The 72,089-nt window shown below is 26.6% G+C and overlaps 1 long non-coding RNA gene across 1 annotated transcript; it reads right to left on the bottom strand.

Annotated features, from left to right (window-relative positions):
• Positions 1–40,101: 40,101 nt before the first annotated feature.
• Positions 40,102–56,036, bottom strand: LOC126336233 (uncharacterized). The gene is made up of 2 exons (XR_007564931.1): positions 55,711–56,036; positions 40,102–40,701 (listed from the first exon to the last, which is right to left on the bottom strand). It is a non-coding gene; the product is annotated as an uncharacterized LOC126336233 (long non-coding RNA).
• Between the last annotated feature and the right edge of the window lie 16,053 nt (positions 56,037–72,089).

Here is a 72,089-nt window from a genome sequence, read left to right as displayed (position 1 = left end):
GATAAAGTCCCAAAAATCAAGAATCATTCTTCCTATAACAGTAATAATTTCAACAATAGGATTGATTTCAACATCAACCTTAATTTCATTATACTAAGGACTTAAGTTAATCAAACTAATAACCTTCAAAGTTATAATTAAAAGAATAATCTTTTAGGCCTTAGTAAAATTTTACACCTCTAGAATTGCAGTCTAGAATCATAATTGAATATAAGACCTAAATATGATAAGAGAGAAAACATCTCATAAGTAGATTTACAGTCTACCACCTAAAATTCAGCCATCTTACCGCAAAAATGATTATTCTCAACAAACCATAAGGACATTGGTACTTTATACTTCATATTTGGAGCATGAGCAGGAATAGTAGGAACATCAATAAGAATGCTTATTCGTGCTGAACTTGGCCAACCCGGATCTCTAATTGGGGATGACCAGATTTATAATGTTATTATTACAGCTCACGCATTCGTAATAATTTTCTTTATAGTAATACCTATTATAATTGGTGGATTTGGTAATTGACTTGTTCCACTAATAATTGGTGCACCAGATTACGATGAGGAATAATTTTATTTATTGCATCAGAGGTATTATTTTTCGTTTCTTTTTTTTGAGCATTCTTTAGAAGAAGATTAGCACCAACAATTGAACTAGGAATACTATGACCTCCAATAGGAATTCAACACTTTAACCCTATACAAATTCCATTACTTAATACAGCTATTCTTTTAGCATCAGGAGTAACAGTAACATGAGCACATCATAGTTTAATGGAATCTAATCATACTCAAGCACTACACTAGATCGCGTGTTTACAATACTTCAAGCATATGAATATTGAGAAGCACCTTTTACCATTGCAGATGCAGTTTATGGATCAACATTCTTTGTTTGCAACAGGATTCCATGGTTTACACGTAATTATTGGAACAATCTTTTTATCAACATGTCTACTTCGACACTCAATAAATCAATTTTCACCAAGACATCACTTGGATTTGAAGCAGCAGCATGATACTGACACTTCATAGACGTAGTATGATTATTCTTATATATCTCTATTTATTGATGAGGTAGATAATTGTTTTTCTAGTATAAATAGTACATTTGACTTCCAATCAGAAAGCTTGATATAAATCAAGAAAAACAATTCTAATTCTATCAACAAGATGTTTCATTAGATTTTATTATTCCAATAATTGTTATAATCCTGGCAACAACACTATCAAAAAAATTAATTAATGATCGAGAAAAAAGATCACCATTTGAATGTGGGTTTGATCCAAAAAGATCAGCACGAATACCATTCTCAATACGATTCTTCCTAATCGCCAGTAATCTTTTTAATTTTTGATGTAGAAATTGCACTAAATCTACCAATTGTAATTATTGTTAAAAACTTCAGACATTATAATCTGAACAGTATCAACAATATTTTTTATTCTAGTTCTATTAGGAGGACTATACCATGAATGAAACCAAGGAGCATTACAATGAGCAGAATAAAGGGTTGTAGTTAAATATAACATTTGGGTTGCATTCAAAAAGTATTGATATTATCAATCAACCTTTAAAATAGAATAAGAAGCGAAATATTGCAGTCAGTTTCGACCTGGAGAGATTGGTATGAACTACCCTTATTCTTATTAATTGAAGCCAAAAAGAGGCGTATTACTGTTAATAATATAAATTGAACTATAATAGTTCCAATTAAGGAAATGTAAAGCCAATATGAAAGCTGCTAACTTTTTATATTAGCGGTTAAACTCCGTTAACATTTCTAAAATTTATATAGGTTTAAATACAACATTACATTTTCACTGTAAAAATATATATCTATATTTATAAATACTTAAAAGTAAAAAATACTTCCTTAACATCTTCAGTGTCACGCTCTAATTATAAGCTATTTAAGTAAACGAAAAAACAATATTAGCCAAAATAAATATTCAAAAAATAAAAGTTAAAAGATAAATCTTGAAATTAGAATCATATCAACCTTGAATATAACCAATTAAATAAATAAATAATCTATATAAACCTTGACCCACCAGTAATTCACCTCAACCATAATCAAATGACTTAGATGAATAATAACCTATTTTTAAAGGAATATATCTAATAAACTTAGTTGAAAGAAAAGGTATAAATCATATAGAAACCAGCAAATCTTACACAAAAGAAAGTATACTTAAAGAATATAAATTATGAGAAAAATCAAAATTAGAAATAAGATAACCTTAATAAGCACCTAAAATAACAACTGTAATAGTTAAAAACTTTAAATAATAAGGTAAAGCAATCACATGAGGAATAGGAAAAATTAATCAAGATAAAAGACTACCACCAAAAACAGCAACAAACAATAGACCCAATTATTCCAAATGAAATATAATAACCCTTATCATCAGAAAGAAAATCTAGAATAAAAATTATTATCACCAGATATTGAATAATAAAACAAACGAAAAGAATAAGAAGCAGTTAAACCAGTAGAAAAAAAATAAAGAAAAAAAATTAAACAATTAATTCATCTTAAACAAACCATCTCAAGAATTAAATCCTTTGAATAAAATCCCGCTAAAAAAGGTATTCCACACAAAGATAAACTAGAAACATTAAAACAAACTGAAGTTCAAGGTATGAAATTAACAATTGATCCTATAAAAACGAATATCCTGAGAATCCCTTCAAAATTATGAATTATGTGAACCTGCACATATAAATAATAATGCCTTAAATAAAGCATGAGCCAATAAATGAAAAAATGCAAGCTTTGGATAACCTATAGCCAAAATTCTTATTATTAAACCAAGTTGTCTTAAAGTAGAAAGAGCAATAATCTTCTTTAAATCCAAACTCAAAATTAGCGCCCAATCCAGCCATAAATATAGTTATACAACCAATTAAAAAGTAAAAATCAACCACAATTATAAGTATCCAATATTGGGTCTAAAACGAATTAATAAATAAACACCAGCAGGTAACAAGAGTAGAAGAATGAACTAAAGCAGAAACAGGAGTAGGAGCTGCTATAGCAGCAGGAAGTCATGAAGAGAAAGGAATCTGAGCTGTCTTAGTTATAGCTGCTAAAACAATTAATATAGTAATGAGCTTTATTTCAAAAGAATTAGAAATAAAATCATAATAATAAATATAATTTCAACCACCAAAATTTAACATTCATGCAATAGAAATTAAAATAGCAACATCACCAATACGATTAGAAAGTGCAGTTAATATACCAGCACTATAAGATTTTACATTTTGATAATAAATAACTAAACAATAAGAAACTAAACCTAAACCATCTCAACCTAATAAAATTCTAATTAAATTAGGACTAATAATTAAAAAACCTATAGAAAGAATAAATATTAAAACAATAATAATAAAACGATTTATATTCTTTTCACCAGATATATAATCCTCTCTATAATAAATAACCAAAGAAGAAATATATATAACAAAAGATATAAAAATAAGAGATATTCAATCCAAAATTAAAGTTATAACAACTATAGAACCATTTAAATTGAAAAGCTCTCACTCAACAAAAACTCTATAATCAATTATTAAATAATAAATACCTAAAATAAAAATTATAGTTCTCGAAATAAACAAAGAAAAAAAACTCAAAGAACAAATAGAAAATAAATTCATGGCCTAAGATGAAAAACTTCATATCATTGATTCCACAAAACAATATTTTTAATTAAAATACTTAAGCAAACTAAACAAAGAAATATTCACCCTTTAAACAGAGAATATTTAAAGGCAATCAATGTAAAAGTAAAAGATGATATTCACGAAAATAACCAAGAGAACAAGTATAAACACCAGAATAATAATTCCCATGCTGAGAATAAGAATATATATACAAAGTATAATCAGCTCTAAAAAAAGATAAAAAAATCAAAGCAAAGAATTTAAAAGAAGATCAAGATATAATTCTATTTAATAATCTAATTTCACCTACCAAATTTAAATAAGGAGGAGCAGCCATATTTGATGATCTTAAAAGAAATCATCATAAAGCCATTCTTGGCATCAAATTAATTATACCCTTGTTAATTAATAATCTTCGTCTACCTAAACGTTCATAAATAATATTAGATAAACAAAATAAACCAGAAGAACATAAACCATGACCAACCATTAGAGAAAGAGAACCTACACAACCTCATCAATTCATAGTCATCAATCCACCAATAACCATTCTTATATGAGCAACAGAAGAATATGCAATTAAAGACTTTAAATCAACCTGACGAAAACAAATAAATCTTACAATAACACCCCCAGATAAACCTAAAGACAATCAAAAATAATTAAACTTTAAACCCAAATAAGAAATAACCTTTATAACACGAAAAATACCATAACCACCTAACTTTAATAAAACACCAGCAAGAATTATTCTACCTGAAATAGGGGCCTCTACATGAGCCTTAGGAAGTCATAAATGAACCAAAAACATAGGTATCTTAACTAAAAAAGCCAAAATTATAAATACATAAAACATAAAATAATAAGAACCAAAATCAACCAATAAAGGAAAATATAAAGTATTAGAAAAATCATAAACCTTAAATAAAACTAATAATAAAGGTAATCTAGCAACCAAAGTATAAAAAATTAAATAAACACCAGCCTTGCAAACGCTCAGGTTGATAACCCCAACCCAAAATTAAAAGTAAAGTAGGAACTAATCTAGCCTAAAAAAATATAAAAAGAAAGAAGACTTAATCTAGCAAATGAACAATAAAGCATGATTATTAAAATCAAAACCATAAAAACAAAAAAATTAGAGTGATATGAACTTAAATAAACTGAACCTCTAGCAGTGATTATTAAAGAACAAATCCAAAAACTAAGTAAAATTAAACTAAAAGAAAAATAATCAATACCAAAATAATATCTAATTATATTCAAATCAGCATATGAATAAACACAAATTATAAAAACAAAACCCGACAGAAACATTAAAGAATGAACCAACCATCATCAATTATTCAATAAACAAAGAGGGATCAAAAAAATAGTTATAAATAAATACTTTAACATAAAGATAAACCAAAAGAAATAAAAAAACATTACCATGAGAACGAATTATTGAAACTAAAATAGAAAGACCTAAAGCACCCTCACAAACAGAAAAAACTAAAAAAATAACAGGAAAAAAATAATCATAATCAAACTCAATAAGAAAAACAATAACTAACATAAATAAAGAAAGAACAATATATTCTAATCTCAAAAGAACCATTAATAAATGTTTACGTTTAGGAGAAAAAACATAAACACCAGCAAAATAAATCAATAAAGAAGTAAAAATAGAGAATATAAACATTAGTTTTAATAGTTTAAAAAAAACGCCGGTCTTGTAAACCGGAAATAAGTCCAGCCCCCACTTTTAAAACTTCAGAGGTGGAAAAGCTTCCATCATCGGTCCCCAAAACCGGTATTTTAAATAAACTAACCCCTGAAATGATCAAAATAATAATTATATCATTATCAAATGTAATAAATATTAATTTTATTAAATTAAGACACCCAATATCAATAATTCTTTTTATTATCCTTCAAACCTTCCTAGTTGGATTAATAACAGGAACAATAATAGAAAGATATTGATTATCATATATCTTATTTTTTACATTTCTTGGTGGTATACTAGTATTATTTATTTACATTACAAGAATTGCATCAAACGAAATATTTCAGCCTAAATCAATCACTATAATTATTACATTAATAATGTGAGTATTTATCATATTAATATTAATTATTCTAGATATATCTATATTTATAGACATTTTCAAAAACACCGAAACTATAAATATTGATAATTCAATCAATTATCAAGAAATAACAATATCTTTAGAAAAATTATATAATAGACCAACATTCATTATTACAATAATAATAATAATTCATTTATTTTTAGCACTACTAGCAGTTGTTAAAATCACCAATATTAATCAGGGACCTATTCGTAAAATAAGATAATTACTAATGAATAATCCCTTACGATTAAGACATCCTTTAATTAAAATTATTAATAACTCTTTAATTGACTTACCTGCCCCAACAAATATTTCATTTTGATGAAATTTTGGATCCCTATTAGGGTTATGTTTGGTAATTCAAATCGTAACTGGACTATTTTTAGCTATACATTATACATCAAATATTGAAATAGCATTCAGTAGTGTAGTACACATCTGCCGAGACGTAAATAATGGTTGAATTATCCGAACCTTACACGCAAATGGAGCATCTATATTATTTATTTGTATTTACTTACATGTAGGACGGGGAATTTACTATGGATCTTATATATATATATACATACCTGAATAATTGGTACAGTGATTTTATTTTTAGTTATAGCAACTGCATTTATAGGATATGTCTTACCCTGAGGCCAAATATCTTTTTGAGGTGCAACAGTAATTACTAATTTATTATCAGCAATCCCATACTTAGGAACAGATTTAGTCCAATGAGTATGAGGAGGATTCGCTGTTGATAATGCAACATTAAATCGATTCTTCACATTCCATTTTGTATTACCATTTATTATTGCTGCTATAGCTGCAATTCATTTATTTTTTCTTCACCAAACAGGATCTAATAATCCTCTTGGACTAAATGGAGATATTGAAAAAATTCCATTCCATCCATACTTTACCTTTAAGGATTCTATTACATTTGTAATAATAACATCATTATTAATTATACTATGTTTAATTAATCCTTACCTATTAGGAGATCCAGATAACTTTGTACCTGCCAACCCATTAGTAACACCAGTTCACATTCAACCAGAATGATATTTCCTATTTGCATATGCAATTCTACGATCTATCCCTAATAAGTTAGGAGGTGTTATTGCATTATTTTTATCAATTAGAATCTTAATAATTTTACCATTTTATAATAAAACACCATTCCGAGGCATTCAATTTTACCCTATTAATCAAATTTTATTCTGAATTATAGTAGTTGTTGTATGCTTACTAACGTGAATTGGTAAACGACCTGTTGAAGAACCTTATATTATAACAGGTCAAATCTTAACAATTATTTACTTCACATATTTCTTAATTAATGTCCATGTCGCAAACGCATGAGATAAATTAATTAAGGAATAAAGTTAATTAGCTTAGGAAAAGCATATGTTTTGAAAACATAAAATTAGAAGTTTAACTCTTCTATTAACTTTTCTCAAAAAATTTCACTAAACAAATGAGATAAATAAAATCTTTAAACCAACAAAGAAAATAAAAAAATTCAAAGATAAAGGTAAAAAACTTTTTCAAGCTAAGTACATTAATTTATCATAACGGAAACGTGGTAATGTTCCACGAACCCAAATAAAACCAAAAGATATAATAGCAAGCGTAATAAAAAATATAAAAGAATAAAAATCACCGCCCAAAAAAATTAAAGCCAATAACATTCTTATGAAGACAATTCTAGTATATTCAGCTAAAAAAATTAAAGTAAAACCACCCGCACCATACTCAATATTAAATCCTGAAACTAACTCAGATTCCCCTTCAGCAAAATCAAAAGGAGTACGATTAGTTTCAGCTAAGCAAGAAGCAAAACAAGCTAAAGCTAAAGGAAAAGAAATAATAATAAATCAACAATAAAGCTGGTAGTTTATAAAATCAAACATATTAAAACTACCAATTAAAATAATTAAAGACAATAAAATTAAAGCTAAACTAACTTCATAAGAAATTGTTTGAGCAACAGAACGAAGAGAACCTAATAATGAATAATTTGAATTAGAAGATCAACCAGCAATTATAACAGTATAAACACCTAATCTAGTACAACATAAAAAAAAAAAATCCATAAGAAAAAGAACACATATAAGTTAAATAAGGAAAAATTACTCAAACGGCTAAAGAAATCATTAAATTAAAAACAGGGGAAAAATAATAAAGTAGGTAATTAGATATAATAGGAATTGGCTGCTCCTTACAAATTAACTTAATAGCATCTCTAAATGGCTGAGGAATTCCAACAAAACCTATCTTATTAGGACCCTTTCGAATCTGAATATAACCTAAAACCTTACGCTCTAATAAAGTTAAAAAGGCAACACTAATTAAAACACAAATAACCAATAAAAGAAAATTCAAAATAAATATAAATAAATCATAAAGTATCAATACTATTTGTAGAAAAAATCTACATAAATGAATTCTAAATTCAACACATTAATCTGTCAAAATAGTAAATAAATTAATATTAATCAATATAACAAAAAATATTTTAACCATATGGTCCTTTCGTACTAATATGGATTAACAATCTTAGGATAGAAACCGACCTGGCTCACGCCGGTCTGAACTCAGATCATGTAAGAATTTAAAGGTCAAACAGACCTAATCATTGGGCTCCTGCACCCAAAATTTTTCTTAATCCAACATCGAGGTCGCAATCTGCTTTGTCGATATGAGCTCTCAAAAACAATTACGCTGTTATCCCTAAGGTAACTTAATCTTATGATCATAAATTATGGATCAAAATAACAAACATAAATAAATGATATAATAATGAAGAGTTTATCTATTCTTCATGTCACCCCAACAAAACATCATCATTAAATATAGAAAGACAAACAAAAAACTATATAAAAGTAAAATGTCAAGCTCTATACGGTCTTCTCGTCCTAAAGAAGAATTTAAGCCTTTTGACTCAAAAGTTAAATTCAAAAATTTATTAAGAGACAGTTGATTTCTCGTCAAGCCATTCATTCCAGCCACTAATTAAGAGACTAATGATTATGCTACCTTTGCACGGTCAAAATACCGCGGCTCTTTAAAAATACGCTCAGTGAGCAGGCCAGACCTCAAAATATAAACAAGAGGACATGTTTTTGATAAACAGGCGGAAATCAATTTTGCCTAGTTCCTTATAATAAGTTCACAAGGAAAAAATTTCATACAAATAAATATACTAATTCTATCATTATTACAAAAATTTTAAAATTAAATTAATAATCTTAATAAAAAACCTAAAATATTTATAAAATCAAAATAAAAAATTATGAACTAAAACGTAATCTTAAAGATAGCTGGTTTAAAGCTTACTATTATATTTCTATAAAATAAATTATAGGTTATTAACTTCAAAGCTTATCCCTTAAAGAATAAATAAGATAATATTTTTACTTAAAAAATTAAATAAAAACACACTAGATCGCGTGTTTAAATTTTTTCTTAAGATATCTTGGGAAACGATTAACATCTCATTTCTATAAATAATTTAATAATAATTATGATACATTAACTATAAATTATTTATAAATCAACCCAAATCGAGACAAGTAAAATAAATACTAAAATTTTGATAAACCCTGATACAAAAGGTACAATAAATAAAATCTACTTAAAAAAATTTAAAATAATATTTCATAAAACACTTACATTACCAATAAACTATAATTTAAAAAATCAATTCTATAAAATATACTAAGACAAAAATACAATAAAATTATTTATATTAAATAATTAAATAAACAAAAAATAAATATAATAAAATAAATAATCAAGATATCCTGATTTGCACAGAAAAATTTTCAGTGTAAATGAAACACTTTACTAATAAGTTATATCTTGAAACTCTTCCTAGATACACTTTCCAGTACATCTACTATGTTACGACTTATCTCATCTAAATTGAAGCTACTTTAAAATAAAATAGAATAATCAATAATGAGAGCGACGGGCGATGTGTACACATCTCAGAGCCAATATCAGTTAAATTAAATAAATTAAATTACTATCAAATCCACCTTCATTAACAGTATTTCACTATCAAATCCGTTGTAACAAAAATCTATTGTAACCCACCTCCTCTTAACTATAAGCTGCACCTTGACCTGAAATATTTTATAATTATAAATCTTGAGAATTATAACTCTAAAAAGATTCTCTGATAACGGAGATATACAAACAAATAAATTAAGTAGAGTAAATCGTGTATTATCAATCATGGGGTAGGTTCCTCTGAATGGAATGAGATACCGCCAAATTCTTTGGGTTTAAAGACCTTAACTAATAGTACTCTGGTAAATATAATTAACATTTAAAATACTAGGGTATCTAATCCTAGTTTATTATTTAAATTTCACAGATTCATAAAAAGGGCCACAAATAAATTTTAACATTTCACCTTACAAATTTATATTTCAACCCTAATAATATAAACAACTGTTTTAACCAATAATATTCACTTGTATCAATCGTATAACCGCGGCTGCTGGCACGAATTATGCCGATACTAAATCAATTGCTAAATCCAAAATCACTTGATAATTAAATCAAATTACTGCAAAAAGAACATTTAGTCTAACAAAACTTACATATAATACAAAGAAAAAGTGAATAAACAAGCAAGAATAAAACTTTTAAAAATAAAAAATAAGAAAATTTTAAATCTATTAATTCAGGAAAAAATAAAAGATTCAAATATTTAAAGAAAAAAAAAGAAAAAACCACAAACATTAACAAAAAAAAAGAAACGCCCCTATGTATGACCACAACAACTTCTCTATTATATATAATTAAAGATTAATATGGAACATGTATAGCAATAAATGTATTATATTCTTTCTTATTTAATCTTTCTTTTCACTAATAAATAAAGAAAGATTAAATAATATAATAAATATATTTTATACAATTATGTAATTTAATATAATATGTTATTAATATGAATTCTTTTTTTTATATTAAGTTAACTTTCATATATATTAGTTAAATAATCTAATTATAGATAATTTACATAATTATATTATTATAATTAATATAATTATTTATATTAATTATAATATTTTATATTTAAATTAATAATTTTATTTATTATATCCAATTATAATAATATTAAATATTAAATTACATATTATTATATATATTATATTATAATAACCTATTTTAAGCTAAAAACATAAGTAGCTATAATCCTAGGTAAATAATTGCATTAAAATAATCAATTGATAATGGTAAGATGAACTTATAATACTTTAATTTCAATTAAATGTAATATATTAATATAAATTATTTATTATATATATATATAAAAAAAATAAAATGAGCAGGATAAATTAATCCTAATTAAACAAAATAATACATAAAAGAATTTCAAAAAAAAACTTTCGATTTATATATTAAATAAATGAAGTGCCTGATTAAAGGGTTACCTTGATAGGGTAAATTAAGTAAATAAAATTACCTTCATTAAAATTACATAAGATAGAATTAAACTACCTCCTTTAGTATCAAAAACTAACATGCATCATACACCTTAATGTAAAAAGGTAAGCTAAACAAGCTAATGGGTTCATACCCCATTTATAGAGGTATCAATCCTCTCCTTTTTAATGACCAACAACTCTACAAAACTTCTCTTCCTATCAACATTAATGATAGGAACGATCCTGTCCATTTCATCAAATTCCTGATTTGGGGTTTGAATAGGACTTGAGATCAACTTACTTTCATTTATTCCGCTCCTAACAAGAAATAAAAATATAATAATAAATGAATCATCAATTAAATATTTTATTGTCCAAGCAATAGCATCGACAATATTATTATTTTCAATTTTGCTGATTCAAATAAAATATCCCATGGGATGGGAAACAGAATTTATCCCATCAATAATAATTAGATCTAGACTATTATTAAAGATTGGAGCTGCACCTTTCCATTTCTGATTTCCAGAAGTTATAGGAGCATCAAGAAGAAATAATTGTTTAACATTAATAACATGACAAAAAATCGCCCCAATAATGGTCTTATCTTATTGTATTCAATTAAGAACTTTTATTTGAACAATTATTATCTTAAGAATTATTATTGGGGCAATAGGAGGTTTAAATCAAACATCCTTACGACAACTTTTAGCATATTCATCAATCAGACATCTAGGTTGAATAATTAGATCATTAACAGTCAGAGAAATCATCTGAGAACTATACTTCATTATTTACTCACTATTAAGATTAATTATAGTTTTATTATTTAAGCAAATAAATTTATTTTTCATAAATCAAATTTATTCAGCCAGAATTATAAAAACCGAAATTAAATTCATAATATTCTTATCTTTATTATCTTTAGGTGGACTACCACCATTCCTTGGATTCTTACCAAAATGAATTGTAATACAATCATTAATAGAAAACAATATAACAACTATTATAACTATTATAGTTGTATTAACTACAATTACACTCTACTACTATATACGTATTAGATTCTCAGCTCTAATTATATCATACACAGAAAATTCGTGATCTATAAAGATAAAGTCCCAAAAATCAAGAATCATTCTTCCTATAACAGTAATAATTTCAACAATAGGATTGATTTCAACATCAACCTTAATTTCATTATACTAAGGACTTAAGTTAATCAAACTAATAACCTTCAAAGTTATAATTAAAAGAATAATCTTTTAGGCCTTAGTAAAATTTTACACCTCTAGAATTGCAGTCTAGAATCATAATTGAATATAAGACCTAAATATGATAAGAGAGAAAACATCTCATAAGTAGATTTACAGTCTACCACCTAAAATTCATCCATCTTACCGCAAAAATGATTATTCTCAACAAACCATAAGGACATTGGTACTTTATACTTCATATTTGGAGCATGAGCAGGAATAGTAGGAACATCAATAAGAATACTTATTCGTGCTGAACTTGGCCAACCCAGATCTCTAATTGGGGATGACCAGATTTATAATGTTATTATTACAGCTCACACATTCGTAATAATTTTCTTTATAGTAATACCTATTATAATTGGTGGATTTGGTAATTGACTTGTTCCACTAATAATTGGTGCACCAGATTACGATGAGGAATAATTTTATTTATTGCATCAGAGGTATTATTTTTCGTTTCTTTTTTTTGAGCATTCTTTAGAAGAAGATTAGCACCAACAATTGAACTAGGAATACTATGACCTCCAATAGGAATTCAACCCTTTAACCCTATACAAATTCCATTACTTAATACAGCTATTCTTTTAGCATCAGGAGTAACAGTAACATGAGCACATCATAGTTTAATGGAATCTAATCATACTCAAGCACTACAAGGATTTTTCTTCACAGTGTTATTAGGACTATACTTTACAATACTTCAAGCATATGAATATTGAGAAGCACCTTTTACCATTGCAGATGCAGTTTATGGATCAACATTCTTTGTTGCAACAGGATTCCATGGTTTACACGTAATTATTGGAACAATCTTTTTATCAACATGTCTACTTCGACACTCAATAAATCAATTTTCACCAAGACATCACTTTGGATTTGAAGCAGCAGCATGATACTGACACTTCGTAGACGTAGTATGATTATTCTTATATATCTCTATTTATTGATGAGGTAGATAATTGTTTTTCTAGTATAAATAGTACATTTGACTTCCAATCAGAAAGCTTGATATAAATCAAGAAAAACAATTCTAATTCTATCAACAAGAGTTTTCATTAGATTAATTATTCCAATAATTGTTATAATCCTGGCAACAACACTATCAAAAAAATTAATTAATGATCGAGAAAAAAGATCACCATTTGAATGTGGGTTTGATCCAAAAAGATCAGCACGAATACCATTCTCAATACGATTCTTCCTAATCGCAGTAATCTTTTTAATTTTTGATGTAGAAATTGCACTAATTCTACCAATTGTAATTATTGTTAAAACTTCAGACATTATAATCTGAACAGTATCAACAATATTTTTTATTCTAGTTCTATTAGGAGGACTATACCATGAATGAAACCAAGGAGCATTACAATGAGCAGAATAAAGGGTTGTAGTTAAATATAACATTTGGGTTGCATTCAAAAAGTATTGATATTATCAATCAACCTTAAATAGAATAAGAAGCGAAATATTGCAGTCAGTTTCGACCTGGAAGATTGGTATGTACTACCCTTATTCTTATTAATTGAAGCCAAAAAGAGGCGTATTACTGTTAATAATATAATTGAACTATAATAGTTCCAATTAAGGAAATGTAAAGCCAATATGAAAGCTGCTAACTTTTTATATTAGCGGTTAAACTCCGTTAACATTTCTAAAATTTATATAGTTTAAATAAAACATTACATTTTCACTGTAAAAATAATATATCTATATTTATAAATACTTAAAAGTAAAAATACTTCCTTAACATCTTCAGTGTCACGCTCTAATTATAAGCTATTTAAGTAAACGAAAAACAATATTACCAAAATAAATATTCAAAAAATAAAAGTTAAAAGATAAATCTTGAAATTAGAATCATATCATTCTTGAATATAATTAATTAAATAAATAAATAATCTATATAAACCTTGACCACCAAGTAATTCACCTCAACCATAATCAAATGACTTAGATGAATAATAACCTATTTTTAAAGGAATATATCTAATAAACTTAGTTGAAAGAAAAGGTATAAATCATATAGAACCAGCAAATCTAACAAAAGAAAGTATACTTAAAGAAAATAAATTATGAGAAAAATCAAAATTAGAAATAAGATAACCTAAATAAGCACCTAAAATAACAACTGTAATAGTTAAAAACTTTAAATAATAAGGTAAAGCAATCACATGAGGAATAGGAAAAATTAATCAAGATAAAAGACTACCACCAAAAACAGCAACAAACAATAGACCAATTATTCCAAATGAAATATAATAACCCTTATCATCAAAAGAAAATCTAGAATAAAAATTATTATCACCAGATATTGAATAATAAAGCAAACGAAAAGAATAAGAAGCAGTTAAACCAGTAGAAAAAAAATAAAGAAAAAAAATAAACAATTAATTCATCTTAAACAAACCATCTCAAGAATTAAATCCTTTGAGTAAATGCCGCTAAAAAAGGTATTCCACACAAAGATAAACTAGAAACATTAAAACAAACTGAAGTTAAAGGTATGAAATTAACAATTGATCCTATAAAACGAATATCCTGAGAATCCTTCAAATTATGAATTATTGAACCTGCACATATAAATAATAATGCCTTAAATAAAGCATGAGCCAATAAATGAAAAAATGCAAGCTTTGGATAACCTATAGCCAAAATTCTTATTATTAAACCAAGTTGTCTTAAAGTAGAAAGAGCAATAATCTTCTTTAAATCAAACTCAAAATTAGCGCCCAATCCAGCCATAAATATAGTTATACAACCAATTAAAAGTAAAAATCAACCACAATTATAAGTATCCAATATTGGTCTGAAACGAATTAATAATTAAACACCAGCAGTAACAAGAGTAGAAGAATGAACTAAAGCAGAAACAGGAGTAGGAGCTGCTATAGCAGCAGGAAGTCATGAAGAGAAAGGAATCTGAGCTCTCTTAGTTATAGCTGCTAAAACAATTAATATAGTAATCAGCTTTATTTCAAAAGAATTAGAAATAAAATCATAATAATAAATATAATTTCAACCACCAAAATTTAACATTCATGCAATAGAAATTAAAATAGCAACATCACCAATACGATTAGAAAGTGCAGTTAATATACCAGCACTATAAGATTTTACATTTTGATAATAAATAACTAAACAATAAGAAACTAAACCTAAACCATCTCAACCTAATAAAATTCTAATTAAATTAGGACTAATAATTAAAAAACCTATAGAAAGAATAAATATTAAAACAATAATAATAAAACGATTTATATTCTTTTCACCAGATATATAATCCTCTCTATAATAAATAACCAAAGAAGAAATATATATAACAAAAGATATAAAAATAAGAGATATTCAATCCAAAATTAAAGTTATAACAACTATAGAACCATTTAAATTGAAAAGCTCTCACTCAACAAAAACTCTATAATCAATTATTAAATAATAAATACCTAAAATAAAAATTATAGTTCTCGAAATAAACAAAGAAAAAAACTCAAAGAACAAATAGAAAATAAATTCACGGCCTAAGATGAAAAACTTCATATCATTGATTCCACAAAACAATATTTTTAATTAAAATACTTAAGCAAACTAAACAAAGAAATATTCACCCTTTAAACAGAGAATATTTAAAGGCAATCAATGTAAAAGTAAAAGATGATATTCACGAAAATAACCAAGAGAACAAGTATAAACACCAGAATATTAATTCCCATGCTGAGAATAAGAATATATATACAAAGTATAAACAGCTCTAAAAAAAGATAAAAAAATCAAAGCAAAGAATCTAAAAGAAGATCAAGATATAATTCTATTTAATAATCTAATTTCACCTACCAAATTTAAAGAAGGAGGAGCAGCCATATTTGATGATCTTAAAAGAAATCATCATAAAGCCATTCTTGGCATCAAATTAATTATACCCTTGTTAATTAATAATCTTCGTCTACCTAAACGTTCATAAATAATATTAGATAAACAAAATAAACCAGAAGAACATAAACCATGACCAACCATTAGAGAAAGAGAACCTACACAACCTCATCAATTCATAGTCATCAATCCACCAATAACCATTCTTATATGAGCAACAGAAGAATATGGAATTAAAGACTTTAAATCAACCTGACGAAAACAAATAAATCTTACAATAACACCCCCAGATAAACCTAAAGACAATCAAAAATAATTAAACTTTAAACCCAAATAAGAAATAACCTTTATAACACGAAAAATACCATAACCACCTAACTTTAATAAAACACCAGCAAGAATTATTCTACCTGAAATAGGGGCCTCTACATGAGCCTTAGGAAGTCATAAATGAACCAAAAACATAGGTATCTTAACTAAAAAAGCCAAAATTATAAATACATAAAACATAAAATAATAAGAACCAAAATCAACCAATAAAGGAAAATATAAAGTATTAGAAAAATCATAAACCTTAAATAAAACTAATAATAAAGGTAATCTAGCAACCAAAATATAAAAAATTAAATAAACACCAGCCTTGCAAACGCTCAGGTTGATAACCCCAACCCAAAATTAAAAGTAAAGTAGGAACTAATCTAGCCTAAAAAAATATAAAAAGAAAGAAGACTTAATCTAGCAAATGAACAATAAAGCATGATTATTAAAATCAAAACCATAAAAACAAAAAAATTAGAATGATATGAACTTAAATAAACTGAACCTCTAGCAGTGATTATTAAAGAACAAATCCAAAAACTAAGTAAAATTAAACTAAAAGAAAAATAATCAATACCAAAATAATATCTAATTATATTCAAATCAGCATATGAATAAACACAAATTATAAAAACAAAACCCGACAGAAACATTAAAGAATGAACCAACCATCAACAATTATTCAATAAACAAAGAGGGATCAAAAAAATAGTTATAAATAAATACTTTAACATAAAGATAAACCAAAAGAATTAAAAAAATCATTACCATGAGAACGAATTATTGAAACTAAAATAGAAAGACCTAAAGCACCCTCACAAAGAGAAAAAACTAAAAAAATAACAGGAAAAAAATAATCATAATCAAACTCAATAAGAAAAACAATAACTAACATAAATAAAGAAAGAACAATATATTCTAATCTCAAAAGAACCATTAATAAATGTTTACGTTTAGAAGAAAAAACATAAACACCAGCAAAATAAATCAATAAAGAAGTAAAAATAGAGAATATAAACATTAGTTTTAATAGTTTAAAAAAAACGCCGGTCTTGTAAACCGGAAATAAGTCCAGCCCCCACTTTTAAAACTTCAGAGGTGGAAAAGCTTCCATCATCGGTCCCCAAAACCGGTATTTTAAATAAACTAACCCCTGAAATGATCAAAATAATAATTATATCATTATCAAATGTAATAAATATTAATTTTATTAAATTAAGACACCCAATATCAATAATGCTTTTTATTATCCTTCAAACCTTCCTAGTTGGATTAATAACAGGAACAATAATAGAAAGATATTGATTATCATATATTTTATTTTTAACATTTCTTGGTGGTATACTAGTATTATTTATTTACATTACAAGAATTGCATCAAACGAAATATTTCAGCCTAAATCAATCACTATAATTATTACATTAATAATGTGAGTATTTATCATATTAATATTAATTATTCTAGATATATCTATATTTATAGACTTTTTCAAAAACACCGAAACTATAAATATTGATAATTCAATCAATTATCAAGAAATAACAATATCTTTAGAAAAATTATATAATAGACCAACATTCATTATTACAATAATAATAATAATTTATTTATTTTTAGCACTACTAGCAGTTGTTAAAATCACCAATATTAATCAGGGACCTATTCGTAAAATAAGATAATTACTAATGAATAAACCCTTACGATTAAGACATCCTTTAATTAAAATTATTAATAACTCTTTAATTGACTTACCTGCCCCAACAAATATTTCATTTTGATGAAATTTTGTGTCCTATTAGGGTTATGTTTGGTAATTCAAATCGTAACTGGACTATTTTTAGCTATACATTATACGTCAAATATTGAAATAGCATTCAGTAGTGTAGTACACATCTGCCGAGACGTAAATAATGGTTGAATTATCCGAACCTTACACGCAAATAGAGCATCTATATTTTTTATTTGTATTTACTTACATGTAGGACGGGGAATTTACTATGGATCTTATATATATATACATACCTGAATAATTGGTACAGTGATTTTATTTTTAGTTATAGCAACTGCATTTATAGGATATGTCTTACCCTGAGGCCAAATATCTTTTTGAGGTGCAACAGTAATTACTAATTTATTATCAGCAATCCCATACTTAGGAACAGATTTAGTCCAATGAGTATGAGGAGGATTCGCTGTTGATAATGCTACATTAAATCGATTCTTCACATTCCATTTTGTATTACCATTTATTATTGCTGCTATAGCAGCAATTCATTTATTTTTTCTTCACCAAACAGGATCTAATAATCCTCTTGGACTAAATGGAGATATTGAAAAAATTCCATTCCATCCATACTTTACCTTTAAGGATTCTATTACATTTGTAATAATAACATCATTATTAATTATACTATGTTTAATTAATCCTTACCTATTAGGAGATCCAGATAACTTTGTACCTGCCAACCCATTAGTAACACCAGTTCACATTCAACCAGAATGATATTTCCTATTTGCATATGCAATTCTACGATCTATCCCTAATAAGTTAGGAGGTGTTATTGCATTATTTTTATCAATTAGAATCTTAATAATTTTACCATTTTATAATAAAACACCATTCCGAGGCATTCAATTTTACCCTATTAATCAAATTTTATTCTGAATTATAGTAGTTGTTGTATGCTTACTAACGTGAATTGGTAAACGACCTGTTGAAGAACCTTATATTATAACAGGTCAAATCTTAACAATTATTTTCTTCACATATTTCTTAATTAATGTCCATGTCGCAAACGCATGAGATAAATTAATTAAGGAATAAAGTTAATTAGCTTAGGAAAAGCATATGTTTTGAAAACATAAAATTAGAAGTTTAACTCTTCTATTAACTTTTCTCAAAAAATTTCACTAAACAAATGAGATAAATAAAATCTTTAAACCAACAAAGAAAATAAAAAAATTCAAAGATAAAGGTAAAAAACTTTTTCAAGCTAAGTACATTAATTTATCATAACGGAACCGTGGTAATGTTCCACGAACCCAAATAAAACCAAAAGATATAATAGCAAGCTTAATAAAAAATATAAAAGAATAAAAATCACCGCCCAAAAAAATTAAAGCCAATAACATTCTTATGAAGACAATTCTAGTATATTCAGCTAAAAAAATTAAAGTAAAACCACCCGCACCATACTCAATATTAAATCCTGAAACTAACTCAGATTCCCCTTCAGCAAAATCAAAAGGAGTCCGATTAGTTTCAGCTAAGCAAGAAGCAAATCAAGCTAAAGCTAAAGGAAAAGAAATAATAATAAATCAACAATAAAGCTGATAGTTTATAAAATCAAACATATTAAAACTACCAATTAAAATAATTAAATACAATAAAATTAAAGCTAAACTAACTTCATAAGAAATTGTTTGAGCAACAGAACGAAGAGAACCTAATAATGAATAATTTGAATTAGAAGATCAACCAGCAATTATAACAGTATAAACACCTAATCTAGTAGAACATAAAAAAAATAAAAATCCATAAGAAAAAGAACACATATAAGTTAAATAAGGAAAAATTACTCAAACGGCTAAAGAAATCATTAAATTAAAAACAGGGGAAAAATAATAAAGTAGGTAATTAGATATAATAGGAATTGGCTGCTCCTTACAAATTAACTTAATAGCATCTCTAAATGGCTGAGGAATTCCAACAAAACCTACCTTATTTGGACCCTTTCGAATCTGAATATAACCTAAAACCTTACGCTCTAATAAAGTTAAAAAGGCAACACTAATTAAAACACAAATAACCAATAAAAGAAAATTCAAAATAAATATAAATAAATCATAAAGTATCAATACTATTTGTAGAAAAAATCTACATAAATGAATTCTAAATTCAACACATTAATCTGTCAAAATAGTAAATAAATTAATATTAATCAATATAACAAAAAATATTTTAACCATATGGTCCTTTCGTACTAATATGGATTAACAATCTTATGATAGAAACCGTCCTGGCTCACGCCGGTCTGAACTCAGATCATGTAAGAATTTAAAGGTCGAACAGACCTAATCATTGGGCTCCTGCACCCAAAATTTTTCTTAATCCAACATCGAGGTCGCAATCTGCTTTGTCGATATGAGCTCTCAAAAACAATTACGCTGTTATCCCTAAGGTAACTTAATCTTATGATCATAAATTATGGATCAAAATAACAAACATAAATAAATGATATAATAATGAAGAGTTTATCTATTCTTCATGTCACCCCAACAAAACATCATCATTAAATATAGAAAGACAAACAAAAAACTATATAAAAGTAAAATGTCAAGCTCTATAGGGTCTTCTCGTCCTAAAGAAGAATTTAAGCCTTTTGACTCAAAAGTTAAATTCAAAAATTTATTAAGAGACAGTTGATTTCTCGTCAAGCCATTCATTCCAGCCACTAATTAAGAGACTAATGATTATGCTACCTTTGCACGGTCAAAATACCGCGGCTCTTTAAAAATACGCTCAGTGAGCAGGCCAGACCTCAAAATATAAACAAGAGGACATGTTTTTGATAAACAGGCGGAAATCAATTTTGCCTAGTTCCTTATAATAAGTTCACAAGGTAGAAATTTCATACAAATAAATATACTAATTCTATCATTATTACAAAAATTTTAAAATTAAATTAATAAAATTAATAAAAAACCTAAAATATTTATAAAATCAAAATAAAAAATAATGAACTAAAACGTAATCTTAAAGATAGCTGGTTTAAAGCTTACTATTATATTTCTATAAAATAAATTATAGGTTATTAACTTCAAAGCTTATCCCTTAAAGAATAAATAAGTTAATATTTTTACTTAAAAAAGTAAATAAAAACAAATAACTTTAAAAAATTAAATTTTTTCTTAAGAAACTAGATATCTTTGGAAACGATTAACATCTCATTTCTATAAATAATTTAATAATAATTCTGATGCATTAACTATAAATTATTTATAAATCAACCCAAATCGAGAGAAGTAAAATAAATACTAAAATTTTGATAAACCCTGATACAAAAGGTACAATAAATAAAATCTACTTAAAAAAATTTAAAATAATATTTCATAAAACACTTACATTACCAATAAACTATAATTTAAAAAATCAATTCTATAAAATATACTAAGACTAAAATACAATAAAATTATTTATATTAAATAATTAAATAAATAAAAAATAAATATAATAAAATAAATAATCAAGATATCCTGATTTGCACAGAAAAATTTTCAGTGTAAATGAAACACTTTACTAATAAGTTATATCTTGAAACTCTTCCTAGATACACTTTCCAGTACATCTACTATGTTACGACTTATCTCATCTAAATTGAAGCTACTTTAAAATAAAATAGAATAATCAATAATGAGAGTGACGGGTGATGTGTACACATCTCAGAGCCAATATCAGTTAAATTAAATAAATTAAATTACTATCAAATCCACCTTCATTAACAGTATTTCACTATCAAATCCGTTATAAATAAAAATCTATTGTAACCCACCTCCTCTTAACTATAAGCTGCACCTTGACCTGAAATATTTTATAATTATAAATCTTGAGAATTATAACTCTAAAAAGATTCTCTGATAACGGAGATATACAAACAAATAAATTAAGTAGAGTAAATCGTGTATTATCAATCATGGGGTAGGTTCCTCTGAATGGAATGAGATACCGCCAAATTCTTTGGGTTTAAAGACCTTAACTAATAGTACCCTGGTAAATATAATTAACATTTAAAATAATAGGGTATCTAATAAATTTTAACATTTCACCTTACAAATTTATATTTCAACCCTAATAATATAAACAACTGTTTTAACCAATAATATTCACTTGTATCAATCGTATAAACGCGGCTGCTGGCACGAATTATGCCGATACTAAATCAATTGCTAAATCCAAAATCTCTTGATAATTAAATCAAATTACTGCAAAAAGAACATTTAGTCTAACAAAACTTACATATAATACTAAGAAAAAGTGAATAAACAAGCAAGAATAAAACTTTTAAAAATAAAAAATAAGAAAATTTTAAATCTATTAATTCAGGAAAAACTAAAAGATTCAAATATTTAAAGAAAAAAAAAGAAAAAAACCACAAACATTAACAAAAAAAAAGAAACGCCCCTATGTATGACCACAACAACTTCTCTATTATATATAATTAAAGATTAATATGGAACATGTATAGCAATAAATGTATTATATTCTTTCTTATTTAATCTTTCTTTTCACTAATAAATAAAGAAAGATTAAATAATATAATAAATAAATTTTATACAATTATGTAATTTAATATAATATGTTATTAATATGAATTCTTTTTTTTATATTAAGTTAACTTTCATATATATTAGTTAAATAATCTAATTATAGATAATTTACATAATTACATTATTATAATTAATATAATTATTTATATTAATTATAATATTTTATATTTAAATTAATAATTTTATTTATTATATCCAATTATAATAATATTAAATATTAAATTACATATTATTATATATATTATATTATAATAACCTATTTTAAGCTAAAAACATAAGTAGCTATAATCCTAGGTAAATAATTGCATTAAAATAATCAATTGATAATGGTAAGATGAACTTATAATACTTTAATTTCAATTAAATGTAATATATTAATATAAATTATTTATTATATATATATATAAAAAAAATAAAATGAGCAGGATAAATTAATCCTAATTAAACAAAATAATACATAAAAGAATTTCAAAAAAAAAACTTTCGATTTATATATTAAATAAATGAAGTGCCTGATTAAAGGGTTACCTTGATAGGGTAAATAAAGTAAATAAAATTACCTTCATTAAAATTACATAAGATAGAATTAAACTACCTCCTTTAGTATCAAAAACTAACGTGCATCATACACCTTAATGTAAAAAGGTAAGCTAAACAAGCTAATGGGTTCATACCCCATTTATAGAGGTATCAATCCTCTCCTTTTTAATGACCAACAACTCTACAAAACTTCTCTTCCTATCAACATTAATGATAGGAACGATCCTGTCCATTTCATCAAATTCCTGATTTGGGGTTTGAATAGGACTTGAGATCAACTTACTTTCATTTATTCCGCTCCTAACAAGAAATAAAAATATAATAATAAATGAATCATCAATTAAATATTTTATTGTCCAAGCAATAGCATCGACAATATTATTATTTTCAATTTTGCTGATTCAAATAAAATATCCCATGGGATGGAAAACAGAATTTATCCCATCAATAATAATTAGATCTAGACTATTATTAAAGATTGGAGCTGCACCTTTCCATTTCTGATTTCCAGAAGTTATAGGAGCATCAAGATGAAATAATTGTTTAACATTAATAACATGACAAAAAATCGCCCCAATAATGGTCTTATCTTATTGTATTCAATTAAGAACTTTTATTTGAACAATTATTATCTTAAGAATTATTATTGGGGCAATAGGAGGTTTAAATCAAACATCCTTACGACAACTTTTAGCATATTCATCAATCAGACATCTAGGTTGAATAATTAGATCATTAACAGTCAGAGAAAACATCTGAGAACTATACTTCATTATTTACTCACTATTAAGATTAATTATAGTTTTATTATTTAAGCAAATAAATTTATTTTCCATAAATCAAATTTATTCAGCCAGAAATATAAAAACCGAAATTAAATTCATAATATTCTTATCTTTATTATCTTTAGGTGGACTACCACCATTCCTTGGATTCTTACCAAAATGAATTGTAATACAATCATTAATAGAAAACAATATAACAACTATTATAACTATTATAGTTGTATTAACTACAATTACACTCTACTACTATATACGTATTAGATTCTCAGCTCTAATTATATCATACACAGAAAATTCGTGATCTATAAAGATAAAGTCCCAAAAATCAAGAATCATTCTTCCTATAACAGTAATAATTTCAACAATAGGATTGATTTCAACATCAACCTTAATTTCATTATACTAAGGACTTAAGTTAATCAAACTAATAACCTTCAAAGTTATAATTAAAAGAATAATCTTTTAGGCCTTAGTAAAATTTTACACCTCTAGAATTGCAGTCTAGAATCATAATTGAATATAAGACCTAAATATGATAAGAGAGAAAACATCTCATAAGTAGATTTACAGTCTACCACCTAAAATTCAGCCATCTTACCGCAAAAATGATTATTCTCAACAAACCATAAGGACATTGGTACTTTATACTTCATATTTGGAGCATGAGCAGGAATAGTAGGAACATCAATAAGAATACTTATTCGTGCTGAACTTGGCCAACCCGGATCTCTAATTGGGGATGACCAGATTTATAATGTTATTACAGCTCACGCATTCGTAATAATTTTCTTTATAGTAATACCTATTATAATTGGTGGATTTGGTAATTGACTTGTTCCACTAATAATTGGTGCACCAGATATAGCATTTCCACGAATAAATAATATAAGTTTTTGATTACTACCACCTTCACTAACCCTTCTTCTTACATCTTCTATAGTAGATAATGGTGCTGGTACAGGATGAACAGTTTACCCTCCTCTAGCAGGAGCTATTGCACACGGGGGTGCATCTGTAGATCTAGCTATTTTTTCACTGCACTTAGCAGGTGTATCATCTATTCTTGGTGCAGTGAATTTCATTACAACAGCAATTAATATACGATCAGAAAGTATAACTTTAGATCAAACACCTTTATTTGTATGATCTGTAGCTATTACAGCATTACTTCTCCTTCTTTCACTTCCAGTTTTAGCAGGAGCTATTACTATATTATTAACAGATCGAAATTTAAATACATCATTCTTTGACCCTGCAGGAGGGGGTGACCCAATTCTATATCAACATCTATTTTGATTCTTTGGACACCCAGAAGTTTATATTTTAATTCTACCGGGGTTCGGAATTATTTCACATATTGTATGTCAAGAAAGAGGAAAAATTGAATCATTTGGAACATTAGGTATAATTTATGCTATACTATCAATTGGACTAATAGGATTTATTGTATGAGCACATCATATATTTACAGTAGGAATGGATGTTGACACACGAGCATATTTTACATCAGCAACAATAATTATTGCTGTACCTACAGGAATTAAGGTATTTAGATGATTAGCTACATTATATGGAACTAAATTCAAGTTCAATCCACCATTATTATGAGCTCTAGGATTTATTTTCCTATTTACAATTGGTGGATTAACAGGATTAGTATTAGCAAATTCATCACTTGATATTGTATTACATGATACATATTATGTAGTAGCCCACTTTCATTATGTATTATCTATAGGAGCAGTATTTGCAATTATAGGAGGTGTCATTCAATGATATCCACTATTTACAGGATTAACTATAAATAATACATGATTAAAAATCCAATTTACAATTATATTCATTGGAGTAAATTTAACATTCTTTCCTCAACACTTCCTAGGATTAGCAGGAATACCTCGACGATACTCTGACTACCCAGACGCATATACATCATGAAACGTAGTATCAAGAATTGGGTCTACAATTTCTATTGTAGGAATCATTATATTCATTGTAATTATATGAGAAAGAATGATTACAAACCGAGCAATTATATTTAGAGCTAACATAAGAAGATCAACAGAATGACTACAAAATAACCCTCCTGCAGAACATAGTTACTCAGAATTACCATTAATCTCTAGATTCTAATATGGCAGATTAGTGCAGTAGATTTAAGCTCTACAAATAAAGGTTTGACCTTTTATTAGAAAATATTTATTAATGGCAACATGATCAAATTTATCTCTTCAAGATGGAGCTTCACCATTAATGGAGCAATTATCATTCTTTCATGATCATACTATGGTCGTATTATTATTAATTACAGTAATTGTAGGTTATGCCCTAAGTTATATATTATTTATTGCCTATACTAACCGTAATATACTTCATGGACATTTAATTGAAACAATCTGAACAGCTTTACCAGCAATTACATTAATTTTTATTGCCCTTCCATCATTACGACTATTATATTTACTTGATGATTCAGTAGATGCAATAATTACAATTAAAACCATTGGACGACAATGATATTGAAGATATGAATATTCAGACTTCATAGACGTAGAATTTGACACTTATATAACACCAGAACAAGACCTAGAAAATGATGGATTCCGACTACTAGATGTAGATAACCGAACCATCCTACCAATAAATACAGAAGTACGAGTATTAACAAGAGCATCAGATGTTCTACACTCATGAGCAGTTCCTGCATTAGGGGTTAAAATTGATGCAACGCCAGGTCGGTTAAATCAAGGAACATTCACAATAAATCGACCTGGATTATTCTTTGGACACCGCTCAGAAATCTGTGGAGCAAACCACAGATTTATACCAATTGTAATTGAAAGAACTTCAGTAAATTTATTTATTAAGTGATTATCTAAGATAATTTAAGGAGTTAGTTAAAATAAATAACATTAGAGTGTCAATCTAAAGTAACTAAAAAAAATTAGTACACCTTGAAATTCATCAGATGACTGAAAGTAAGTAATGGTCTCTTAAACCAAATAATAGTAAATTAACGACTACTTCTGATGGGGAAATTATATCCAAATCCCTCAAATATCCCCTCTTATATGATTCTCACTATTCATTATATTTTCAGCTACATTAATCTTCTGTAATCAAATAAACTTCTTCTCATTTAAACCTAACCTTATTAAAAGAGCAGAAAAAGGAACAATTGAAATAAAAAACTTAAATTGAAAATGATAACAAATCTATTCTCAACATTTGACCCATCAACTAACATCTTTAATTTATCATTAAATTGAACTAGAACATTTCTAGGACTATTATTAATCCCATCACTATTTTGACTTACACCATCACGAATTAACATTATCTGAAATAAACTAAATTTAACCTTACATAATGAATTTAAAACACTTCTTGGACCAAAATCATTTAATGGAACAACATTCATTTTCATCTCAATTTTTATTATAATATTATTTAACAATTTCATAGGATTATTCCCTTATATTTTTACTAGAACAAGACATTTAGCATTAACATTTGCAATTGCCCTACCTATATGGCTAAGATTTATATTATTTGGATAAATTAACCATACCTTGTACCACAAGGTACACCGCCTGCATTAATATCATTTATAGTACTAATTGAAACAATTAGTAATGTTATTCGACCAGGTACATTAGCAGTACGGTTGGCAGCAAATATAATTGCAGGACACTTATTATTAACCTTATTAGGAAACACAGGACCATCTATAGCAATAAACTTAATCTCATTACTAATTATTGGACAAATACTTCTATTAATTCTAGAATCAGCAGTAGCAATAATTCAAGCCTATGTTTTCTCAATTCTAAGAACTCTATATTCTAGAGAAGTATATTAAACCTATGTTAACAACTCACTCAAACCACCCATTCCACTTAGTAGACTATAGACCTTGACCATTAACAGGAGCAATTGGAGCAATAGTCCTAGTATCAGGACTAGCAAAATGATTCCACCTATTTAATATTAACTTATTCATAATTGGATTTGGAATTACCCTACTAACTATAATTCAATGATGACGAGATGTAGTACGAGAAGGAACATATCAAGGATTACATAAAGAGTTATTAATAATTTTAATTAAAGGATGTCTTAATCGTAAGGGTTTATTCATTAGTAATTATCTTATTTTACGAATAGGACCCTGATTAATATTGGTGATTTTAACAACTGCTAGTAGTGCTAAAAATAAATAAATTATTATTATTATTGTAATAATGAATGTTGGTCTATTATATAATTTTTCTAAAGATATTGTTATTTCTTGATAATTGATTGAATTATCAATATTTATAGTTTCGGTGTTTTTGAAAAAGTCTATAAATATAGATATATCTAGAATAATTAATATTAATATGATAAATACTCACATTATTAATGTAATAATTATAGTGATTGATTTAGGCTGAAATATTTCGTTTGATGCAATTCTTGTAATGTAAATAAATAATACTAGTATACCACCAAGAAATGTTAAAAATAAAATATATGATAATCAATATCTTTCTATTATTGTTCCTGTTATTAATCCAACTAGGAAGGTTTGAAGGATAATAAAAAGCATTATTGATATTGGGTGTCTTAATTTAATAAAATTAATATTTATTACATTTGATAATGATATAATTATTATTTTGATCATTTCAGGGGTTAGTTTATTTAAAATACCGGTTTTGGGGACCGATGATGGAAGCTTTTCCACCTCTGAAGTTTTAAAAGTGGGGGCTGGACTTATTTCCGGTTTACAAGACCGGCGTTTTTTTTAAACTATTAAAACTAATGTTTATATTCTCTATTTTTACTTCTTTATTGATTTATTTTGCTGGTGTTTATGTTTTTTCTTCTAAACGTAAACATTTATTAATGGTTCTTTTGAGATTAGAATATATTGTTCTTTCTTTATTTATGTTAGTTATTGTTTTTCTTATTGAGTTTGATTATGATTATTTTTTTCCTGTTATTTTTTTAGTTTTTTCTCTTTGTGAGGGTGCTTTAGGTCTTTCTATTTTAGTTTCAATAATTCGTTCTCATGGTAATGATTTTTTTAATTCTTTTGGTTTATCTTTATGTTAAAGTATTTATTTATAACTATTTTTTTGATCCCTCTTTGTTTATTGAATAATTGTTGATGGTTGGTTCATTCTTTAATGTTTCTGTCGGGTTTTGTTTTTATAATTTGTGTTTATTCATATGCTGATTTGAATATAATTAGATATTATTTTGGTATTGATTATTTTTCTTTTAGTTTAATTTTACTTAGTTTTTGGATTTGTTCTTTAATAATCACTGCTAGAGGTTCAGTTTATTTAAGTTCATATCATTCTAATTTTTTTGTTTTTATGGTTTTGATTTTAATAATTATGCTTTATTGTTCATTTGCTAGATTAAGTCTTCTTTCTTTTTATATTTTTTTTGAGGCTAGATTAGTTCCTACTTTACTTTTAATTTTGGGTTGGGGTTATCAACCTGAGCGTTTGCAGGCTGGTGTTTATTTAATTTTTTATACTTTGGTTGCTAGATTACCTTTATTATTAGTTTTATTATTAGTTTTATGATTTTTCTAATACTTTATATTTTCCTTTATTGATTGATTTTGGTTCTTATTATTTTATGTTTTATATATTTATAATTTTGGCTTTTTTAGTTAAGATACCTATGTTTTTGGTTCATTTATGACTTCCTAAGGCTCATGTAGAGGCCCCTATTTCAGGTAGAATAATTCTTGCTGGTGTTTTATTAAAGTTAGGTGGTTATGGTATTTTTCGTGTTATAAAGGTTATTTCTTATTTGGGTTTAAAGTTTAATTATTTTTGATTGTCTTTAGGTTTATCTGGGGGTGTTATTGTAAGATTTATTTGTTTTCGTCAGGTTGATTTAAAGTCTTTAATTGCATATTCTTCTGTTGCTCATATAAGAATGGTTATTGGTGGATTGATGACTATGAATTGATGAGGTTGTGTAGGTTCTCTTTCTCTAATGGTTGGTCATGGTTTATGTTCTTCTGGTTTATTTTGTTTATCTAATATTATTTATAAACGTTTAGGTAGACGAAGATTATTAATTAACAAGGGTATAATTAATTTGATGCCAAGAATGGCTTTATGATGATTTCTTTTAAGATCATCAAATATGGCTGCTCCTGCTTCTTTAAATTTGGTAGGTGAAATTAGATTATTAAATAGAATTATATCTTGATCTTCTTTTAGATTCTTTGCTTTGATTTTTTTATCTTTTTTTAGAGCTGTTTATACTTTGTATATATATTCTTAGTCTCAGCATGGGAATTATTATTCTGGTGTTTATACTTGTTCTCTTGGTTATTTTCGTGAATATCATCTTTTACTTGTACATTGATTGCCTTTAAATATTCTCTGTTTAAAGGGTGAATATTTCTTTGTTTAGTTTGCTTAAGTATTTTAATTAAAAATATTGTTTTGTGGAATCAATGATATGAAGTTTTTCATGTTACGCCGTAAATTTATTTTCTATTTGTTCTTTGAGTTTTTTTTTCTTTGTTTATTTCGAGAACTATAATTTTTATTTTAGGTATTTATTATTTAAAAATTGATTATAGAGTTTTTGTTGAGTGAGAGCTTTTCAATTTAAATGGTTCTATAGTTGTTATAACTTTAATTTTGGATTGAATATCTCTTATTTTTATATCTTTTGTTATATATATTTCTTCTTTGGTTATTTATTATAGAGAGGATTATATATCTGGTGAAAAGAATATAAATCGTTTTATTATTTACGTTTTAATATTTATTCTTTCTATAGGTTTTTTAATTATTAGTCCTAATTTAATTAGAATTTTATTAGGTTGAGATGGTTTAGGTTTAGTTTCTTATTGTTTAGTTATTTATTATCAAAATGTAAAATCTTATAGTGCTGGTATATTAACTGCACTTTCTAATCGTATTGGTGATGTTGCTATTTTAATTTCTATTGCATGAATGTTAAATTTTGGTGGTTGAAATTATATTTATTATTATGATTTTATTTCTAATTCTTTTGAAATAAAGCTCATTACTATATTAATTGTTTTAGCAGCTATAACTAAGAGAGCTCAGATTCCTTTCTCTTCATGACTTCCTGCTGCTATAGCAGCTCCTACTCCTGTTTCTGCTTTAGTTCATTCTTCTACTCTTGTTACTGCTGGTGTTTATTTATTAATTCGTTTTAGACCAATATTGGATACTTATAATTGTGGTTGATTTTTACTTTTAATTGGTTGTATAACTATATTTATGGATGGATTGGGCGCTAATTTTGAGTTTGATTTAAAGAAGATTATTGCTCTTTCTACTTTAAGACAACTTGCTTTAATAATAAGAATTTTGGCTATAGGTTATCCAAAGCTTGCATTTTTTCATTTATTGGCTCATGCTTTATTTAAGACATTATTATTTATATGTGCAGGTTCAATAATTCATAATTTGAAGGATTCTCAGGATATTCGTTTTATAGGATCAATTGTTAATTTCATACCTTTAACTTCAGTTTGTTTTAATGTTTCTAGTTTATCTTTGTGTGGAATACCTTTTTTAGCGGCATTTACTCAAAGGATTTAATTCTTGAGATGGTTTGTTTAAGATGAATTAATTGTTTAATTTTTTTTCTTTATTTTTTTTCTACTGGTTTAACTGCTTCTTATTCTTTTCGTTTGTTTTATTATTCAATATCTGGTGATAATAATTTTTATCCTAGATTTTCTTTTGATGATAAGGGTTATTATATTTCATTTGGAATAATTGGTCTATTGTTTGTTGCTGTTTTTGGTGGTAGTCTTTTATCTTGATTAATTTTTCCTATTCCTCATGTGATTGCTTTACCTTATTATTTAAAGTTTTTAACTATTACAGTTGTTATTTTAGGTGCTTATTTAGGTTATCTTATTTCTAATTTTGATTTTTCTCATAATTTATTTTCTTTAAGTATACTTTCTTTTGTTAGATTTGCTGGTTCTATATGATTTATACCTTTTCTTTCAACTAAGTTTATTAGATATATTCCTTTAAAAATAGGTTATTATTCATCTAAGTCATTTGATTATGGTTGAGGTGAATTACTTGGTGGTCAAGGTTTATATAGATTATTTATTTATTTAATTAGTTATATTCAAGGTTGATATGATTCTAATTTCAAGATTTATCTTTTAACTTTTATTTTTTGAATATTTATTTTGGTAATATTGTTTTTCGTTTACTTAAATAGCTTATAATTAGAGCGTGACACTGAAGATGTTAAGGAAGTATTTTTACTTTTAAGTATTTATAAATATAGATATATTATTTTTAAGTGAAAATGTAATGTTTTATTTAAACTATATAAATTTTAGAAATGTTAACGGAGTTTAACCGCTAATATAAAAAGTTAGCAGCTTTCATATTGGCTTTACATTTCCTTAATTGGAACTATTATAGTTCAATTATATTATTAACAGTAATACGCCTCTTTTTGGCTTCAATTAATAAGAATAAGGGTAGTACATACCAATCTTCCAGGTCGAAACTGACTGCAATATTTCGCTTCTTATTCTATTTAAGGTTGATTGATAATATCAATACTTTTTGAATGCAACCCAAATGTTATATTTAACTACAACCCTTTATTCTGCTCATTGTAATGCTCCTTGGTTTCATTCATGGTATAGTCCTCCTAATAGAACTAGAATAAAAAATATTGTTGATACTGTTCAGATTATAATGTCTGAAGTTTTAAAAATAATTACAATTGGTAGAATTAGTGCAATTTCTACATCAAAAATTAAAAAGATTACTGCGATTAGGAAGAATCGTATTGACAATGGTATTCGTGCTGATCTTTTTGGATCAAACCCACATTCAAATGGTGATCTTTTTTCTCGATCATTAATTAATTTTTTTGATAGTGTTGTTGCCAGGATTATAACAATTATTGGAATAATAAATCTAATGAAAACTCTTGTTGATAGAATTAGAATTGTTTTTCTTGATTTATATCAAGCTTTCTGATTGGAAGTCAAATGTACTATTTATACTAGAAAAACAATTATCTACCTCATCAATTAATAGAGATATATTAGAATAATCATACTACGTCTACGAAGTGTCAGTATCATGCTGCTGCTTCAAATCCAAAGTGATGTCTTGGTGAAAATTGATTTATTGAGTGTCGAAGTAGACATGTTGATAAAAAGATTGTTCCAATAATTACGTGTAAACCATGGAATCCTGTTGCAACAAAGAATGTTGATCCATAAACTGCATCTGCAATGGTAAAAGGTGCTTCTCAATATTCATATGCTTGAAGTATTGTAAAGTATAGTCCTAATAACACTGTGAAGAATAATCCTTGTAGTGCTTGAGTATGATTAGATTCCATTAAACTATGATGTGCTCATGTTACTGTTACTCCTGATGCTAAAAGAATAGCTCTATTAAGTAATGGAATTTGTATAGGGTTAAAGGGTTGAATTCCTATTGGAGGTCATAGTATTCCTAGTTCAATTGTTGGTGCTAATCTTCTTCTAAAGAATGCTCAAAAAAAAGAAACGAAAAATAATACCTCTGATGCAATAAATAAAATTATTCCTCATCGTAATCCAATTGATACAAATCCTGTATGTAATCCTTGATATGTTCCTTCTCGTACTACATCTCGTCATCATTGAATTATAGTTAGTAGGGTAATTCCAAATCCAATTATGAATAAGTTAATATTAAATAGGTGGAATCATTTTGCTAGTCCTAATACTAGGACTATTGCTCCAATTGCTCCTGTTAATGGTCAAGGTCTATAGTCTACTAAGTGGAATGGGTGGTTTGAGTGAGTTGTTAACATAGGTTTAATATACTTCTCTAGAATATAGAGTTCTTAGAATTGAGAAAACATAGGCTTGAATTATTGCTACTGCTGATTCTAGAATTAATAGAAGTATTTGTCCAATAATTAGTAATGAGATTAAGTTTATTGCTATAGATGGTCCTGTGTTTCCTAATAAGGTTAATAATAAGTGTCCTGCAATTATATTTGCTGCCAACCGTACTGCTAATGTACCTGGTCGAATAACATTACTAATTGTTTCAATTAGTACTATAAATGATATTAATGCAGGCGGTGTACCTTGTGGTACAAGGTGTGTAAATATATGATTAGTATGGTTAATTCATCCAAATAATATAAATCTTAGCCATATAGGTAGGGCAATTGCAAATGTTAATGCTAAATGTCTTGTTCTAGTAAAAATATAAGGGAATAATCCTATGAAATTGTTAAATAATATTATAATAAAAATTGAGATGAAAATGAATGTTGTTCCATTACATGATTTTGGTCCAAGAAGTGTTTTAAATTCATTATGTAAGGTTAAATTTAATTTATTTCAGATAATGTTAATTCGTGATGGTGTAAGTCAAAATAGTGATGGGATTAATAATAGTCCTAGAAATGTTCAAGTTCAATTTAATGATAAATTAAAGATGTTAGTTGATGGGTCAAATGTTGAGAATAGATTTGTTATCATTTTCAATTTAAGTTTTTTATTTCAATTGTTCCTTTTTCTGCTCTTTTAATAAGGTTAGGTTTAAATGAGAAGTTTATTTGATTAAACAAGATTAATGTAGCTGAAAATATAATGAATAGTGAGAATCATATAAGAGGGGATATTTGAGGGATTTGGATATAATTTCCCCATCAGAAGTAGTCGTTAATTTACTATTATTTGGTTTAAGAGACCATTACTTACTTTCAGTCATCTGATGAATTTCAAGGTGTACTAATTTTTTTTAGTTACTTTAGATTGACACTCTAATGTTATTTATTTTAACTAACTCCTTAAATTATCTTAGATAATCACTTAATAAATAAATTTACTGAAGTTCTTTCAATTACAATTGGTATAAATCTGTGGTTTGCTCCACAGATTTCTGAGCATTGTCCAAAGAATAATCCAGGTCGATTTATTGTGAATGTTCCTTGATTTAACCGACCTGGCGTTGCATCAATTTTAACCCCTAATGCAGGAACTGCTCATGAGTGTAGAACATCTGATGCTCTTGTTAATACTCGTACTTCTGTATTTATTGGTAGGATTGTTCGGTTATCTACATCTAGTAGTCGGAATCCATCATTTTCTAGGTCTTGTTCTGGTGTTATATAAGTGTCAAATTCTACGTCTATGAAGTCTGAATATTCATATCTTCAATATCATTGTCGTCCAATGGTTTTAATTGTAATTATTGCATCTACTGAATCATCAAGTAAATATAATAGTCGTAATGATGGAAGGGCAATAAAAATTAATGTAATTGCTGGTAAAGCTGTTCAGATTGTTTCAATTAAATGTCCATGAAGTATATTACGGTTAGTATAGGCAATAAATAATATATAACTTAGGGCATAACCTACAATTACTGTAATTAATAATAATACCACCATAGTATGATCATGAAAGAATGATAATTGCTCCATTAATGGTGAAGCTCCATCTTGAAGAGATAAATTTGATCATGTTGCCATTAATAAATATTTTCTAATAAAAGGTCAAACCTTTATTTGTAGAGCTTAAATCTACTGCACTAATCTGCCATATTAGAATCTAGAGATTAATGGTAATTCTGAGTAACTATGTTCTGCAGGAGGGTTATTTTGTAGTCATTCTGTTGATCTTCTTATGTTAGCTCTAAATATAATTGCTCGGTTTGTAATCATTCTTTCTCATATAATTACAATGAATATAATGATTCCTACAATAGATATTGTAGACCCAATTCTTGATACTACGTTTCATGATGTATATGCGTCTGGGTAGTCAGAGTATCGTCGAGGTATTCCTGCTAATCCTAGGAAGTGTTGAGGAAAGAATGTTAAATTTACTCCAATGAATATAATTGTAAATTGGATTTTTAATCATGTATTAATTATAGTTAATCCTGTAAATAGTGGATATCATTGAATGACACCTCCTATAATTGCAAATACTGCTCCTATAGATAATACATAATGAAAGTGGGCTACTACATAATATGTATCATGTAATACAATATCAAGTGATGAATTTGCTAATACTAATCCTGTTAATCCACCAATTGTAAATAGGAAAATAAATCCTAGAGCTCATAATAATGGTGGATTGAACTTGAATTTAGTTCCATATAATGTAGCTAATCATCTAAATACCTTAATTCCTGTAGGTACAGCAATAATTATTGTTGCTGATGTAAAATATGCTCGTGTGTCAACATCCATTCCTACTGTAAATATATGATGTGCTCATACAATAAATCCTATTAGTCCAATTGATAGTATAGCATAAATTATACCTAATGTTCCAAATGATTCAATTTTTCCTCTTTCTTGACATACAATATGTGAAATAATTCCGAACCCCGGTAGAATTAAAATATAAACTTCTGGGTGTCCAAAGAATCAAAATAGATGTTGATATAGAATTGGGTCACCCCCTCCTGCAGGGTCAAAGAATGATGTATTTAAATTTCGATCTGTTAATAATATAGTAATAGCTCCTGCTAAAACTGGAAGTGAAAGAAGGAGAAGTAATGCTGTAATAGCTACAGATCATACAAATAAAGGTGTTTGATCTAAAGTTATACTTTCTGATCGTATATTAATTGCTGTTGTAATGAAATTCACTGCACCAAGAATAGATGATACACCTGCTAAGTGCAGTGAAAAAATAGCTAGATCTACAGATGCACCCCCGTGTGCAATAGCTCCTGCTAGAGGAGGGTAAACTGTTCATCCTGTACCAGCACCAGTATCTACTATAGAAGATGTAAGAAGAAGGGTTAGTGAAGGTGGTAGTAATCAAAAACTTATATTATTTATTCGTGGAAATGCTATATCTGGTGCACCAATTATTAGTGGAACAAATCAATTACCAAATCCACCAATTATAATAGGTATTACTATAAAGAAAATTATTACGAATGCGTGAGCTGTAATAATAACATTATAAATCTGGTCATCCCCAATTAGAGATCCGGGTTGGCCAAGTTCAGCACGAATAAGTATTCTTATTGATGTTCCTACTATTCCTGCTCATGCTCCAAATATGAAGTATAAAGTACCAATATCCTTATGGTTTGTTGAGAATAATCATTTTTGCGGTAAGATGGCTGAATTTTAGGTGGTAGACTGTAAATCTACTTATGAGATGTTTTCTCTCTTATCATATTTAGGTCTTATATTCAATTATGATTCTAGACTGCAATTCTAGAGGTGTAAAATTTTACTAAGGCCTAAAAGATTATTCTTTTAATTATAACTTTGAAGGTTATTAGTTTGATTAACTTAAGTCCTTAGTATAATGAAATTAAGGTTGATGTTGAAATCAATCCTATTGTTGAAATTATTACTGTTATAGGAAGAATGATTCTTGATTTTTGGGACTTTATCTTTATAGATCACGAATTTTCTGTGTATGATATAATTAGAGCTGAGAATCTAATACGTATATAGTAGTAGAGTGTAATTGTAGTTAATACAACTATAATAGTTATAATAGTTGTTATATTGTTTTCTATTAACGATTGTATTACAATTCATTTTGGTAAGAATCCAAGGAATGGTGGTAGTCCACCTAAAGATAATAAAGATAAGAATATTATGAATTTAATTTCGGTTTTTATATTTCTGGCTGAATAAATTTGATTTATGAAAAATAAATTTATTTGCTTAAATAATAAAACTATAATTAATCTTAATAGTGAGTAAATAATGAAGTATAGTTCTCAGATGTTTTCTCTGACTGTTAATGATCTAATTATTCAACCTAGATGTCTGATTGATGAATATGCTAAAAGTTGTCGTAAGGATGTTTGATTTAAACCTCCTATTGCCCCAATAATAATTCTTAAGATAATAATTGTTCAAATAAAAGTTCTTAATTGAATACAATAAGATAAGACCATTATTGGGGCGATTTTTTGTCATGTTATTAATGTTAAACAATTATTTCATCTTGATGCTCCTATAACTTCTGGAAATCAGAAATGGAAAGGTGCAGCTCCAATCTTTAATAATAGTCTAGATCTAATTATTATTGATGGGATAAATTCTGTTTCCCATCCCATGGGATATTTTATTTGAATCAGCAAAATTGAAAATAATAATATTGTCGATGCTATTGCTTGCACAATAAAATATTTAATTGATGATTCATTTATTATTATATTTTTATTTCTTGTTAGGAGCGGAATAAATGAAAGTAAGTTGATCTCAAGTCCTATTCAAACCCCAAATCAGGAATTTGATGAAATGGACAGGATCGTTCCTATCATTAATGTTGATAGGAAGAGAAGTTTTGTAGAGTTGTTGGTCATTAAAAAGGAGAGGATTGATACCTCTATAAATGGGGTATGAACCCATTAGCTTGTTTAGCTTACCTTTTTACATTAAGGTGTATGATGCACGTTAGTTTTTGATACTAAAGGAGGTAGTTTAATTCTATCTTATGTAATTTTAATGAAGGTAATTTTATTTACTTTATTTACCCTATCAAGGTAACCCTTTAATCAGGCACTTCATTTATTTAATATATAAATCGAAAGTTTTTTTTTGAAATTCTTTTATGTATTATTTTGTTTAATTAGGATTAATTTATCCTGCTCATTTTATTTATATATATATATATATATATATATATATATATAATAAATAATTTATATTAATATATTACATTTAATTGAAATTAAAGTATTATAAGTTCATCTTACCATTATCAATTGATTATTTTAATGCAATTATTTACCTAGGATTATAGCTACTTATGTTTTTAGCTTAAAATAGGTTATTATAATATAATATATATAATAATATGTAATTTAATATTTCATATTATTATAATTGGATATAATAAATAAAATTATTAATTTAAATACAAAATATTATAATTAATATAGTGTCAGTATCATGCTGCTGCTTCAAATCCAAAGTGATGTCTTGGTGAAAATTGATTTATTGAGTGTCGAAGTAGACATGTTGATAAAAAGATAGTTCCAATAATTACGTGTAAACCATGGAATCCTGTTGCAACAAAGAATGTTGATCCATAAACTGCATCTGCAATGGTAAAAGGTGCTTCTCAATATTCATATGCTTGAAGTATTGTAAAGTATAGTCCTAATAACACTGTGAAGAATAATCCTTGTAGTGCTTGAGTATGATTAGATTCCATTAAACTATGAGGTGCTCATGTTACTGTTACTCCTGATGCTAAAAGAATAGCTGTATTAAGTAATGGAATTTGTATAGGGTTAAAGGGTTGAATTCCTATTATAATTGGTGGATTTGGTAATTGACTTGTTCCACTAATAATTGGTGCACCAGATATAGCATTTCCACGAATAAATAATATAAGTTTTTGATTACTACCACCTTCACTAACCCTTCTTCTTACATCTTCTATAGTAGATAATGGTGCTGGTACAGGATGAACAGTTTACCCTCCTCTAGCAGGAGCTATTGCACACGGGGGTGCATCTGTAGATCTAGCTATTTTTTCACTGCACTTAGCAGGTGTATCATCTATTCTTGGTGCAGTGAATTTCATTACAACAGCAATTAATATACGATCAGAAAGAATAACTTTAGATCAAACACCTTTATTTGTATGATCTGTAGCTATTACAGCATTACTTCTCCTTCTTTCACTTCCAGTTTTAGCAGGAGCTATTACTATATTATTAACAGATCGAAATTTTAATACATCATTCTTTGACCCTGCAGGAGGGGGTGACCCAATTCTATATCAACATCTATTTTGATTCTTTGGACACCCAGAAGTTTATATTTTAATTCTACCGGGGTTCGGAATTATTTCACATATTGTATGTCAAGAAAGAGGAAAAATTAATTTATCATAACGGAACCGTGGTAATGTTCCACGAACCCAAATAAAACCAAAAGATATAATAGCAAGCTTAATAAAAAATATAAAAGAATAAAAATCACCGCCCAAAAAAATTAAAGCCAATAACATTCTTATGAAGACAATTCTAGTATATTCAGCTAAAAAAATTAAAGTAAAACCACCCGCACCATACTCAATATTAAATCCTGAAACTAACTCAGATTCCCCTTCAGCAAAATCAAAAGGAGTACGATTAGTTTCAGCTAAGCAAGAAGCAAAACAAGCTAAAGCTAAAGGAAAAGAAATAATAATAAATCAACAATAAAGCTGATAGTTTATAAAATCAAACATATTAAAACTACCAATTAAAATAATTAAAGACAATAAAATTAAAGCTAAACTAACTTCATAAGAAATTGTTTGAGCAACAGAACGAAGAGAACCTAATAATGAATAATTTGAATTAGAAGATCAACCAGCAATTATAACAGTATAAACACCTAATCTAGTACAACATAAAAAAAATAAAAATCCATAAGAAAAAGAACACATATAAGTTAAATAAGGAAAAATTACTCAAACGGCTAAAGAAATCATTAAATTAAAAACAGGGGAAAAATAATAAAGTAGGTAATTAGATATAATAGGAATTGGCTGCTCCTTACAAATTAACTTAATAGCATCTCTAAATGGCTGAGGAATTCCAACAAAACCTACCTTATTTGGACCCTTTCGAATCTGAATATAACCTAAAACCTTACACTCTAATAAAGTTAAAAAGGCAACACTAATTAAAACACAAATAACCAATAAAAGAAAATTCAAAATAAATATAAATAAATCATAAAGTATCAATACTATTTGTAGAAAAAATCTACATAAATGAATTCTAAATTCAACACATTAATCTGTCAAAATAGTAAATAAATTAATATTAATCAATATAACAAAAAATATTTTAACCATATGGTCCTTTCGTACTAATATGGATTAACAATCTTAGGATAGAAACCGACCTGGCTCACGCCGGTCTGAACTCAGATCATGTAAGAATTTAAAGGTCGAACAGACCTAATCATTGGGCTCCTGCACCCAAAATTTTTCTTAATCCAACATCGAGGTCGCAATCTGCTTTGTCGATATGAGCTCTCAAAAACAATTACGCTGTTATCCCTAAGGTAACTTAATCTTATGATAATAAATTATGGATCAAAATAACAAACATAAATAAATGATATAATAATGAAGAGTTTATCTATTCTTCATGTCACCCCAACAAAACATCATCATTAAATATAGAAAGACAAACAAAAAACTATATAAAAGTAAAATGTCAAGCTCTATACGGTCTTCTCGTCCTAAAGAAGAATTTAAGCCTTTTGACTCAAAAGTTAAATTCAAAAATTTATTAAGAGACAGTTGATTTCTCGTCAAGCCATTCATTCCAGCCACTAATTAAGAGACTAATGATTATGCTACCTTTGCACGGTCAAAATACCGCGGCTCTTTAAAAATACGCTCAGTGAGCAGGCCAGACCTCAAAATATAAACAAGAGGACATGTTTTTGATAAACAGGTGGAAATCAATTTTGCCTAGTTCCTTATAATAAGTTCACAAGGTAAAAATTTCATACAAATAAATATACTAATTAAATCATTATTACAAAAATTTTAAAATTAAATTAATAATCTTAATAAAAAACCTAAAATATTTATAAAATCAAAATAAAAAATAATGAACTAAAACGTAATCTTAAAGATAGCTGGTTTAAAGCTTACTATTATATTTTTATAAAATAAATTATAGGTTATTAACTTCAAAGCTTATCCCTTAAAGAATAAATAAGTTAATATTTTTACTTAAAAAATTAAATAAAAACAAATAACTTTAAAAAATTAAATTTTTTCTTAAGAAACTAGATATCTTGGGAAACGATTAACATCTCATTTCTATAAATAATTTAATAATAATTATGATACATTAACTATAAATTATTTATAAATCAACCCAAATCGAGACAAGTAAAATAAATACTAAAATTTTGATAAACCCTGATACAAAAGGTACAATAAATAAAATCTACTTAAAAAAATTTAAAATATTATTTCTTAAAACACTTACATTACCAATAAACTATAATTTAAAAAATCAATTCTATAAAATATACTAAGACAAAAATACAATAAAATTATTTATATTAAATAATTAAATAAACAAAAAATAAATATAATAAAATAAATAATCAAGATATCCTGATTTGCACAGAAAAATTTTCAGTGTAAATGAAACACTTTACTAATAAGTTATATCTTGAAACTCTTCCTAGATACACTTTCCAGTACATCTACTATGATACGACTTATCTCATCTAAATTGAAGCTACTTTAAAATAAAATAGAATAATCAATAATGAGAGCGACGGGCGATGTGTACACATCTCAGAGCCAATATCAGTTAAATTAAATAAATTAAATTACTATCAAATCCACCTTCATTAACAGTATTTCACTATCAAATTCGTTATAAACAAAAATCTATTGTAACCCACCTCCTCTTAACTATAAGCTGCACCTTGACCTGAAATATTTTATAATTATAAATCTTGAGAATTATAACTCTAAAAAGATTCTCTGATAACGGAGATATACAAACAAATAAATTAAGTAGAGTAAATCGTGTATTATCAATCATGGGGTAGGTTCCTCTGAATGGAATGAGATACCGCCAAATTCTTTGGGTTTAAAGACCTTAACTAATAGTACCCTGGTAAATATAATTAACATTTAAAATAATAGGGTATCTAATCCTAGTTTATTATTTAAATTTCACAGATTCATAAAAAGGGCCACAAATAAATTTTAACATTCCACCTTACAAATTTATATTTCAACCCTAATAATATAAACAACTGTTTTAACCAATAATATTCACTTGTATCAATCGTATAACCGCGGCTGCTGGCACGAATTATTGCCGATACTAAATCAATTGCTAAATCCAAAATCACTTGATAATTAAATCAAATTACTGCAAAAAGAACATTTAGTCTAACAAAACTTACATATAATACAAAGAAAAAGTGAATAAACAAGCAAGAATAAAACTTTTAAAAATAAAAAATAAGAAAATTTTAAATCTATTAATTCAGGAAAAAATAAAAGATTCAAATATTTAAAGAAAAAAAAAGAAAAAAACCACAAACATTAACAAAAAAAAAAGAAACGCCCCTATGTATGACCACAACAACTTCTCTATTATATATAATTAAAGATTAATATGGAACATGTATAGCAATAAATGTATTATATTCTTTCTTATTTAATCTTTCTTTTCACTAATAAATAAAGAAAGATTAAATAATATAAAAATATATTTTATACAATTATGTAATTTAATATAATATGTTATTAATATGAATTCTTTTTTTTATATTAAGTTAACTTTCATATATATTAGTTAAATAATCTAATTATAGATAATTTACATAATTATATTATTATAATTAATATAATTATTTATATTAATTATAATATTTTATATTTAAATTAATAATTTTATTTATTATATCCAATTATAATAATATTAAATATTAAATTACATATTATTATATATATTATATTATAATAACCTATTTTAAGCTAAAAACATAAGTAGCTATAATCCTAGGTAAATAATTGCATTAAAATAATCAATTGATAATGGTAAGATGAACTTATAATACTCTAATTTCAATTAAATGTAATATATTAATGTAAATTATTTATTATATATATATATATATATATATATATATATATATATATATATATATATAAAAATAAAATGAGCAGGATAAATTAATCCTAATTAAACAAAATAATACATAAAAGAATTTCAAAAAAAAACTTTCGATTTATATATTAAATAAATGAAGTGTCTGATTAAAGGGTTACCTTGATAGGGTAAATAAAGTAAATAAAATTACCTTCATTAAAATTACATAAGATAGAATTAAACTACCTCCTTTAGTATCAAAAACTAACGTGCATCATACACCTTAATGTAAAAAGGTAAGCTAAACAAGCTAATGGGTTCATACCCCATTTATAGAGGTATCAATCCTCTCCTTTTTAATGACCAACAACTCTACAAAACTTCTCTTCCTATCAACATTAATGATAGGAACGATCCTGTCCATTTCATCAAATTCCTGATTTGGGGTTTGAATAGGACTTGAGATCAACTAACTTTCATTTATTCCGCTCCTAACAAGAAATAAAAATATAATAATAAGTGAATCATCAATTAAATATTTTATTGTCCAAGCAATAGCATCGACAATATTATTATTTTCAATTTTGCTGATTCAAATAAAATATCCCATGGGATGGGAAACAGAATTTATCCCATCAATAATAATTAGATCTAGACTATTATTAAAGATTGGAGCTGCACCTTTCCATTTCTGATTTCCAGAAGTTATAGGAGCATCAAGATGAAATATTTGTTTAACATTAATAACATGACAAAAAATCGCCCCAATAATGGTCTTATCTTATTGTATTCAATTAAGAACATTTATTTTAACAATTATTATCGTAAGAATTATTATTGGGGCAATAGGAGGTTTAAATCAAACATCCTTACGACAACTTTTAGCATATTCATCAATCAGACATCTAGGTTGAATAATTAGATCATTAACAGTCAGAGAAAACATCTGAGAACTATACTTCATTATTTACTCACTATTAAGATTAATTATAGTTTTATTATTTAAGCAAATAAATTTATTTTCCATAAATCAAATTTATTCAGCCAGAAATATAAAAACCGAAATTAAATTCATAATATTCTTATCTTTATTATCTTTAGGTGGACTACCACCATTCCTTGGATTCTTACCAAAATGAATTGTAATACAATCATTAATAGAAAACAATTAACAACTATTATAACTATTATAGTAGTATTTACTACAATTACACTCTACTACTATATACGTATTAGATTCTCAGCTCTAATTATATCATACACAGAAAATTCGTGATCTATAAAGATAAAGTCCCAAAAATCAAGAATCATTCTTCCTATAACAGTAATAATTTCAACAATAGGATTGATTTCAACATCAACCTTAATTTCATTATACTAAGGACTTAAGTTAATCAAACTAATAACCTTCAAAGTTATAATTAAAAGAATAATCTTTTAGGCCTTAGTAAAATTTTACACCTCTAGAATTGCAGTCTAGAATCATAATTGAATATAAGACCTAAATATGATAAGAGAGAAAACATCTCATAAGTAGATTTACAGTCTACCACCTAAAATTCAGCCATCTTACCGCAAAAATGATTATTCTCAACAAACCATAAGGACATTGGTACTTTATACTTCATATTTGGAGCATGAGCAGGAATAGTAGGAACATCAATAAGAATACTTATTCGTGCTGAACTTGGCCAACCCGGATCTCTAATTGGGGATGACCAGATTTATAATGTTATTATTACAGCTCACGCATTCGTAATAATTTTCTTTATAGTAATACCTATTATCTACATCTACATGATATTGGTGGATTTGGTAATTGACTTGTTCCACTAATAATTGGTGCACCAGATATAGCATTTCCACGAATAAATAATATAAGTTTTTGATTACTACCACCTTCACTAACCCTTCTTCTTACATCTTCTATAGTAGATAATGGTGCTGGTACAGGATGAACAGTTTACCCTCCTCTAGCAGGAGCTATTGCACACGGGGGTGCATCTGTAGATCTAGCTATTTTTTCACTGCACTTAGCAGGTGTATCATCTATTCTTGGTGCAGTGAATTTCATTACAACAGCAATTAATATACGATCAGAAAGTATAACTTTAGATCAAACACCTTTATTTGTATGATCTGTAGCTATTACAGCATTACTTCTCCTTCTTTCACTTCCAGTTTTAACAGGAGCTATTACTATATTATTAACAGATCGAAATTTAAATACATCATTCTTTGACCTCGACGATACTCTGACTACCCAGACGCATATACATCATGAAACGTAGTATCAAGAATTGGGTCTACAATTTCTATTGTAGGAATCATTATATTCATTGTAATTATATGAGAAAGAATGATTACAAACCGAGCAATTATATTTAGAGCTAACATAAGAAGATCAACAGAATGACTACAAAATAACCCTCCTGCAGAACATAGTTACTCAGAATTACCATTAATCTCTAGATTCTAATATGGCAGATTAGTGCAGTAGATTTAAGCTCTACAAATAAAGGTTTGACCTTTTATTAGAAAATATTTATTAATGGCAACATGATCAAATTTATCTCTTCAAGATGGAGCTTCACCATTAATGGAGCAATTATCATTCTTTCATGATCATACTATGGTCGTATTATTATTAATTACAGTAATTGTAGGTTATGCCCTAAGTTATATATTATATATTGCCTATACTAACCGTAATATACTTCATGGACATTTAATTGAAACAATCTGAACAGCTTTACCAGCAATTACATTAATTTTTATTGCCCTTCCATCATTACGACTATTATATTTACTTGATGATTCAGTAGATGCAATAATTACAATTAAAACCATTGGACGACAATGATATTGAAGATATGAATATTCAGACTTCATAGACATAGAATTTGACACTTATATAACACCAGAACATGCCCTAGAAAATAATGGATTCCGACTACTAGATGTAGATAACCGAACAATCCTACCAATAAATACAGAAGTACGAGTATTAACAAGAGCATCAGATGTTCTACACTCATGAGCAGTTCCTGCATTAGGGGTTAAAATTGATGCAACGCCAGGTCGGTTAAATCAAGGAACATTCACAATAAATCGACCTGGATTATTCTTTGGACAATGCTCAGAAATCTGTGGAGCAAACCACAGATTTATACCAATTGTAATTGAAAGAACTTCAGTAAATTTATTTATTAAGTGATTATCTAAGATAATTTAAGGAGTTAGTTAATATAAATAACATTAGAGTGTCAATCTAAAGTAACTAAAAAAAATTAGTACACCTTGAAATTCATCAGATGACTGAAAGTAAGTAATGGTCTCTTAAACCAAATAATAGTAAATTAACGACTACTTCTGATGGGGAAATTATATCCAAATTCCTCAAATATCCCCTCTTATATGATTCTCACTATTCATTATATTTTCAGCTACATTAATCTTGTTTAATCAAATAAACTTCTTCTCATATAAACCTAATCTTATTAAAAGAGCAGAAAAAGGAACAATTGAAATAAAAAACTTAAATTGAAAATGATAACAAATCTATTCTCAACATTTGACCCATCAACTAACATCTTTAATTTATCATTAAATTGAACTAGAACATTTCTAGGACTATTATTAATCCCATCACTATTTTGACTTACACCATCACGAATTAACATTATCTGAAATAAACTAAATTTAACCTTACATAATGAATTTAAAACACTTCTTGGACCAAAATCATTTAATGGAACAACATTCATTTTCATCTCAATTTTTATTATAATATTATTTAACAATTTCATAGGATTATTCCCTTATATTTTTACTAGAACAAGACATTTAGCATTAACATTTGCAATTGCCCTACCTATATGGCTAAGATTTATATTATTTGGATGAATTAACCATACTAATCATATATTTACACAGCTTGTACCACAAGGTACACCGCCTGCATTAATATCATTTATAGTACTAATTGAAACAATTAGTAATGTTATTCGACCAGGTACATTAGCAGTACGGTTGGCAGCAAATATAATTGCAGGACTCTTATTATTAACCTTATTAGGAAACACAGGACCATCTATAGCAATAAACTTAATCTCATTACTAATTATTGGACAAATACTTCTATTAATTCTAGAATCAGCAGTAGCAATAATTCAAGCCTATGTTTTCTCAATTCTAAGAACTCTATATTCTAGAGAAGTATATTAAACCTATGTTAACAACTCACTCAAACCACCCATTCCACTTAGTAGACTATAGACCTTGACCATTAACAGGAGCAATTGGAGCAATAGTCCTAGTATCAGGACTAGCAAAATGATTCCACCTATTTAATATTAACTTATTCATAATTGGATTTGGAATTACCCTACTAACTATAATTCAATGATGATGAGATGTAGTACGAGAAGGAACATATCAAGGATTACATACAGGATTTGTATCAATTGGATTACGATGAGGAATAATTTTATTTATTGCATCAGAGGTATTATTTTTCGTTTCTTTTTTTTGAGCATTCTTTAGAAGAAGATTAGCACCAACAATTGAACTAGGAATACTATGACCTCCAATAGGAATTCAACCCTTTAACCCTATACAAATTCCATTACTTAATACAGCTATTCTTTTAGCATCAGGAGTAACAGTAACATGAGCACATCATAGTTTAATGGAATCTAATCATACTCAAGCACTACAAGGATTATTCTTCACAGTGTTATTAGGACTATACTTTACAATACTTCAAGCATATGAATATTGAGAAGCACCTTTTACCATTGCAGATGCAGTTTATGGATCAACATTCTTTGTTGCAACAGGATTCCATGGTTTACACGTAATTATTGGAACAATCTTTTTATCAACATGTCTACTTCGACACTCAATAAATCAATTTTCACCAAGACATCACTTTGGATTTGAAGCAGCAGCATGATACTGACACTTCGTAGACGTAGTATGATTATTCTTATATATCTCTATTTATTGATGAGGTAGATAATTGTTTTTCTAGTATAAATAGTACATTTGACTTCCAATCAGAAAGCTTGATATAAATCAAGAAAAACAATTCTAATTCTATCAACAAGAGTTTTCATTAGATTTATTATTCCAATAATTGTTATAATCCTGGCAACAACACTATCAAAAAAATTAATTAATGATCGAGAAAAAAGATCACCATTTGAATGTGGGTTTGATCCAAAAAGATCAGCACGAATACCATTCTCAATACGATTCTTCCTAATCGCAGTAATCTTTTTAATTTTTGATGTAGAAATTGCACTAATTCTACCAATTGTAATTATTTTTAAAACTTCAGACATTATAATCTGAACAGTATCAACAATATTTTTTTATTCTAGTTCTATTAGGAGGACTATACCATGAATGAAACCAAGGAGCATTACAATGAGCAGAATAAAGGGTTGTAGTTAAATATAACATTTGGGTTGCATTCAAAAAGTATTGATATTATCAATCAACCTTAAATAGAATAAGAAGCGAAATATTGCAGTCAGTTTCGACCTGGAAGATTGGTATGTACTACCCTTATTCTCATTAATTGAAGCCAAAAAGAGGCGTATTACTGTTAATAATATAATTGAACTATAATAGTTCCAATTAAGGAAATGTAAAGCCAATATGAAAGCTGCTAACTTTTTATATTAGCGGTTAAACTCCATTAACATTTCTAAAATTTATATAGTTTAAATAAAACATTACATTTTCACTGTAAAAATAATATATCTATATTTATAAATACTTAAAAGTAAAAATACTTCCTTAACATCTTCAGTGTCACGCTCTAATTATAAGCTATTTAAGTAAACGAAAAACAACATTACCAAAATAAATATTCAAAAAATAAAAGTTAAAAGATAAATCTTGAAATTAGAATCATATCAACCTTGAATATAACCAATTAAATAAATAAATAATCTATATAAACCTTGACCACCAAGTAATTCACCTCAACCATAATCAAATGACTTAGATGAATAATAACCTATTTTTAAAGGAATATATCTAATAAACTTAGTTGAAAGAAAAGGTATAAATCATATAGAACCAGCAAATATAAAGAAAGTATACTTAAAGAAAATAAATTATGAGAAAAATCAAAATTAGAAATAAGATAACCTAAATAAGCACCTAAAATAACAACTGTAATAGTTAAAAACTTTAAATAATAAGGTAAAGCAATCACATGAGGAATAGGAAAAATTAATCAAGATAAAAGACTACCACCAAAAACAGCAACAAACAATAGACCAATTATTCCAAATGAAATATAATAACCCTTATCATCAAAAGAAAATCTAGAATAAAAATTATTATCACCAGATATTGAATAATAAAACAAACGAAAAGAATAAGAAGCAGTTAAACCAGTAGAAAAAAAATAAAGAAAAAAAATTAAACAATTAATTCATCTTAAACAAACCATCTCAAGAATTAAATCCTTTGAATAAAATCCCGCTAAAAAAGGTATTCCACACAAAGATAAACTAGAAACATTAAAACAAACTGAAGTTAAAGGTATGAAATTAACAATTGATCCTATAAAACGAATATCCTGAGAATCCTTCAAATTATGAATTATTGAACCTGCACATATAAATAATAATGCCTTAAATAAAGCATGAGCCAATAAATGAAAAAATGCAAGCTTTGGATAACCTATAGCCAAAATTCTTATTATTAAACCAAGTTGTCTTAAAGTAGAAAGAGCAATAATCTTCTTTAAATCAAACTCAAAATTAGCGCCCAATCCAGCCATAAATATAGTTATACAACCAATTAAAAGTAAAAATCAACCACAATTATAAGTATCCAATATTGGTCTAAAACGAATTAATAAATAAACACCAGCAGTAACAAGAGTAGAAGAATGAACTAAAGCAGAAACAGGAGTAGGAGCTGCTATAGCAGCAGGAAGTCATGAAGAGAAAGGAAACTGAGCTCTCTTAGTTATAGCTGCTAAAACAATTAATATAGTAATGAGCTTTATTTCAAAAGAATTAGAAATAAAATCATAATAATAAATATAATTTCAACCACCAAAATTTAACATTCATGCAATAGAAATTATAATAGCAACATCACCAATACGATTAGAAAGTGCAGTTAATATACCAGCACTATAAGATTTTACATTTTGATAATAAATAACTAAACAATAAGAAACTAAACCTAAACCATCTCAACCTAATAAAATTCTAATTAAATTAGGACTAATAATTAAAAAACCTATAGAAAGAATAAATATTAAAACAATAATAATAAAACGATTTATATTCTTTTCACCAGATATATAATCCTCTCTATAATAAATAACCAAAGAAGAAATATATATAACAAAAGATATAAAAATAAGAGATATTCAATCCAAAATTAAAGTTATAACAACTATAGAACCATTTAAATTGAAAAGCTCTCACTCAACAAAAACTCTATAATCAATTATTAAATAATAAATACCTAAAATAAAAATTATAGTTCTCGAAATAAACAAAGAAAAAAAACTCAAAGAACAAATAGAAAATAAATTCACGGCCTAAGATGAAAAACTTCATATCATTGATTCCACAAAACAATATTTTTAATTAAAATACTTAAGCAAACTAAACAAAGAAATATTCACCCTTTAAACAGAGAATATTTAAAGGCAATCAATGTAAAAGTAAAAGATGATATTCACGAAAATAACCAAGAGAACAAGTATAAACACCAGAATAATAATTCCCATGCTGAGAATAAGAATATATATACAAAGTATAAACAGCTCTAAAAAAAGATAAAAAAATCAAAGCAAAGAATCTAAAAGAAGATCAAGATATAATTCTATTTAATAATCTAATTTCACCTACCAAATTTAAATAAGGAGGAGCAGCCATATTTGATGATCTTAAAAGAAATCATCATAAAGCCATTCTTGGCATCAAATTAATTATACCCTTGTTAATTAATAATCTTCGTCTACCTAAACGTTCATAAATAATATTAGATAAACAAAATAAACCAGAAGAACATAAACCATGACCAACCATTAGAGAAAGAGAACCTACACAACCTCATCAATTCATAGTCATCAATCCACCAATAACCATTCTTATATGAGCAACAGAAGAATATGCAATTAAAGACTTTAAATCAACCTGACGAAAACAAATAAATCTTACAATAACACCCCCAGATAAACCTAAAGACAATCAAAAATAATTAAACTTTAAACCCAAATAAGAAATAACCTTTATAACACGAAAAATACCATAACCACCTAACTTTAATAAAACACCAGCAAGAATTATTCTACCTGAAATAGGGGCCTCTACATGAGCCTTAGGAAGTCATAAATGAACCAAAAACATAGGTATCTTAACTAAAAAAGCCAAAATTATAAATACATAAAACATAAAATAATAAGAACCAAAATCAATCAATAAAGGAAAAAATAAAGTATTAGAAAAATCATAAAACTAATAATAAAACTAATAATAAAGCTAATCTAGCAACCAAAGTATAAAAAATTAAATAAACACCAGCCTGCAAACGCTCAGGTTGATAACCCCAACCCAAAATTAAAAGTAAAGTAGGAACTAATCTAGCCTCAAAAAAAATATAAAAAGAAAGAAGACTTAATCTAGCTAATGAACAATAAAGCATAATTATTAAAATCAAAACCATAAAAACAAAAAAATTAGAATGATATGAACTTAAATAAACTGAACCTCTAGCAGTGATTATTAAAGAACAAATCCAAAAACTAAGTAAAATTAAACTAAAAGAAAAATAATCAATACCAAAATAATATCTAATTACATTCAAATCAGCATATGAATAAACACAAATTATAAAAACAAAACCCGACAGAAACATTAAAGAATGAACCAACCATTAACAATTATTTAATAAACAAAGAGGGATCAAAAAAATAGTTATAAATAAATACTTTAACATAAAGATAAACCAAAAGAATTAAAAAAATCATTACCATGAGAACGAATTATTGAAACTAAAATAGAAAGACCTAAAGCACCCTCACAAACAGAAAAAACTAAAAAAATAACAGGAAAAAAATAATCATAATCAAACTCAATAAGAAAAACAATAACTAACATAAATAAAGAAAGAACAATATATTCTAATCTCAAAAGAACCATTAATAAATGTTTACGTTTAGAAGAAAAAACATAAACACCAGCAAAATAAATCAATAAAGAAGTAAAAATAGAGAATATAAACATTAGTTTTAATAGTTTAAAAAAACGCAGGTCTTGTAAACCGGAAATAAGTCCAGCCCCCACTTTTAAAACTTCAGAGGTGGAAAAGCTTCCATCATCGGTCACCAAAACCGGTATTTTAAATAAACTAACCCCTGAAATGATCAAAATAATAATTATATCATTATCAAATGTAATAAATATTAATTTTATTAAATTAAGACACCCAATATCAATAACGCTTTTTATTATCCTTCAAACCTTCCTAGTTGGATTAATAACAGGAACAATAATAGAAAGATATTGATTATCATATATTTTATTTTTAACATTTCTTGGTGGTATACTAGTATTATTTATTTACATTACAAGAATTGCATCAAACGAAATATTTCAGCCTAAATCAATCACTATAATTATTACATTAATAATGTGAGTATTTATCATATTAATATTAATTATTCTAGATATATCTATATTTATAGACTTTTTCAAAAACACCGAAACTATAAATATTAATAATTCAATCAATTATCAAGAAATAACAATATCTTTAGAAAAATTATATAATAGACCAACATTCATTATTACAATAATAATAATAATTTATTTATTTTTAGCACTACTAGCAGTTGTTAAAATCACCAATATTAATCAGGGACCTATTCGTAAAATAAGATAATTACTAATGAATAAACCCTTACGATTAAGACATCCTTTAATTAAAATTATTAATAACTCTTTAATTGACTTACCTGCCCCAACAAATATTTCATTTTGATGAAATTTTGGATCCCTATTAGGGTTATGTTTGGTAATTCAAATCGTAACTGGACTATTTTTAGCTATACATTATACATCAAATATTGAAATAGCATTCAGTAGTGTAGTACACATCTGCCGAGACGTAAATAATGGTTGAATTATCTGAACCTTACACGCAAATGGAGCATCTATATTTTTTATTTGTATTTACTTACATGTAGGACGGGGAATTTACTATGGATCTTATATATATATACATACCTGAATAATTGGTACAGTGATTTTATTTTTAGTTATAGCAACTGCATTTATAGGATATGTCTTACCCTGAGGCCAAATATCTTTTTGAGGTGCAACAGTAATTACTAATTTATTATCAGCAATCCCATACTTAGGAACAGATTTAGTCCAATGAGTATGAGGAGGATTCGCTGTTGATAATGCAACATTAAATCGATTCTTCACATTCCATTTTGTATTACCATTTATTATTGCTGCTATAGCAGCAATTCATTTGTTTTTTTTTCACCAAACAGGATCTAATAATCCTCTTGGACTAAATGGAGATATTGAAAAAATTCCATTCCATCCATACTTTACCTTTAAGGATTCTATTACATTTGTAATAATAACATCATTATTAATTATACTATGTTTAATTAATCCTTACCTATTAGGAGATCCAGATAACTTTGTACCTGCCAACCCATTAGTAACACCAGTTCACATTCAACCAGAATGATATTTCCTATTTGCATATGCAATTCTACGATCTATCCCTAATAAGTTAGGAGGTGTTATTGCATTATTTTTATCAATTAGAATCTTAATAATTTTACCATTTTATAATAAAACACCATTCCGAGGCATTCAATTTTACCCTATTAATCAAATTTTATTCTGAATTATAGTAGTTGTTGTATGCTTACTAACGTGAATTGGTAAACGACCTGTTGAAGAACCTTATATTATAACAGGTCAAATCTTAGCAATTATTTACTTCACATATTTCTTAATTAATGTCCATGTCGCAAACGCATGAGATAAATTAATTAAGGAATAAAGTTAATTAGCTTAGGAAAAGAATATGTTTTGAAAACATAAAATTAGAAGTTTAACTCTTCTATTAACTTTTCTCAAAAAATTTCACTAAACAAATGAGATAAATAAAATCTTTAAACCAACAAAGAAAATAAAAAAAATCAAAGATAAAGGTAAAAAACTTTTTCAAGCTAAGTACATTAATTTATCATAACGGAACCGTGGTAATGTTCCACGAACCCAAATAAAACCAAAAGATATAATAGCAAGCTTAATAAAAAATATAAAAGAATAAAAATCACCGCCCAAAAAAATTAAAGCCAATAACATTCTTATGAAGACAATTCTAGTATATTCAGCTAAAAAAATTAAAGTAAAACCACCCGCACCATACTCAATATTAAATCCTGAAACTAACTCAGATTCCCCTTCAGCAAAATCAAAAGGAGTACGATTAGTTTCAGCTAAGCAAGAAGCAAAACAAGCTAAAGCTAAAGGAAAAGAAATAATAATAAATCAACAATAAAGCTGATAGTTTATAAAATCAAACATGTTAAAACTACCAATTAAAATAATTAAAGACAATAAAATTAAAGCTAAACTAACTTCATAAGAAATTGTTTGAGCAACAGAACGAAGAGAACCTAATAATGAATAATTTGAATTACAAGATCAACCAGCAATTATAACAGTATAAACACCTAATCTAGTACAACATAAAAAAAATAAACATCCATAAGAAAAAGAACACATATAAGTTAAATAAGGAAAAATTACTCAAACGGCTAAAGAAATCATTAAATTAAAAACAGGGGAAAAATAATAAAGTAGGTAATTAGATATAATAGGAATTGGCTGCTCCTTACAAATTAACTTAATAGCATCTCTAAATGGCTGAGGAATTCCAACAAAACCTACCTTATCTGGACCCTTTCGAATCTGAATATAACCTAAAACCTTACGCTCTAATAAAGTTAAAAAGGCAACACTAATTAAAACACAAATAACCAATAAAAGAAAATTCAAAATAAATATAAATAAATCATAAAGTATCAATACTATTTGTAGAAAAAATCTACATAAATGAATTCTAAATTCAACACATTAATCTGTCAAAATAGTAAATAAATTAATATTAATCAATATAACAAAAAATATTTTAACCATATGGTCCTTTCGTACTAATATGGATTAACAATCTTAGGATAGAAACCGTCCTGGCTCACGCCGGTCTGAACTCAGATCATGTAAGAATTTAAAGGTCGAACAGACCTAATCATTGGGCTCCTGCACCCAAAATTTTTCTTAATCCAACATCGAGGTCGCAATCTGCTTTGTCGATATGAGCTCTCAAAAACAATTACGCTGTTATCCCTAAGGTAACTTAATCTTATGATCATAAATTATGGATCAAAATAACAAACATAAATAAATGATATAATAATGAAGAGTTTATCTATTCTTCATGTCACCCCAACAAAACATCATCATTAAATATAGAAAGACAAACAAAAAACTATATAAAAGTAAAATGTCAAGCTCTATACGGTCTTCTCGTCCTAAAGAAGAATTTAAGCCTTTTGACTCAAAAGTTAAATTCAAAAATTTATTAAGAGACAGTTGATTTCTCGTCAAGCCATTCATTCCAGCCACTAATTAAGAGACTAATGATTATGCTACCTTTGCACGGTCAAAATACCGCGGCTCTTTAAAAATACGCTCAGTGAGCAGGCCAGACCTCAAAATATAAACAAGAGGACATGTTTTTGATAAACAGTTGGAAATCAATTTTGCCTAGTTCCTTATAATAAGTTCACAAGGTAAAAATTTCATACAAATAAATATACTAATTAAATCATTATTACAAAAATTTTAAAATTAAATTAATAATCTTAATAAAAAACCTAAAATATTTATAAAATCAAAATAAAAAATAATGAACTAAAACGTAATCTTAAAGATAGCTGGTTTAAAGCTTACTATTATATTTCTATAAAATAAATTATAGGTTATTAACTTCAAAGCTTACCCCTTAAAGAATAAATAAGTTAATATTTTTACTTAAAAAATTAAATAAAAACAAATAACTTTAAAAAATTAAATTTTTTCTTAAGAAACTAGATATCTTGGGAAACGATTAACATCTCATTTCTATAAATAATTTAATAATAATTATGATACATTAACTATATATTATTTATAAATCAACCCAAATCGAGACAAGTAAAATAAATACTAAAATTTTGATAAACCCTGATACAAAAGGTACAATAAATAAAATCTACTTAAAAAAATTTAAAATATTATTTCTTAAAACACTTACATTACCAATAAACTATAATTTAAAAAATCAATTCTATAAAATATACTAAGACAAAAATACAATAAAATTATTTATATTAAATAATTAAATAAACAAAAAATAAATATAATAAAATAAATAATCAAGATATCCTGATTTGCACAGAAAAATTTTCAGTGTAAATGAAACACTTTACTAATAAGTTATATCTTTAAACTCTTCCTAGATACACTTTCCAGTACATCTACTATGATACGACTTATCTCATCTAAATTGAAGCTACTTTAAAATAAAATAGAATAATCAATAATGAGAGCGACGGGCGATGTGTACACATCTCAGAGCCAATATCAGTTAAATTAAATAAATTAAATTACTATCAAATCCACCTTCATTAACAGTATTTCACTATCAAATTCGTTATAAACAAAAATCTATTGTAACCCACCTCCTCTTAACTATAAGCTGCACCTTGACCTGAAATATTTTATAATTATAAATCTTGAGAATTATAACTCTAAAAAGATTCTCTGATAACGGAGATATACAAACAAATAAATTAAGTAGAGTAAATCGTGTATTATCAATCATGGGGTAGGTTCCTCTGAATGGAATGAGATACCGCCAAATTCTTTGGGTTTAAAGACCTTAACTAATAGTACCCTGGTAAATATAATTAACATTTAAAATAATAGGGTATCTAATCCTAGTTTATTATTTAAATTTCACAGATTCATAAAAAGGGCCACAAATAAATTTTAACATTCCACCTTACAAATTTATATTTCAACCCTAATAATATAAACAACTGTTTTAACCAATAATATTCACTTGTATCAATCGTATAACCGCGGCTGCTGGCACGAATTATGCCGATACAAAATCAATTGCTAAATCCAAAATCACTTGATAATTAAATCAAATTACTGCAAAAAGAACATTTAGTCTAACAAAACTTACATATAATACAAAGAAAAAGTGAATAAACAAGCAAGAATAAAACTTTTAAAAATAAAAAATAAGAAAATTTTAAATCTATTAATTCAGGAAAAAATAAAAGATTTAAATATTTAAAGAAAAAAAAAGAAAAAAACCACAAACATTAACAAAAAAAAAAGAAACGCCCCTATGTATGACCACAACTACTTCTCTATTATATATAATTAAAGATTAATATGGAACATGTATAGCAATAAATGTATTATATTCTTTCTTATTTAATCTTTCTTTTCACTAATAAATAAAGAAAGATTAAATAATATAATAAATATATTTTATACAATTATGTAATTTAATATAATATGTTATTAATATGAATTCTTTTTTTATATTAAGTTAACTTTCATATATATTAGTTAAATAATCTAATTATAGATAATTTACATAATTATATTATTATAATTAATATAATTATTTATATTAATTATAATATTTTATATTTAAATTAATAATTTTATTTATTATATCCAATTATAATAATATTAAATATTAAATTACATATTATTATATATATTATATTATAATAACCTATTTTAAGCTAAAAACATAAGTAGCTATAATCCTAGGTAAATAATTGCATTAAAATAATCAATTGATAATGGTAAGATGAACTTATAATACTCTAATTTCAATTAAATGTAATATATTAATGTAAATTATTTATTATATATATATATATATATATATATATATATATATATATATATATATATATATATATATATATATATATATATATATAAAAATAAAATGAGCAGGATAAATTAATCCTAATTAAACAAAATAATACATAAAAGAATTTCAAAAAAACCTTTCGATTTATATATTAAATAAATGAAGTGCCTGATTAAAGGGTTACCTTGATAGGGTAAATAAAGTAAATAAAATTACCTTCATTAAAATTACATAAGATAGAATTAAACTACCTCCTTTAGTATCAAAAACTAACGTGCATCATACACGTTAATGTAAAAAGGTAAGCTAAACAAGCTAATGGGTTCATACCCCATTTATAGAGGTATCAATCCTCTCCTTTTTAATGACCAACAACTCTACAAAACTTCTCTTCCTATCAACATTAATGATAGGAACGATCCTGTCCATTTCATCAAATTCCTGATTTGGGGTTTGAATAGGACTTGAGATCAACTTACTTTCATTTATTCCGCTCCTAACAAGAAATAAAAATATAATAATAAATGAATCATCAATTAAATATTTTATTGTCCAAGCAATAGCATCGACAATATTATTATTTTCAATTTTGCTGATTCAAATAAAATATCCCATGGGATGGGAAACAGAATTTATCCCATCAATAATAATTAGATCTAGACTATTATTAAAGATTGGAGCTGCACCTTTCCATTTCTGATTTCCTGAAGTTATAGGAGCATCAAGATGAAATAATTGTTTAACATTAATAACATGACAAAAAATCGCCCCAATAATGGTCTTATCTTATTGTATTCAATTAAGAACATTTATTTTAACAATTATTATCTTAAGAATTATTATTGGGGCAATAGGAGGTTTAAATCAAACATCCTTACGACAACTTTTAGCATATTCATCAATCAGACATCTAGGTTGAATAATTAGATCATTAACAGTCAGAGAAAACATCTGAGAACTATACTTCATTATTTACTCACTATTAAGATTAATTATAGTTTTATTATTTAAGCAAATAAATTTATTTTTCATAAATCAAATTTATTCAGCCAGAAATATAAAAACCGAAATTAAATTCATAATATTCTTATCTTTATTATCTTTAGGTGGACTACCACCATTCCTTGGATTCTTACCAAAATGAATTGTAATACAATCATTAATAGAAAACAATATAACAACTATTATAACTATTATAGTAGTATTTACTACAATTACACTCTACTACTATATACGTATTAGATTCTCAGCTCTAATTATATCATACACAGAAAATTCGTGATCTATAAAGATAAAGTCCCAAAAATCAAGAATCATTCTTCCTATAACAGTAATAATTTCAACAATAGGATTGATTTCAACATCAACCTTAATTTCATTATACTAAGGACTTAAGTTAATCAAACTAATAACCTTCAAAGTTATAATTAAAAGAATAATCTTTTAGGCCTTAGTAAAATTTTACACCTCTAGAATTGCAGTCTAGAATCATAATTGAATATAAGACCTAAATATGATAAGAGAGAAAACATCTCATAAGTAGATTTACAGTCTACCACCTAAAATTCAGCCATCTTACCGCAAAAATGATTATTCTCAACAAACCATAAGGACATTGGTACTTTATACTTCATATTTGGAGCATGAGCAGGAATAGTAGGAACATCAATAAGAATACTTATTCGTGCTGAACTTGGCCAACCCGGATCTCTAATTGGGGATGACCAGATTTATAATGTTATTATTACAGCTCACGCATTCGTAATAATTTTCTTTATAGTAATACCTATTATAATTGGTGGATTTGGTAATTGACTTGTTCCACTAATAATTGGTGCACCAGATATAGCATTTCCACGAATAAATAATATAAGTTTTTGATTACTACCACCTTCACTAACCCTTCTTCTTACATCTTCTATAGTAGATAATGGTGCTGGTACAGGATGAACAGTTTACCCTCCTCTAGCAGGAGCTATTGCACACGGGGGTGCATCTGTAGATCTAGCTATTTTTTCACTGCACTTAGCAGGTGTATCATCTATTCTTGGTGCAGTGAATTTCATTACAACAGCAATTAATATACGATCAGAAAGTATAACTTTAGATCAAACACCTTTATTTGTATGATCTGTAGCTATTACAGCATTACTTCTCCTTCTTTCACTTCCAGTTTTAACAGGAGCTATTACTATATTATTAACAGATCGAAATTTAAATACATCATTCTTTGACCTCGACGATACTCTGACTACCCAGACGCATATACATCATGAAACGTAGTATCAAGAATTGGGTCTACAATTTCTATTGTAGGAATCATTATATTCATTGTAATTATATGAGAAAGAATGATTACAAACCGAGCAATTATATTTAGAGCTAACATAAGAAGATCAACAGAATGACTACAAAATAACCCTCCTGCAGAACATAGTTACTCAGAATTACCATTAATCTCTAGATTCTAATATGGCAGATTAGTGCAGTAGATTTAAGCTCTACAAATAAAGGTTTGACCTTTTATTAGAAAATATTTATTAATGGCAACATGATCAAATTTATCTCTTCAAGATGGAGCTTCACCATTAATGGAGCAATTATCATTCTTTCATGATCATACTATGGTCGTATTATTATTAATTACAGTAATTGTAGGTTATGCCCTAAGTTATATATTATATATTGCCTATACTAACCGTAATATACTTCATGGACATTTAATTGAAACAATCTGAACAGCTTTACCAGCAATTACATTAATTTTTATTGCCCTTCCATCATTACGACTATTATATTTACTTGATGATTCAGTAGGTGCAATAATTACAATTAAAACCATTGGACGACAATGATATTGAAGATATGAATATTCAGACTTCATAGACGTAGAATTTGACACTTATATAACACCAGAACATGCCCTAGAAAATAATGGATTCCGACTACTAGATGTAGATAACCGAACAATCCTACCAATAAATACAGAAGTACGAGTATTAACAAGAGCATCAGATGTTCTACACTCATGAGCAGTTCCTGCATTAGGGGTTAAAATTGATGCAACGCCAGGTCGGTTAAATCAAGGAACATTCACAATAAATCGACCTGGATTATTCTTTGGACAATGCTCAGAAATCTGTGGAGCAAACCACAGATTTATACCAATTGTAATTGAAAGAACTTCAGTAAATTTATTTATTAAGTGATTATCTAAGATAATTTAAGGAGTTAGTTAATATAAATAACATTAGAGTGTCAATCTAAAGTAACTAAAAAAAATTAGTACACCTTGAAATTCATCAGATGACTGAAAGTAAGTAATGGTCTCTTAAACCAAATAATAGTAAATTAACGACTACTTCTGATGGGGAAATTATATCCAAATCCCTCAAATATCCCCTCTTATATGATTCTCACTATTCATTATATTTTCAGCTACATTAATCTTGTTTAATCAAATAAACTTCTTCTCATTTAAACCTAACCTTATTAAAAGAGCAGAAAAAGGAACAATTGAAATAAAAAACTTAAATTGAAAATGATAACAAATCTATTCTCAACATTTGACCCATCAACTAACATCTTTAATTTATCATTAAATTGAACTAGAACATTTCTAGGACTATTATTAATCCCATCACTATTTTGACTTACACCATCACGAATTAACATTATCTGAAATAAACTAAATTTAACCTTACATAATGAATTTAAAACACTTCTTGGACCAAAATCATTTAATGGAACAACATTCATTTTCATCTCAATTTTTATTATAATATTATTTAACAATTCCATAGGATTATTCCCTTATATTTTTACTAGAACAAGACATTTAGCATTAACATTTGCAATTGCCCTACCTATATGGCTAAGATTTATATTATTTGGATGAATTAACCATACTAATCATATATTTGCACACCTTGTACCACAAGGTACACCGCCTGCATTAATATCATTTATAGTACTAATTGAAACAATTAGTAATGTTATTCGACCAGGTACATTAGCAGTACGGTTGGCAGCAAATATAATTGCAGGACACTTATTATTAACCTTATTAGGAAACACAGGACCATCTATAGCAATAAACTTAATCTCATTACTAATTATTGGACAAATACTTCTATTAATTCTAGAATCAGCAGTAGCAATAATTCAAGCCTATGTTTTCTCAATTCTAAGAACTCTATATTCTAGAGAAGTATATTAAACCTATGTTAACAACTCACTCAAACCACCCATTCCACTTACTAGACTATAGACCTTGACCATTAACAGGAGCAATTGGAGCAATAGTCCTAGTATCAGGACTAGCAAAATGATTCCACCTATTTAATATTAACTTATTCATAATTGGATTTGGAATTACCCTACTAACTATAATTCAATGATGATGAGATGTAGTACGAGAAGGAACATATCAAGGATTACATACAGGATTTGTATCAATTGGATTACGATGAGGAATAATTTTATTTATTGCATCAGAGGTATTATTTTTCGTTTCTTTTTTTTGAGCATTCTTTAGAAGAAGATTAGCACCAACAATTGAACTAGGAATACTATGACCTCCAATAGGAATTCAACCCTTTAACCCTATACAAATTCCATTACTTAATACAGCTATTCTTTTAGCATCAGGAGTAACAGTAACATGAGCACATCATAGTTTAATGGAATCTAATCATACTCAAGCACTACAAGGATTATTCTTCACAGTGTTATTAGGACTATACTTTACAATACTTCAAGCATATGAATATTGAGAAGCACCTTTTACCATTGCAGATGCAGTTTATGGATCAACATTCTTTGTTGCAACAGGATTCCATGGTTTACACGTAATTATTGGAACAATCTTTTTATCAACATGTCTACTTCGACACTCAAAAAATCAATTTTCACCAAGACATCACTTTGGATTTGAAGCAGCAGCATGATACTGACACTTCGTAGACGTAGTATGATTATTCTTATATATCTCTATTTATTGATGAGGTAGATAATTGTTTTTCTAGTATAAATAGTACATTTGACTTCCAATCAGAAAGCTTGATATAAATCAAGAAAAACAATTCTAATTCTATCAACAAGAGTTTTCATTAGATTTATTATTCCAATAATTGTTATAATCCTGGCAACAACACTATCAAAAAAATTAATTAATGATCGAGAAAAAAGATCACCATTTGAATGTGGGTTTGATCCAAAAAGATCAGCACGAATACCATTCTCAATACGATTCTTCCTAATTGCAGTAATCTTTTTAATTTTTGATGTAGAAATTGCACTAATTCTACCAATTGTAATTATTTTTAAAACCTCAGACATTATAATCTGAACAGTATCAACAATATTTTTTATTCTAGTTCTATTAGGAGGACTATACCATGAATGAAACCAAGGAGCATTACAATGAGCAGAATAAAGGGTTGTAGTTAAATATAACATTTGGGTTGCATTCAAAAAGTATTGATATTATCAATCAACCTTAAATAGAATAAGAAGCGAAATATTGCAGTCAGTTTCGACCTGGAAGATTGGTATGTACTACCCTTATTCTTATTAATTGAAGCCAAAAAGAGGCGTATTACTGTTAATAATATAATTGAACTATAATAGTTCAGATTAAGGAAATGTAAAGCCAATATGAAAGCTGCTAACTTTTTATATTAGCGGTTAAACTCCATTAACATTTCTAAAATTTATATAGTTTAAATAAAACATTACATTTTCACTGTAAAAATAATATATCTATATTTATAAATACTTAAAAGTAAAAATACTTCCTTAACATCTTCAGTGTCACGCTCTAATTATAAGCTATTTAAGTAAACGAAAAACAATATTACCAAAATAAATATTCAAAAAATAAAAGTTAAAAGATAAATCTTGAAATTAGAATCATATCAACCTTGAATATAACCAATTAAATAAATAAATAATCTATATAAACCTTGACCACCAAGTAATTCACCTCAACCATAAACAAATGACTTAGATGAATAATAACCTATTTTTAAAGGAATATATCTAATAAACTTAGTTGAAAGAAAAGGTATAAATCATATAGAACCAGCAAATCTAAAAAAGAAAGTATACTTAAAGAAAATAAATTATGAGAAAAATCAAAATTAGAAATAAGATAACCTAAATAAGCACCTAAAATAACAACTGTAATAGTTAAAAACTTTAAATAATAAGGTAAAGCAATCACATGAGGAATAGGAAAAATTAATCAAGATAAAAGACTACCACCAAAAACAGCAACAAACAATAGACCAATTATTCCAAATGAAATAAAATAACCCTTATCATCAAAAGAAAATCTAGAATAAAAATTATTATCACCAGATATTGAATAATAAAACAAACGAAAAGAATAAGAAGCAGTTAAACCAGTAGAAAAAAAATAAAGAAAAAAAATTAAACAATTAATTCATCTTAAACAAACCATCTCAAGAATTAAATCCTTTGAATAAAATCCCGCTAAAAAAGGTATTCCACACAAAGATAAACTAGAAACATTAAAACAAACTGAAGTTAAAGGTATGAAATTAACAATTGATCCTATAAAACGAATATCCTGAGAATCCTTCAAATTATGAATTATTGAACCTGCACATATAAATAATAATGCCTTAAATAAAGCATGAGCCAATAAATGAAAAAATGCAAGCTTTGGATAACCTATAGCCAAAATTCTTATTATTAAACCAAGTTGTCTTAAAGTAGAAAGAGCAATAATCTTCTTTAAATCAAACTCAAAATTAGCGCCCAATCCAGCCATAAATATAGTTATACAACCAATTAAAAGTAAAAATCAACCACAATTATAAGTATCCAATATTGGTCTAAAACGAATTAATAAATAAACACCAGCAGTAACAAGACTAGAAGAATGAACTAAAGCAGAAACAGGAGTAGGAGCTGCTATAGCAGCAGGAAGTCATGAAGAGAAAGGAATCTGAGCTCTCTTAGTTATAGCTGCTAAAACAATTAATATAGTAATGAGCTTTATTTCAAAAGAATTAGAAATAAAATCATAATAATAAATATAATTTCAACCACCAAAATTTAACATTCATGCAATAGAAATTAAAATAGCAACATCACCAATACGATTAGAAAGTGCAGTTAATATACCAGCACTATAAGACTTTACATTTTGATAATAAATAACTAAACAATAAGAAACTAAACCTAAACCATCTCAACCTAATAAAATTCTAATTAAATTAGGACTAATAATTAAAAAACCTATAGAAAGAATAAATATTAAAACAATAATAATAAAACGATTTATATTCTTTTCACCAGATATATAATCCTCTCTATAATAAATAACCAAAGAAGAAATATATATAACAAAAGATATAAAAATAAGAGATATTCAATCCAAAATTAAAGTTATAACAACTATAGAACCATTTAAATTGAAAAGCTCTCACTCAACAAAAACTCTATAATCAATTATTAAATAATAAATACCTAAAATAAAAATTATAGTTCTCGAAATAAACAAAGAAAAAAAACTCAAAGAACAAATAGAAAATAAATTCACGGCCTAAGATGAAAAACTTCATATCATTGATTCCACAAAACAATATTTTTAATTAAAATACTGAAGCAAACTAAACAAAGAAATATTCACCCTTTAAACAGAGAATATTTAAAGGCAATCAATGTAAAAGTAAAAGATGATATTCACGAAAATAACCAAGAGAACAAGTATAAACACCAGAATAATAATTCCCATGCTGAGAATAAGAATATATATACAAAGTATAAACAGCTCTAAAAAAAGATAAAAAAATCAAAGCAAAGAATCTAAAAGAAGATCAAGATATAATTCTATTTAATAATCTAATTTCACCTACCAAATTTAAAGAAGGAGGAGCAGCCATATTTGATGATCTTAAAAGAAATCATCATAAAGCCATTCTTGGCATCAAATTAATTATACCCTTGTTAATTAATAATCTTCGTCTACCTAAACGATCATAAATAATATTAGATAAACAAAATAAACCAGAAGAACATAAACCATGACCAACCATTAGAGAAAGAGAACCTACACAACCTCATCAATTCATAGTCATCAATCCACCAATAACCATTCTTATATGAGCAACAGAAGAATATGCAATTAAAGACTTTAAATCAACCTGACGAAAACAAATAAATCTTACAATAACACCCCCAGATAAACCTAAAGACAATCAAAAATAATTACACTTTAAACCCAAATAAGAAATAACCTTTATAAAACGAAAAATACCATAACCACCTAACTTTAATAAAACACCAGCAAGAATTATTCTACCTGAAATAGGGGCCTCTACATGAGCCTTAGGAAGTCATAAATGAACCAAAAACATAGGTATCTTAACTAAAAAAGCCAAAATTATAAATACATAAAACATAAAATAATAAGAACCAAAATCAACCAATAAAGGAAAATATAAAGTATTAGAAAAATCATAAACCTTAAATAAAACTAATAATAAAGGTAATCTAGCAACCAAAGTATAAAAAATTAAATAAACACCAGCCTGCAAACGCTCAGGTTGATAACCCCAACCCAAAATTAAAAGTAAAGTAGGAACTAATCTAGCCTCAAAAAAAATATAAAAAGAAAGAAGACTTAATCTAGCATATGAACAATAAAGCATAATTATTAAAATCAAAACCATAAAAACAAAAAAATTAGAATGATATGAACTTAAATAAACTGAACCTCTAGCAGTGATTATTAAAGAACAAATCCAAAAACTAAGTAAAATTAAACTAAAAGAAAAATAATCAATACCAAAATAATATCTAATTACATTCAAATCAGCATATGAATAAACACAAATTATAAAAACAAAACCCGACAGAAACATTAAAGAATGAACCAACCATCAACAATTATTTAATAAACAAAGAGGGATCAAAAAAATAGTTATAAATAAATACTTTAACATAAAGATAAACCAAAAGAATTAAAAAAATCATTACCATGAGAACGAATTATTGAAACTAAAATAGAAAGACCTAAAGCACCCTCACAAACAGAAAAAACTAAAAAAATAACAGGAAAAAAATAATCATAATCAAACTCAATAAGAAAAACAATAACTAACATAAATAAAGAAAGAACAATATATTCTAATCTCAAAAGAACCATTAATAAATGTTTACGTTTAGAAGAAAAAACATAAACACCAGCAAAATAAATCAATAAAGAAGTAAAAATAGAGAATATAAACATTAGTTTTAATAGTTTAAAAAAACGCAGGTCTTGTAAACCGGAAATAAGTCCAGCCCCCACTTTTAAAACATCAGAGGTGGAAAAGCTTCCATCATCGGTCACCAAAACCGGTATTTTATATAAACTAACCCCTGAAATGATCAAAATAATAATTATATCATTATCAAATGTAATAAATATTAATTTTATTAAATTAAGACACCCAATATCAATAACGCTTTTTATTATCCTTCAAACCTTCCTAGTTGGATTAATAACAGGAACAATAATAGAAAGATATTGATTATCATATATTTTATTTTTAACATTTCTTGGTGGTATACTAGTATTATTTATTTACATTACAAGAATTGCATCAAACGAAATATTTCAGCCTAAATCAATCACTATAATTATTACATTAATAATGTGAGTATTTATCATATTAATATTAATTATTCTAGATATATCTATATTTATAGACTTTTTCAAAAACACTGAAACTATAAATATTGATAATTCAATCAATTATCAAGAAATAACAATATCTTTAGAAAAATTATATAATAGACCAACATTCATTATTACAATAATAATAATAATTTATTTATTTTTAGCACTACTAGCAGTTGTTAAAATCACCAATATTAATCAGGGACCTATTCGTAAAATAAGATAATTACTAATGAATAAACCCTTACGATTAAGACATCCTTTAATTAAAATTATTAATAACTCTTTAATTGACTTACCTGCCCCAACAAATATTTCATTTTGATGAAATTTTGGATCCCTATTAGGGTTATGTTTGGTAATTCAAATCGTAACTGGACTATTTTTAGCTATACATTATACATCAAATATTGAAATAGCATTCAGTAGTGTAGTACACATCTGCCGAGACGTAAATAATGGTTGAATTATCCGAACCTTACACGCAAATGGAGCATCTATATTTTTTATTTGTATTTACTTACATGTAGGACGGGGAATTTACTATGGATCTTATATATATATACATACCTGAATAATTGGTACAGTGATTTTATTTTTAGTTATAGCAACTGCATTTATAGGATATGTCTTACCCTGAGGCCAAATATCTTTTTGAGGTGCAACAGTAATTACTAATTTATTATCAGCAATCCCATACTTAGGAACAGATTTAGTCCAATGAGTATGAGGAGGATTCGCTGTTGATAATGCAACATTAAATCGATTCTTCACATTCCATTTTGTATTACCATTTATTATTGCTGCTATAGCAGCAATTCATTTATTTTTTTTTCACCAAACAGGATCTAATAATCCTCTTGGACTAAATGGAGATATTGAAAAAATTCCATTCCATCCATACTTTACCTTTAAGGATTCTATTACATTTGTAATAATAACATCATTATTAATTATACTATGTTTAATTAATCCTTACCTATTAGGAGATCCAGATAACTTTGTACCTGCCAACCCATTAGTAACACCAGTTCACATTCAACCAGAATGATATTTCCTATTTGCATATGCAATTCTACGATCTATCCCTAATAAGTTAGGAGGTGTTATTGCATTATTTTTATCAATTAGAATCTTAATAATTTTACCATTTTATAATAAAACACCATTCCGAGGCATTCAATTTTACCCTATTAATCAAATTTTATTCTGAATTATAGTAGTTGTTGTATGCTTACTAACGTGAATTGGTAAACGACCTGTTGAAGAACCTTATATTATAACAGGTCAAATCTTAACAATTATTTACTTCACATATTTCTTAATTAATGTCCATGTCGCAAACGCATGAGATAAATTAATTAAGGAATAAAGTTAATTAGCTTAGGAAAAGCATATGTTTTGAAAACATAAAATTAGAAGTTTAACTCTTCTATTAACTTTTCTCAAAAAATTTCACTAAACAAATGAGATAAATAAAATCTTTAAACCAACAAAGAAAATAAAAAAATTCAAAGGTAAAGGTAAAAAACTTTTTCAAGCTAAGTACATTAATTTATCATAACGGAACCGTGGTAATGTTCCACGAACCCAAATAAAACCAAAAGATATAATAGCAAGCTTAATAAAAAATATAAAAGAATAAAAATCACCGCCCAAAAAAATTAAAGCCAATAACATTCTTATGAAGGCAATTCTAGTATATTCAGCTAAAAAAATTAAAGTAAAACCACCCGCACCATACTCAATATTAAATCCTGAAACTAACTCAGATTCCCCTTCAGCAAAATCAAAAGGAGTACGATTAGTTTCAGCTAAGCAAGAAGCAAAACAAGCTAAAGCTAAAGGAAAAGAAATAATAATAAATCAACAAAAAGCTGATAGTTTATAAAATCAAACATATTAAAACTACCAAATAAAATAATTAAAGACAATAAAATTAAAGCTAAACTAACTTCATAAGAAATTGTTTGAGCAACAGAACGAAGAGAACCTAATAATGAATAATTTGAATTAGAAGATCAACCAGCAATTATAACAGTATAAACACCTAATCTAGTACAACATAAAAAAAATAAAAATCCATAAGAAAAAGAACACATATAAGTTAAATAAGGAAAAATTACTCAAACGGCTAAAGAAATCATTAAATTTCAGATCATGTAAGAATTTAAAGGTCGAACAGACCTAATCATTGGGCTCCTGCACCCAAAATTTTTCTTAATCCAACATCGAGGTCGCAATCTGCTTTGTCGATATGAGCTCTCAAAAACAATTACGCTGTTATCCCTAAGGTAACTTAATCTTATGATCATAAATTATGGATCAAAATAACAAACATAAATAAATGATATAATAATGAAGAGTTTATCTATTCTTCATGTCACCCCAACAAAACATCATCATTAAATATAGAAAGAGAAACAAAAAACTATATAAAAGTAAAATGTCAAGCTCTATACGGTCTTCTCGTCCTAAAGAAGAATTGAAGCCTTTTGACTCAAAAGTTAAATTCAAAAATTTATTAAGAGACAGTTGATTTCTCGTCAAGCCATTCATTCCAGCCACTAATTAAGAGACTAATGATTATGCTACCTTTGCACGGTCAAAATACCGCGGCTCTTTAAAAATACGCTCAGTGAGCAGGCCAGACCTCAAAATATAAACAAGAGGACATGTTTTTGATAAACAGGTGGAAATCAATTTTGCCTAGTTCCTTATAATAAGTTCACAAGGTAAAAATTTCATACAAATAAATATACTAATTAAATCATTATTACAAAAATTTTAAAATTAAATTAATAATCTTAATAAAAAACCTAAAATATTTATAAAATCAAAATAAAAAATAATGAACTAAAACGTAATCTTAAAGATAGCTGGTTTAAAGCTTACTATTATATTTTTATAAAATAAATTATAGGTTATTAACTTCAAAGCTTATCCCTTAAAGAATAAATAAGTTAATATTTTTACTTAAAAAATTAAATAAAAACAAATAACTTTAAAAAATTAAATTTTTTCTTAAGAAACTAGATATCTTGGGAAACAATTAACATCTCATTTCTATAAATAATTTAATAATAATTATGATACATTAACTATAAATTATTTATAAATCAACCCAAATCGAGACAAGTAAAATAAATACTAAAATTTTGATAAACCCTGATACAAAAGGTACAATAAATAAAATCTACTTAAAAAAATTTAAAATATTATTTCTTAAAACACTTACATTACCAATAAACTATAATTTAAAAAATCAATTCTATAAAATATACTAAGACAAAAATACAATAAAATTATTTATATTAAATAATTAAATAAACAAAAAATAAATATAATAAAATAAATAATCAAGATATCCTGATTTGCACAGAAAAATTTTCAGTGTAAATGAAACA

Source organism: Schistocerca gregaria, chromosome 2 (genome assembly GCF_023897955.1).
Source record: "Schistocerca gregaria isolate iqSchGreg1 chromosome 2, iqSchGreg1.2, whole genome shotgun sequence".
NCBI classification, from domain to species: domain Eukaryota; kingdom Metazoa; phylum Arthropoda; class Insecta; order Orthoptera; family Acrididae; genus Schistocerca; species Schistocerca gregaria.
The sequence above is the reverse complement of the archived record's forward strand: the minus strand, read 5'-3'. Positions and strand labels throughout refer to the sequence as shown.